At 44.0% G+C, this 68,440-nt stretch overlaps 8 protein-coding genes across 9 annotated transcripts in view; 3 read left to right on the top strand and 5 right to left on the bottom strand.

Moving 5' to 3' along the window:
- LOC306701076 (complement C2) overlaps positions 1-3,452 on the bottom strand; it is a 6,087-nt gene extending 2,635 nt beyond the window's left edge. Inside the window, exons 1-9 of the mRNA XM_079166311.1 lie at positions 3,307-3,452; positions 3,080-3,183; positions 2,260-2,407; positions 1,948-2,133; positions 1,322-1,495; positions 917-1,015; positions 678-820; positions 400-541; positions 71-205 (exon numbers count right to left, since the gene is read on the bottom strand). Of these exons, the coding sequence (XP_079022437.1) occupies positions 71-205; positions 400-541; positions 678-820; positions 917-1,015; positions 1,322-1,495; positions 1,948-2,133; positions 2,260-2,407; positions 3,080-3,183; positions 3,307-3,358 (1,183 nt within the window). The 5' untranslated portion in view covers positions 3,359-3,452. The remainder of the gene's footprint in view (positions 1-70; positions 206-399; positions 542-677; positions 821-916; positions 1,016-1,321; positions 1,496-1,947; positions 2,134-2,259; positions 2,408-3,079; positions 3,184-3,306) is intronic.
- A 902-nt stretch (positions 3,453-4,354) lies between these two features.
- mfrp (membrane frizzled-related protein) lies at positions 4,355-10,738 on the top strand (the record flags this gene model as incomplete). The annotated part of the gene is made up of 13 exons (XM_079165947.1): positions 4,355-4,408; positions 5,938-6,046; positions 6,845-6,979; positions 7,172-7,339; positions 7,441-7,660; positions 8,341-8,471; positions 8,563-8,688; positions 8,768-8,844; positions 8,921-9,069; positions 9,458-9,588; positions 9,847-9,981; positions 10,179-10,306; positions 10,478-10,738. 13 exons carry the CDS (start codon positions 4,355-4,357, stop codon positions 10,700-10,702), a joined length of 1,788 nt encoding a protein of 595 aa, XP_079022073.1. The 3' UTR covers positions 10,703-10,738.
- A 418-nt stretch (positions 10,739-11,156) lies between these two features.
- nudt8 (nudix hydrolase 8) lies at positions 11,157-14,457 on the bottom strand. Its single transcript, XM_079166520.1, has 5 exons — positions 14,326-14,457; positions 12,828-13,625; positions 12,612-12,744; positions 12,140-12,217; positions 11,157-11,961 (listed from the first exon to the last, which is right to left on the bottom strand). The coding sequence occupies exons 2-5, from the start codon at positions 13,622-13,624 to the stop codon at positions 11,776-11,778; spliced, it is 1,194 nt and encodes a 397-aa protein (XP_079022646.1). The 5' UTR covers position 13,625; positions 14,326-14,457; the 3' UTR covers positions 11,157-11,775.
- Positions 14,458-14,925: 468 nt separating this feature from the next.
- ftr86 (finTRIM family, member 86) lies at positions 14,926-19,537 on the top strand. Its single transcript, XM_079166644.1, has 11 exons — positions 14,926-15,574; positions 15,944-16,039; positions 16,164-16,397; positions 16,488-16,650; positions 16,729-16,797; positions 16,890-16,940; positions 17,021-17,059; positions 17,184-17,225; positions 17,349-17,414; positions 17,509-17,711; positions 18,966-19,537. The coding sequence occupies exons 1-11, from the start codon at positions 15,065-15,067 to the stop codon at positions 19,299-19,301; spliced, it is 1,809 nt and encodes a 602-aa protein (XP_079022770.1). The 5' UTR covers positions 14,926-15,064; the 3' UTR covers positions 19,302-19,537.
- A 13,268-nt stretch (positions 19,538-32,805) lies between these two features.
- tagln (transgelin) lies at positions 32,806-40,360 on the top strand. Of its 2 annotated transcripts, XM_079166792.1 has the most exons (6): positions 32,822-32,941; positions 37,591-37,633; positions 38,376-38,564; positions 39,171-39,342; positions 39,501-39,603; positions 39,704-40,360. In XM_079166792.1, the coding sequence occupies exons 2-6, from the start codon at positions 37,622-37,624 to the stop codon at positions 39,840-39,842; spliced, it is 615 nt and encodes a 204-aa protein (XP_079022918.1). In that variant the 5' UTR covers positions 32,822-32,941; positions 37,591-37,621; the 3' UTR covers positions 39,843-40,360. The 2 variants fall into 2 exon arrangements, with proteins under 2 accessions (XP_079022919.1, XP_079022918.1); XM_079166793.1 differs by lacking the exon at positions 37,591-37,633 and having other exon boundaries at positions 32,806-32,941.
- Positions 40,361-41,540: 1,180 nt separating this feature from the next.
- On the bottom strand, positions 41,541-53,357 carry pcsk7 (proprotein convertase subtilisin/kexin type 7). Its single transcript, XM_079166747.1, has 17 exons — positions 53,263-53,357; positions 51,683-51,990; positions 51,242-51,478; positions 50,524-50,658; positions 50,199-50,364; positions 49,989-50,079; positions 49,562-49,616; positions 49,254-49,392; positions 49,046-49,146; positions 47,066-47,233; positions 46,418-46,522; positions 46,212-46,314; positions 43,924-44,080; positions 43,741-43,835; positions 43,518-43,623; positions 43,176-43,293; positions 41,541-42,629 (listed from the first exon to the last, which is right to left on the bottom strand). The coding sequence occupies exons 2-17, from the start codon at positions 51,929-51,931 to the stop codon at positions 42,363-42,365; spliced, it is 2,292 nt and encodes a 763-aa protein (XP_079022873.1). The 5' UTR covers positions 51,932-51,990; positions 53,263-53,357; the 3' UTR covers positions 41,541-42,362.
- Positions 53,358-53,733: 376 nt separating this feature from the next.
- bace1 (beta-secretase 1) lies at positions 53,734-62,505 on the bottom strand. Its single transcript, XM_079166853.1, has 9 exons — positions 61,880-62,505; positions 59,412-59,500; positions 58,864-59,080; positions 58,163-58,300; positions 57,948-58,082; positions 57,758-57,859; positions 57,139-57,288; positions 55,306-55,477; positions 53,734-55,192 (listed from the first exon to the last, which is right to left on the bottom strand). The coding sequence occupies exons 1-9, from the start codon at positions 62,222-62,224 to the stop codon at positions 54,954-54,956; spliced, it is 1,587 nt and encodes a 528-aa protein (XP_079022979.1). The 5' UTR covers positions 62,225-62,505; the 3' UTR covers positions 53,734-54,953.
- A 2,356-nt stretch (positions 62,506-64,861) lies between these two features.
- On the bottom strand, positions 64,862-67,140 carry LOC306701499 (apolipoprotein A-I-like). Its single transcript, XM_079166818.1, has 4 exons — positions 67,070-67,140; positions 66,314-66,365; positions 66,023-66,167; positions 64,862-65,879 (listed from the first exon to the last, which is right to left on the bottom strand). The coding sequence occupies exons 2-4, from the start codon at positions 66,354-66,356 to the stop codon at positions 65,276-65,278; spliced, it is 792 nt and encodes a 263-aa protein (XP_079022944.1). The 5' UTR covers positions 66,357-66,365; positions 67,070-67,140; the 3' UTR covers positions 64,862-65,275.
- Between the last annotated feature and the right edge of the window lie 1,300 nt (positions 67,141-68,440).

The raw sequence follows: 68,440 nt of genomic DNA, 5'->3' as shown, positions 1-68,440 counted from the left end.
AAAAGAGGAATTATGTAAGCCTTGAGCTGAAGATTTTTCACGGGTTTGTGAGACGTGTGTGCGTCTTTACCGTCTGTTTCTATGATGATGATGTTCTGAGTCTCATTAAAATGGTTCCTGGCGCGGTTTATCTTAAAGTGGCTGATCAACCCACTGACGCGGTGCAGGGCAGCGTACAGGTTGGTGCCCGTCTTACGCCCGTGGCCTGCAGATGAACAGATGCAAAAGATTAAACTCCACAAAAATAAATTGATAAATAATTAAATGAAACCATCAAACACATTGGTGCATCATGGTTGTAGCGTACGGTACGGATTCAGGCCTGCTTGAGAATATCACAAAATTGTGGTTGTTACAGGAATAAATACTGTAAGTAAACTAAGTTATGACAAGTCCTACTATGGTAGTCAAAATTCTCCAGATTCCATATGATGTCGTCGATGCTACCACTTCTATCCAAGTCTCTGATGTCTATGATGTCTCTAGCCTCACTGGCAAATGACAACACGTGGAACTTCAGCTGCACCTCGTAGCTGTCCAACTAGAAGGAAAATGAAGGAGACATGAAGCCTATGTGTCACACAATGACACACAAATCTAGCTCACTAATGTGATTACATCTTTTTGTTGTTGTCTTTCACTATTGTTGAGTCAAAGTAAGCTCATTTGGCACAGACCTTTCTGATGAGAGCAATGGTGGCATCCCTGGACAATTCAAAGTCCTGCTTGCTGATGCTTCCTGATGTGTCCAGTAAAATGTAGACGTTCATGCGACTGCCTTCCTCCACTCGGAAGGTTCGGCCAAAGGACCTTGTTGCATCTTACACACAAATTGCAGTTGAATTCAGCGAGTTGCTCTTTAAGTTTACGTATTTGCACTTATAAATGTCATGTTATTCGGTCCTTTTATACGCACTTTTCTTTTTGGAGTCTGGCGAGACTACGTCCATGACTCCTGCAAGTGACCCCGCCATGGCTGCTGCCACAGAGCTGGGGGAGTCAAAGGTATTCGGGCCTGTAGTGAAGTGCAAACATATCTCACATGGATGTTTCATTGTAACTGCTTTGATGCCCAATTACTGTAGTTTATTTTATTTTTTTTGTCTTAAAAATGAATATTTTGTCGTTTTTAAGGCACAGTGTGTAGGAGTTGGCGACATCTAGTGGTGAAGTTGCAGATTGCAATCAACTGAACGCCCCTCCTGTCACTCCTCTCTTTGCAAAACTGCAATAACGTTCGCCTCACTCAGAGGCCGTCCTTACCATAATAACACAACTTTAGGAGTTTAGGACACAACAATTTTTTGTTCAAACTCTGCACCTTGGCACCGCGGTGTCGAACCGCTCCACTCCCTGTTCTCCAGGCAAACCCTTTCAGCCGACCCGAGTAGATCCAGACCAGTCTGACACCGGTAGACCACCTTCTCCCCTGTGTGAAACCGGGCTGCTGACCTCTGGGCCCCTGGTGGGATCCCCGGGTCACTACAGTCGTCAGCTGCAGAGAGACAAAATATGTGATAGATAAATAAGTGTTTGTTTTTATATAGAAATGATCATAATACAACTTTATTTCCAAAAGATGATTATGTAGTACTTTGAAATGATGCACAAAGGCATTTTAAAACATCAGAGACACATTGCAAGCTTATCTAAAAACACTGAATTGTTACGTTAAGACGGGTAAATGCAAAACTTGCTCCGTGATTTTGTGTCACAGCAGTTAAAATCAGATTGCAAGGCTCATTTATATGTATTCAACGAAAGCCGCTTTAAAATGTAAACCTCAGAAAGTATGAGCTTAGTCAGTGCATGCTCACTGTACCACAGACTCTAATACACCTGATCAACTGGGCTCAGGGCCTCATGTAAGTGGATATTCTCAATTATTCTCAACTAGGGGAAAATATAGCCATGTATTGTACATCATTTAATCATGCAAGTTCTCACCATGGTTGACACAGACGGGAGTGGTTCCCGTCCAGTCCCCAGAGTGGGTGCAGTTCCTCTGGGCTGACCCGTACAGGGTGAAGCCGTCCTGGCAGGAGAAGCTCTGCGTCGCCCCGACGCGGGACCACTGGTCTCTGGGCCAGAAGTCGCCGTGATCCAGCTGGAGCTGAGCCGGACACAGCACGTCTGGAGAGAGGCGGACGGACAGAAAAGAGGATGGAGAAGATGATGACGCAAGAGAGAAGAGAAGGATGAAAATCACAGAGTGGTGCTTTGAGAGAAAACTCCCCCAATCATCATCCAAACCGTTACCTTTGCATGTGGCCCGGGACACCTGTCTGCCCACGGTTGATCTCATGAGAGACCACTCCCCGTCAGCGCTGCAGAGCCGGTTGCTTACCGGGAAAGGGTATCGCCCCACACCGCAGTGATAGGTCAGCACACTGCCCTCCAGTCCTCCCTGTGGAGGAAACACATGGTCACTTCTAGAGCTATAATTAAGTAACATGAAGCTCTCCAGTAAATAAGTCCTTTCCAGAAACTCTAGTTCCTTTTTATCAGTAAATGAACTTCCTAATTCAGTGAGGTGCCTCACTTTTACTTGCATGAATAATACTGAAATACATTTATTTTTACTTGGTTTTGTCATTGTTTCTAACATATTGTTACTTAATTATTATCTATTTTCACCATTTTCCATTTTGCCTATTTCCTGTCCCTGAATAACACCCTGTAACCTTTCTTCTTGAAATATTTTACATTACATCTCGGAAATCATAATTCATAAAACTGCATCAGGGCAGCAGAGCTGAACTAACGCTTTAAAGGAGCAATGTTTCACTTTGGTGATCTGACTCTCATTGTGAGTGAAGTACCGATTATTTTCACTGTAGATTTATCTGACGATTTTCTCTATCATTAGATTATTGTGTAGCAAAAAAGGAAATGATAAATGTCTTCAAATGTTTGTTTTGTCTGACCAACCAACCAGAAAAAATCCTAGAATATATTCAATATAGAATGATAAAAGATTCTCATTTTTGAGAAGCTGCAACCAAAAAGTGTTCTTTGATTTTTGAAAGGCAACTGATTGATCAACTAATCATGTCACAGGTCAGTGTATTATCTTTACCTGTGAGTAGGCGACATGTCCACCTTTGATGCTCTCTGTGGTTGAACAGTTCAGAGGCGGCGGATCCTCGTACGTCTCATCATAATCGTCGTCCTGCAGGGACACTGGAGCACAAACAGTAAAAAGTGTCATAGACAAACATGCGTCAACACAGTTTGGATCCACATCCATTTAACAAAATACTTCTATAAATGTAAGAACAAGCAACCCAAAAGTGAAATACTCACCATCCTGGACAGAGGTGAAGAGCAGGGTCCATAGAATGAGCTTGGCATACATGACCAGACTCTGTTTCAATGGTATTTGAGTCTCTGAGTGACAAAAACCTCAGCGATAGCGTTCGTATCGACCTGCAGTCAGATGCTTTATTTGACGACTGATTACCCTTTAACACAGCAGCAAGCAAACAGGGAGTGGAGATTGAGCAATTTGGGACAGAACACAGATTTGAGCTCTTACTTTCATTATTGGTTGCACTAGTTTTTTTCTGTTTCTCTCTGTCTTTGGTGACATTTCTTACATTACTTAGTCATTTAAAGCCTCATAAAAGCTGCTATTAAGACACTCAACTGCAACACCATTAGCCAGCTTTGGGCAAATAATGGAATTTCAAATCTCAATCTCTTTAGCACGTCTATTATTCACCATTCACAAAAAAACCGGCCTCACCCCAACACTGTTGTTGTTTAGATGCCTAAATATTCAGAAGTATTACTACACGACTCAGACCGTCTCTGTGCCAGTGTTCGGGGGGGTTAAAACGGTGTGTATTCATGTGATTGTGCACCTGCTCGTCAGGTTCGAGCATGCGAGCGTGCATGTGAATAAAACAGCTTAAAAGATCATTATAGGGATTATCGAGATTTAACAGGGACCCCCATGCCCACCTCCATCCTCCCCCCTTCTCCTCCTCCTCCCCCTCCTCCGAGGGGCTCAGTCCTCTCAGCTGACTCGGCTTTGTTCAACACGTTGAAGGAGTTTCTAAAACTCTTTTGTAAGCACTTGCACACCATACGAAAACAAGAGAAATACAGGTTGGTGCGGCTAAAACAGACAAAAAGGCCAAAGAATAGCTGCAAACATGGATGCTGTTTTTCAAACCACAGTTTGAAAATTGAATTATATTTGTTATTTTGATCTGGATTACGTTGCTGGACGTCCAACAAAGAGCTCTTTTACGATGGAGGATTTAAGGCCGTAAACTTGCTGCACCTCAGTGGAACTAAAGGAACAAAAAGTGAACAATGTTGAGAAAACAGTGACCGTGGACTAAAGATGTCTGACCTCAGCCAGGTTGCTGTTTACTCTGACTCTTCAGATATCTATAAGGTGAGTGAGGAGGATGAGATGGATCTATGGTGGTTGATGAAGGTGATGTGGGAAAGGTCACGGAGACAATGAGACGTTTAGCAGATTGTATCCTATTTAGTCCATTATGATCATCTTAGACATTTTTTTTTTTTTACCTCTACAAAAATATTATACTTAATTAAACCTAATTTCAAGCCTTATTGTCCTGAAACCCTGCTATGCCAGTTATCTTTAGTCTTTTTATCCTGCTTCTTAGATGTGTGATTGGACCAGATGTTTTTGTTTTTACCAGAAACCTACATAAGTCTCTCATTTGAGCATTAAATGTGTAAATATAACAGTAAATATTGGGTAAATATCTAAAGCGAGGCTTTGTAACGTTTGCCGAACAGCAGCCACAGCGGCCTCGAGCAGCAATTACACGATGATAGCGCGTTGGATTTCCCTACATCTCCCAAAATGCTCTTCAGTAAGTTGCCTTAAAGCAGCTTTAAACGATATTGGTATAAAAACAAACGACAATGTGAAAGATGTCACTCTTATAGGGATGAATCTTTAGAGAATTATTACCTGAATCTGCAGCTCGCCTCTGCTTTGGGAAGTATACTGAGTTTCAGCTCATTGGCCCAGAACTTGTAAGCAGCTAAAGAGCCAGATATTTACCTCAGGAGTCGGTTGAGACCAAAAACAGAGTGGAAAGAGATTGAATGTTGGACTTATATTTGCCAGGCGAGTTCGCTTCATCTGACAAATAAAATCACAAAATGTCAGCGCGGGAAATATTCTTACACCTCAACAGACAAATACAACTGTACAACTTCTGAATCTAAGTTTCTTTATACTCAATTAAAGCAGCCTTGTCAGCTCGTTGTAAAACACTTTTTTCAAACCAGACAGAGACAAAATGAAACTCCCGGAATATGTCTGGGTCAGTCTTTTACACTTCCAACAAGCAGCTCCGGTTTGGTCGAAGTTAAAGTTTATTCACTGAGAAAGATGTGAAAATGTGCCGCTTGGATCGTTAGCAAATCTCACTCTCACGGGGTTGTTGTCGGCGACAGTATCCAATAAAAACTGCCCACGCTGACATTCGTTTCAGCAAAATGATTCCGTTTCTGTTGGAATCTGAGGGAAACTTAAGCAAAGGCAACACCAGTCAGTGTTTGCTTGCCACAGCTCAGATTTTGGAAGTTTCCCGGCAGGGCTATATCCTCCCAACAGCAGAAAACGTGACCCTCTGTCTCTGAGCAGGGCGGGTCATGCCTTTGCCATAGCAGGGTTGGAAATTTAGCCAGGGAGTGGAATGGGACCATAAACATAAAATAATAAAGTTAGCAAACTGACTGAGTATGTATTCTAACATTACCTAACATTAGCAAGCAACAAGAATAGTCTGTAGCAGCAAAACCCCATGAACAAATGAGTAACGGTGAAATGAATCTACTGAAAAAGTAAGACTATGTTTTCTACTCAATAGTCTACAACTTTATGATTTTTGTTTTCATTGATATAGTTTCATTTTCCACTTTTTACTTTTCTTTCTGCAGAATGTGTTCTGCAACCCTGCCTTTGAGCTGGAGGGGGAGCGAGAGGAGAGAGTGGAGGGATTCAGGACGTCCTCCTCCACCCCTGAACCAATCAAACCGCCAGCAGCTGGTGAGTCAGCCAATCAGCTTGCAGCTTTCTGTGACTAAACTTGAACTGTATTAGGCTGTGTATGTGTTCTGGATTCGCAATATGATTGCATCATATAGACTCTGATTATCCTAAATAATAGTTAAGAAGTGTGTGTTAAACATGGTTTTGATGGCTCACAGTATAACCAAGCATTAAAGGAGTAATCCACCACTTTTACATGTAAAAGATAAGTTCACTTAGCATGTGTTAACAGTTGAACAATATCTCTTGTGGCTCTGGAGGAAGTTTCTTAAAAAGACAACAACCTCGATGATGTCACAGTGATGTCATCAGGGTTATCTCCGCTTTGGTTTGTAGACTAAATGCATTAAAGTGAACCTGTATTAAAACGTGGAGGTGTAAAGTTTGAAAGACATGGGTGTTGGGCAGGGAGAGTCTGTCTAAGACACTACCAAGTTGCATTATGGGAAATGTTGAGTCCTTTGTTTTTGGTGTATGATCCGTACTAGGAACTAAAAGCAACTTGGTTTAAGCTGCTTTAAGTTTGATCATTATTGTTTTCAGTTTATATCACCCTTTAACTTGAAAATAGTAGCATACATATGAGAAAGAAAAAACATGATCAAATAAAATTACACAATGTCCGCAGGATTTTGTGGTTGCAAAATCCATGAGTCAACAGTCTTAAACGAAAGGGGAATAACACGCAATAAATATATAAATAAAACAGAAAGTTTGAATCTTGAAATGACCTTTGGGAGCAATACAAATCTCCTCTGTCCTGTCACAAACCCACATGTGTGATGTGTTATTCAGGTCTAGGCCGGGGTCTGTTTGGGGTGTGTGTGATGCGTCTGCGGGGCCCGGGTTGTGGCTGGGGGACCGTGGTGGTCTGTGCGACCCTGCTCCTGGTAACAGCCCTCGGACTGTCGCTGGCTCTCATCCTCACACGTGAGTCTCTGCTGCACCTCAGCATCCCTCATCATCACAACGAGAAAATAAATAGAAACTGGTTGAAAGGGCTTTCAGGGATTTTTATAAACTCGGATTATAGCCGGTTCAATATGTGCTTTTCATGCAAACTGAAAAAGTATCCTGATTTAACCAATACTGCAACCTCCAGTCTCTCTGTCATGTTTCCAGAGATGAAGAGCCAGGCAGTGGAGGATCCGTTGCTGTCCACCAGCTCTCCAGACCGGCTGAATACAGGAGATGGAGCGTCCCAAACTTTACCCACAATCTCTGCCAACAGGAGTCAACCGGAAAGTACATCTGCTCCTCAGCCCGCTAAGATCCCAACATCAGAGAAACGTGAGTGATTCAAGCTAAATGGCCATTTATATTGTAATTGTCAAAACTTTTTTTCTTTCTTTCTTGTGCAGCTGTAACTGGTGTCCCTCTCTGTCTCTCAGGTTGTGGAGGGGTGTTGACCGACTCAGAGGGCAGTTTCAGTTCTCCAAACCACCCCGGCTCTTATCCCCCCAACTTGCTGTGCGTGTGGGTGATCCGAGTCGCACCCCCCTACCAGGTCCAGATCCACGTTACCTCTCTGGCTGTCGAGGGGCCGTCTCCCTGTCTGTTTGACTGGCTCGAGGTGCAGCAGCAGATAGAACAGAGCTCCGTGGTCACCAGGTAGTTCAGAACCCCAAATATCTCCACGTATCAAATACTTTTCAGGGCCTTTGTCAGTTTCCCTCTCCAGACACAGCTGCGTAGTTTCTCCTCAGATGTTATTTTTATACAACACTGCCTAATGCTCTCCTTTAGAGGCTTATGCTTCTGTTGTAAGGAGATCTTGAACTTTGCACTTGCACTAAATGTCACTAAATGTCACTCCGGAGAGGAATAACAACAACAATCTCATCGTGTTAGTATTGACGTGTTTATTGATGTGTGTTCTGGCAAATACACACTTGAGTGAATGAAAATGGCAGACACACCTGAAATTTAAAACTCAAATGAACCTATGCTTGTCTCATTTAAACTTTTCAAACATCTCTATACATTATTCTCCCTAAAGGAACATTTAACAGTTCATGACGTTACCACAACTGGTTGGTAGGTGTCACTAAAGCTCTGTGCATAACAGGAGAGGGCTTCTTGGAAAGATTTCCACACAAGAGGAAACTTTTTGCCTAGTTGCATTCTTGGAAAGTGTCGTAATGAACGATTCATGAAATTCTAATAATGTTACATGACTGGGCTCGCAAATCCTTTTCAGAATGTACGGTGCAAAGTTCAGACTCCACCGGCAACTCCAAAGCTGTAATATGGAGAGAGAGAAAAACAAACAGGCTATCTCTCTCCTGCAGGTTCTGCGGAAACGTTGCACCACCGACAGTCAACACAAACAGCGGTTCGGTGTGGGTCACCTTTCGATCTGATGGCAGCATCGCAGGCAACGGCTTCACCGCTCAATACAGGGCCACGCTGCCCGGACACAGTCAGTAGTGTGTGCGTCTGCAAAATACATGTCACTGGTGTCCGTTACCATTTAAGTGCATGTATCTGCTGCTGTGTGTGTGTTTCCTCAGAGAGCTGCTCCAGAGAGGAGTTCATGTGTGACAGTGGTCGCTGTCTGCTGCCCGTGTCCGTGTGTGACGGTCATCCAAACTGCCACGACCAGACGGACGAGGCAAACTGCAGTCACAAACACAAAGGTGAGGGCCTGCAAAAAAAAAAAGTAAAGAAAAACAACAACACAAGAGTGAACTCATGGGCCTCTTTCATTTCCAACAGACTGTGGTGGGCAGAAGACGGGGCCGTTTGGTTACATATCAAGTCCAAACCACCCCAGGCCTTACCCTCACCAGCAGGTACATTCATCCCTCCAAACTGTCCATCACAGGGCTGTGTGCATCACTAATCTGGCATTATTCTGTTTCCTATCAGTTGTGCATATGGTACATATCTGTTGAGGAGGGTCACGTCATTACGCTGAGCTTCAAGAACTTCAGCCTGGAGACTCAGGACGTGTGTGAGTTCGACTACGTGGAGGTGCACGACAGCGCCGACACTGGAGCTGGAAGAGTGGTGGGAAGGTGAGAACCTGGACAGTAGCTGTAGCTTCAGTTATCTCTTCCTTGCTGATTAAAGTGGAGATCCTTAAGATTACATTTTTTTGTGTATTCAATGGAGAAAAAACGTACTACTGCCTTTTTTTCTGGGGAATGTTGCCACAGACACCCAGTTCGTAATACTGTAAATATACAAATATTTTAACACTTTCATCAGTGGACCATAGGCCCAATCACTACTGTCTTACCTCGTTTGGTGATGGATTGAACTTAACTTAACGGACATTTATTTCAATGAAAATACTCAAGATTGCCAACGTAAACATGTAAATACAGGTACATTTATGTCATCCTTTATATATATTGCCACAGAGTTCTGAAGCAGCTTTCGTTTCCTCTACCTCTGTCTCAGGTTTTGTGGTACCACCTTCCCTCCAGACCTGACCTCCTCCAGCCCCCACATGACTGTGGTGTTTGTGGCCGATGAGGGAGTGGCCGACAGCGGCTTCAACGCAACATACCAGGCAGTGTCTGTCCTGAGCAGTGAGTTCTTGATAAAAAAACAATCTAATTCATATTTAACCAAACAGCTGTGTGATGCTTTTTTCTTTCCATATTTTCTCCTTTGTTCCTCTCCTTACCTTCTTCTTATGATATGACCTACTTTTAGTCTTCCAAAAACTGGCAGCTTACACCTGACGCTTTGTTAAACTCCTTAAAAAGGGAGAAGGGATAATCCTTTCCTATTACAGTATTTCCTTTCGATAACCCTCCAGTGTTTGTTTCTGTCTGGATTTAAAGGGACATGTGGTCCCAGCCAGTTTGCCTGCAGCACAGGGGAGTGTCTTCAGCAGCAGTGGCTGTGTGATGGATGGAACGACTGCCCCGACGGAGCAGATGAGCAGGGCTGTGGCAACTCCACCTACCCTCCCTTCAGTGAGTCCCTGTTACATCTGACCCCGATCACAGTCACAGATACAGCAGTGTTTGTTCCCGGAGTTTTAGGACAAAAAAAAGAAAACTGTCAGAATAAAAGATTACATCATAACTTCCTTTGTCTATTCGAGGGGGAATGTGAGACTATATAAATGTAAAATAAGAAAAGGAAAGATTTGGTTTCTCTATGCCCTCAGCTTCATCGTGTGAGGTCATAGAGGTACAGATGTGTCAAGGCCTCAGCTACAACCTCACCTCATTCCCTAACATCTGGCTGTCCATTGCTGACCAGAGAGAAGCTGCCACGCTCCTGCGACAGTACCGGGTAGAAGCTACCTTCATAACTAACCAACTTCTTGTTGCTGCTGCATAATCTTCAAAAATCGAGCCCCTTGGTGGCACAAAAACACACCGACGGCTTTAACTTCTTATAACAGCCATACAGCTGTTTCAAGTCTGACGTTCAAGCTCCTCTTTTCTCCGTTTCGTCGTCCAGGTGCTGATGGAGCTGGCGTGCTTCGAGCCCTTGCGGAGGCTGGTGTGTGGGATGTTTCTGCCTCAGTGCAGCCCTCAGGGTGGCGTCCTCCAGCCCTGCCGCTCCGTCTGCTCCTCTGCCGAGCAGCAATGCAGCCAGGCCCTGGATCTCTATTCCTTCAGCTGGCCCTTCAACTGCCACCTCCTGCCCGACTCACAGGACCCCGTGGAGTGCTCGCTGCCTTGATGTTTAAGTTTTTTTTTATCAGTTAGAGATGATCGTCTCCATCCCAACATTTCACTCCAGACTGGCAGCAGTTTTAAGGACTGAAAGGCCAGCATTTTACGGAACTGAATACTAGTTTTCTGGACTCAGGTCAGCAGGTCCTCAGCATTCAAGAGTTGTGTTGTAGAAAGCAGTGTTGACTTCATTCATCACCTCATTAAAACCTGCTGCCTTTAAAGCGCGTGGTGGATGCAGACAATTGTTGCACGGTAGCTATTTTAAGAGAACATAAATAGATACAAATAATTCATGTTTTTTGTGTGATTCAGAAACCAACTAAGCAAAATGAAAGTTCTCAAACTCCCCCCTTCATTAGAAACCAATTGTCTTTTTGCATTATTTATTGCCTCGACGTCAATCACGCAAAAACAGATCTCACCTTTTAAGAATGAATACAGGGAGCATAGCTTTAAAACAAACTTTATTGCATTGTTCACCAACACACACGATGCGCTTCTATCCTTTCAGTGTTTTTAAACAGTCAAGATTTGATCCAGTTTGAGATAAAAGCGGACGTGAGCTGAATCACACTGGAAACTATGATCTCTGCACAAAATAAAAATGTAATAAAAACAAGCCTCAGGGGGAAAACTCTCAGCGACTCATTGATTTAGCTGTTTGTATTCTTTATTTTGGTAACAGCTGGTAAAGAAGATTTCAAGCTTCATTTGAAAAATTAAAGTAGCTCATAAAACAGAGAAATACTGATAAATGTTCAGGTAAGTATCAATCAGGTATAATAAAAGTATCGGCACTGCTTTTTGATGTTGTTACGTCATATCTAAGACTTCCAACAACTGCTCACAGCTGGCCACCACCTTTACACATATGATCCATTCGGTAGAGATTCTTATACACCTGAGGCTCAGAAAGTGCACAAGTGGAAAAAAAATGTTCCTTCATAAAAGAAAATATTTCACATTTACACTGATTCCTGGATTGATTTTGCTACTCAAACCTTGACTGCACATATGCCTAGATCAAGTCCTAGAGTCAGATGACGGGTGTAAGTGTGCTATAAACTGTAAAAGCTGCTAATGAGGGACAATGAGCTTCAGGGTGTGGTCCAGCGCGATGGCTGTCAGACCCCACACTCGATGCTTCCCGTTACGAAACACCGGTACAGTGTAGCCATACTTGTCGCCGTAGCGGAAGTGTGTGTAGCCGCGGTTCTGAGGGTTGCACAGGTGGGATAACGACAAGGTGAAAATCTCCTCGACCTGGGACAGAAACAGGCAAAGGAAGCAACATTTAACAATTTGGACTTACATGAGTTTACATGAAACTCACCAAAAGAGAGGTGTGATTGTTTTCGAAGTTATTTGTTTACTCGTCTATTCACTTGTTCATTTACACATGTGGAGACCCGCCCCTCTCTAGCAGATGTAAAAGCTTTACCTCTCCAGGGTTTGGTTTGAAGGACAACTCCTCCATGGGGCCGAGGTTAGCGAGTACAGGAGCAATCATCATGCCCGACTGACGAGAGAGACGAAAGACACAAGCAGCGTCACAATCAGACAAAGTACTCAAAATGATAACGTTTTGAAATAATGATTAGACCATTCATTTTCTATTCTTATCAAGATCTGTGGCTGAACTTCATGACAAAGCAGAGTCTGTTTATTAGTGGACACAGAGTCGGTATCTGGACAAATTTAACACGAGTGCTGGAAAGATGCTTTGCTTGATCAAGTCGTCAAATGCCATAAAAAGAATCATATTCAAGTTAGTTGTAAGCCCTTTTCAAAGCTAATAAAATAAACCACCACTGTTTTTGCAATGCCTGCCATACATTCATAAAATGCTAATCGTTCTACCTTGCCAATCACTGGTGTAGTTTGACTCTTAAATACATGATGATTGTACTCACCATGTCTCTGAGAGGCTTCAAGATGCCCCAGACCTGCTCTGTTGCCACACAAACGCCCAGCTCCTCCCTGGCTTCCCTCAACGCCGTGGCCACCACGTCGCTATCTGACGGATCACTCTTTCCTCCTGCAAAGCTACAAATGACTGGAAATGAGGACAGAGACGCCACTATGCTGGAGATTTTTAAAACAGTATAGTTTCTCGCCTGCCCCTTTACCTGACATCTCCCTTGTGGCGGCCCTTCAAAGTGCTGGAGCGCAGGGTGAAAAGAACCGCCGGCTCCCCCTGATTAGAGCACAGAGAGACCAGGACTGACGCACATCTCCCCTGGCTCTTTCCCTGGCTCTGAGTTGCCCCCTTTTTCCCGGCCTCGTACAGCTTCAAGTTGGGCCCCAGGCTCTGTCGACACCTGTTTTCATTCTGCAGGGAAAGACAGTCCCTCCAGCCGTCGGCCTCTTGAGCGGCGGCCTGATGAACTGCTCTGGTTTTTTTAAAAGAGAGGCTGGAGGGTTGTCGTCTACTGTGGAAGTGGTTCAAAATCCACGGCGCATGCGTCGACGAGCTGAAAGGTCTAACAAAGTGCTGTCTCCAGGTGGAACCGTGTGAAGGTTGGCAAATGTCCCACGGCCTTCTCCAGGGCTGAAGGCAAGTTGTGTTGATTAAACAGTCTCGGTAAGTTCTCACAGCTTTTGGGTTTGCTGAGGCAGGAACCTGAGGGAGGTGTTGATAGCTGGACAAAGTGGCTTTGGATGGGAGGTTTTGAGACGAAGCCTCTCTCTGCTTCGGATTGTCACAGTTCGAGTTAAATAAAGACAGCTGTGTTGCACGAGGTCCAGTCTCTGATGACCTCTCCTTACTTCCAGGGAGCCCGTCATATCTCCTCCTCTTCCCATCTCTTGCACCCTGCCATCCAGCAGCAGCGTGCTCAGAGAAACCAGAGAGGTGGCACTCTCTCAATAGCAGCAATGGCCTGAGGGGACAAGACCAAATCAGGACCTGGGGGCCCCGAAACATCCTGGAAAAAGAAATAAAAACACACAAAGACAGTATTAAATGCATCAGTTGATGAAGTTCATTTTGTTCAATAGCGAATTACACAAGCAAGTGATTTGTGTGTTAAATGTGGGGCCATCTCACAGCTCAGGTGAAGCATACATGCCACATGGCTACACCGGCAGAGAAGGAGTGATGCTCAAGTTACGTCTGAGTGAACGTGTTAGCATGAGCTGCTGAGGTTTACCCAAATGTAACAATACTTAGTAGCCTAACCATCAGCTCAAAGATGATTTCCTTTGTCTCCAAACCCCCAAAGTGCAGCTGTTAGCTAGCCCTTAAGTTAGCTATAGCCGCTATCAAACTTTCGCTAACTAACTAGCTACAGCCGCTAGTTAGCTAACTTAGCTGAGTTTTGACAGCTACGTTAATATTTTCACAAAATAAACATGTACGTTAAAGAGCCAGGTTTCCTGGGTTCTCAACTTAAACCATCAAAAGCTGGTTTGGTAGTCGTACATATGTTCTATGGCTCTCAAAGCAGATGACGAAGCAAACTAGCTTAACCTGAGCATAAAACTAGCAAATCTCAATGTATCCCAAAGCTAAACTTTAAATGTGGTCAATGGGGAAGGATCCGACTTGTCCTAAGCGAAGTCAGAATACACGCCAGTGACCCGTAGTGGGAATTAAAATGTTATTTGAAAGCAGAAAACACTCACCTTGAAAGTTAAATAACCGGCAGTTGGCCTCTCGCCCGGCTCGCCGGCTGCCACTGGTCAATATGGCGCATGCGCGTCAGTGCTGCCCTCACTGCGCCGACGGGGGAAAACTCCTTTTACAACTCCTCAGCTTCTATTTACTGATAGTAAATGCAGGGTTAGAGGGAACGTTTGCATTGCTTTACTGATGACTGGGGGAAACCCCCCCCCCAGTGTGTTTACACATTTGCATCACTAGTCAGGTGAGGCAAAAACCAGTCTGTCTTCATTGCACTCCACATTAACCAGGCCTTGACTTAAAACACAAGAATAGTTCTTATTTCTAAGGAGCCCTAGCATCACTGTGGGGCTCTTCTTAACTCTTAACACCATATGGTTCCATTGTTGGTTACACATTAAATCTCTCAATGACGTGAAGTTGCCATTACAGAGGTCCATGAGGCCTATTATTTGTCATTTGACATACTGGGAATGCTCCGATGACACAAGCGAGAGAAACTCCTCACCCCACCTGTTTTACCAGCCCCACCCTGAGTCCAGACTGCCTCGCTTTTTAAGCAGCATGAGTTTCATGTGAGCTGGCATTTCAGCCTTCCCATCTTTGGCAGCATTTCCTTTAACTTAACAGACTCCAGTTTTGTAACCTTCTCAAACGGGGAACCTTTTTGGTTGTCCGTTCACCCAGGTCTGACCTCCGAGAAATCCAGCTCACCCTCCTGCGTTCCACCCCGGCACCACTATGGCCTCAGCCTGGTCTGAAGAGGAGACCTTTGTCTGCTCAGTGTGCCTGGACACCCTGAAGGACCCGGCCACGCTGCCCTGTGGACATTCATACTGCTTGGCTTGTATCCAGAGACACTGGGACAAGAGGGACAGCAAGGATCAGTGCAGCTGCCCCCAGTGCAGGCAGGTCTTCAACCCTCGACCCTCCCTGGCCAAGAGCACTGTGCTCGCGGAGTGTATAGAGAAACTGAAAACCAACAGCCTCAAGCGAAGCTCGTCCACCGCTCTCTCCTCTGCGCTGCCATCCATGCCCATTTACCTGGAGGTCCTACCGGCTAGAGGGACGCGACAGGGCAGCATGTACCCTCAGCTCCCCACGGAGGACCCCAGGCCCTGCCCTCAGCACAACCGACCCCTGGACCTGTTTTGCTTCGAGGACGAGGAGTGCGTCTGTGAGGTGTGTTGCCAGCATGGACACAAGGGACACCGTGTGCTCAAACCACAGGAAGAGAGGAAGGAGAGACAGGTATGTAATGGACGGGGCAAATGTCACCATGGGGATATTATCAGTGCTCTTAAGTAGTTTTATTTCCCCTCTCATGTTGGTCTTGGTGTGTAAGAGGAGGTGTGGGTGAATAAAAGACTGTGTTGTGTAACATTTTCAAAATGTAGCTGAACTTGAAGTACTTGTAAAATGTGTTTTTACTGCACATTCCTGTGTGGAAGTGCTCTTCGCCTTCTTTAAGGTCAAAATATGTGTTTACAACATCTCACATGTCTCATCACAATGTACAATCTAGGTCCATTACTGTCCTGCATTGTGTGTGTGTGTGTGCGTGTGTGGCCTCTTTTCTATACTATACCTGATACTAAGCAATGGATGATGTGTGTCTAGAAAGAGCTGGCTCAGATGCAGGTGGACATAGAGAAGAGAATCCAGGCGACTGAAAAGAGGCTTGTGGAGCTCCCACATGTTGCTCGCCAACACAAGGTTAGCAACAGTTCTGATGGTTTGTTGTAGAAACCGTTCCTGACGTCTTGCTTATCACACATACACAGACACACACACACACACACACACTGACATTCTTCTCCTCCTCTCTGGGCATTCCCAGGCCTTGGTGCAGGCTCTGAAGCAAGAGAGCACAGACGTATTCACGGAGCTCGTCAAGAGCGTGACTCTAAACGGCATCCAGGTCGGCGAGGTCCTCGACAACCATGAGACCTCCTTAGGCAGCCGGGTCGAGGGCCAGATCCACAAGCTGGAGCAGGAGATGGCACCGCTGCGCTGGAAGAGCGAGGAGCTGAGCCGGCTGGCCGAGATGCAGGACGACATCTGCTTCTTGAAGGTAGCAAGTGTGACGCAAAGTGTTGCCAGAGATGGATTTCATTTGAATTTCACAGGATAGATAAACATTGTTGTGTCATTCATTCTTCAGAATTTCCTCATCACGGAGCCGCCGGGTCAGACGGGTGCCACAGGAGAGTCCGTACTGAGTCAGGAGGAAGCGGTGGTGGCCTCCGTCCGCTCGGCCATGAAACAACTGCAAGAGTCAATGCAGGACCTCTGCAAAACCGGCCTGGCCAAGATCGCCACATTAGGTCAGTGATCATCTCCTCATACTTAGCCTCTCTTCTCCTCCCTTCTTCTGACAGTCAAAACTTTCCCTTTCTTTGTAGTGAATCCTGATTCAGCAGCAGCCACTACAGCAGCTAACGACAGCGGTCAGGCCACCACACCAAACACAGGTACGGCAACTTAAAAATCTTTTTGGTTTTTGACTGTTATAGAAAGGGGCACCTTCAGATGTTTGTAACAACTCAACCTCTCCTTCCTGTAGTGTATGCGATGACGAGAGACCATCCGCCTTTGCGACTTCTGCGACGTCAAGGTAAGTCACATGGACCTGTGAGTGTTTAAATGTGGCTGTTAGAAAGTCCCAGAGTTAATATTTGTGCTTCATCTATTCAGGGCACGAGGATTCAACAAAACGTCCTTCATACCTACAAGGTAAGAATAAGAAAGCCTGCTGCAGTACATGAACAATGTTCCAGTGATGTTAGAAGTCATGGAGTTGAGTTCTAATTTGGATTACATTTTCTTTTGTTTCCCCTCCATCTCTCTGAACATGAAGCTTCGGCTCCACCTCCACCCATCCCTCCTCGTCAACCTCAAAGTAAACACAAATACATCAGAAGCCGCTTGTACACATCAATTAACTACTTCTTCTTGCAGAAGTGAATACGCTTTTTGATCCCTGTTTTGATATATTGATTTATGTTGTTTTTTCCCCTCTAAGCACCTCCTGTAACAGCAGTGGAACATTTCAACCTTGAACCGAAGACGAGAGAAGAAATGCTGAAATGTGAGTCCACCAAACGAAACAGAATAAAGAACGCTGTGTCAAAGCCTTCAGGGAGGAGCAGATTCTTTACTAAAACGTATCCTCTCCCTCCCAGATCGTTTCCAACCCACCATGGATGCCAACACGGTGTATCGCCACGTGCAACTGTCAGACGGTGGTCGTAAGGCCACGATGCAGGCTGAGAACCTGAACCTACCAGACCAGACTGAGCGCTTCCACTTCTGGAGACAGGTGCTCTGCAGGGAGGCCCTGGCAGGGAGCCCTTACTACTGGGAGGTGGAGTGGACCGGCAAGAAGGTAGATCCATGGCTGGTTTCAGCTATGCGCATGCTTGCAACACAATATTTGGTTTATTTGTTTGTACAATAAAACAAAGCAGTGGAAAAGGCAACGAAAGAAAGAAAGAAAAAACTGAAGGTGAGATTAAAAAACCTGTCAGGGCTCATAGGAAGAATCTCACCTCAGTAGACATTATGAGAAAAATACAAAAATCATGTAATCAACAAAAGAAGAAAAAAAACTAGTGACCAACTTAAATCGAGCCGAAACATAAAATACATAATTTAGTAAGAGTGTGTGTGCGCGTTTGCATATATGTATGAAGTGAGTGTATGATTATGTGTGTGTGTGTGTGTGTGTGTGTGTGTGTGTGTGTGTATGTGTGTGTGTAAAATACATTTGAAGATCATGGCAAAATTTGCAAGACTTTTCCATAAACTTAAAGCACGAAATTAAAATGCAACTGAGACCTGTGCATTCAGGGTTTCTTGGTTGTAGAGTCCTGTTTGCCCAAATTAAAATGTAATTAAACACTTCCTCAACCACAGACTGACAATCTGAGAGCCAAATAGAAGCAGTCTATCGAAAGAAAGCTGGACTCAATATTAAATCTCGCGTCTTACTAACCTTGGATAACTAAAACTCAGATTTTAAAAGAAAAAGTTCAGTTCAATTTTGATCTGGGTTTTTATATTTATATAAATTAGATTTACGTCCTCAAACATGCCAAAATGTTGCATTATCTTGCAAGAGGTTTACAATAAGGCAAGTCGTGATGTAATATACTCACTAAACATACTAAACAGCATATTTTGTAACTGTTTTGAATATTCAAAAATAACTACTGATATACAGAAATACAGACATTCATGGTCCTAAAACGATGAATCCTAATGAGGCGATCCTCCGACTTTTCCTCCTGGTTCATATTTGTGGTTTTGATTGAAATGTCTCAACAAATGTAACTTTAAATTTTGTTTCACACAATCATGCTTTGGATGAATTGGGACAAATTAAGAGACCCCTTAACATTTATTAATCCTTTCAAACTAAACAAGTACTATTTGACTAAATACTTGCAAAAGTAATGACTTTTCCTTCAGTCTCAGCTATGCTGTATATGGTGTTTAATGTTCGGTTAGCATGTTAACAAACTAAAAACACTACCTGCTAAACATCAACATGCTAGTATTGTTAGCATGCTGACGTTGGTCCGAAGCACCACCCTGGATACGCTTCTTTTCCTAATCAAGTTTCCTCTTGGTCCTGCAGTTCAGCATCGGCGTGGCCTACAAGGAGATGGAACGTAAAGGTTCTGACAACAACAGCCGTCTGGGCCACAACGCTCAGTCTTGGAGCTTGTACTGGTCCGGGACCGGCTTCTCCTTCTGGCACGACGGCCAGGAGAAACTGCTGGGCTCGTCTAAGGCCCGGCGGATCGGCATCTATCTGGACCAGCACACAGGGATTCTGGCTTTTTACCGCATTGCCCAGAACCAGGCGGATCTAATCCACCAGCACCAGAGCCAGTTCACTGGCCCACTGTTCCCAGGGTTCAGGTTCTGTGCAGGAGTAGGATCTACAGTGACTGTTTGCCAATTGGATTGAGTTGCATATGAATGATGTTTTGTTTTTTTTTGTTTTGTTTTTTTTCATAACTTGCTTGTTCGGTTGGAAGCATGTGACACTTTTTAATAAGGAAGTAAATGTGCTCTGCAGATCCTTCTCAAGAAGAAACAAAGATGTCAGGTTTTCATGTTGTTCTTTCTGCACCGGCTTTTATCGTACTGATGTACATTTTCTAGAAATATCTTTGTATGTGAATAAAAGAGCAAGAACGCACACATTTTATCCATATATCTTTTTTTCAAACATACTATTTGTGATGAAGGTTAACCTAAAGCGTTGATGGTTGAGTAGTGAATAGTGGCTATAGACCAACAAAGATGGCTTCTTCTGTGACTAAAGCGATTTGATCCCTGCACTTCGGTGACCTGGATGCTCTTAGCTCCCCTTCCATTCTTAAATTATCTATCTTCACTAGTCCCTCGTAGATTTGCCAACAACTATTTGACCTTCATTGGTCTTTTGTCCACCCATTCCTTTCTCTAGACACAGCTACGATTGTTATTTATTAACCTACAGTGCAGAGTCCTGATTTATGTTCAAATTTATTTTGAAATGTTTTTTAATGTCGTCTCTCTCTTGAACACTGAGCCTTGCTTTTTGCTAGCAAACTCAAGTAATTCAATACTATTTTCAGGAGGACATTGAAACTCAGATTTTACTCGCGGTGGTGGCAAAAGCTTGTCGCGTCGCACCCTGATTGAGAAAGTCGGAAAATTTGAAATTCATAATAAACACTGACGGCATGGCTTCCGTGTGCAGAAATATCTATCTTGAGTTGGGGATTAAATAATCTGCATGTGTGAAAACAATAATGTAGTGGATTAATGCAAGGGACGCAAAAATCAAACTGTCATGCCTTTTTAAAACCTTTTCATGAAGAAAACTTCACTGTATTTTCGGCGCAGCGAACTGAACTTTATGTCTGATGCACAAAACAACATTGCATCACAGAGGAAATCTATTTCTTTGTGTGCTGATGGGAACGCTCGGACAACTGACCTCGGAGGATAAATGATACTTGACCTACATCTACAGCACAAAGCCCTGGAGGGTGTGTGTGTGTGTCTGTGTGTGTCTGTGTGTTTGTGAAGTCCCAGGTTGCTGATTATTCCTGGCTCAGTCCTGGCGAAAAGGTGAAAAATGCAAGAGTCGATCCCATCGCGGAAAACGTAGAGAGATTTTTTTCAAGGGGACGTAGCCAATGTGTCTGCACACACTCTCACCCGCAACCGTCTGTGTTTCTGTGTGTTCAGTGTGTATTACGGACCAGACGTCGTGCGGCTGCTGTGTGATGCAGCAGCAGATCCACAGGATGAAGATGGTCTTTAACATGAGCCTCGGTGAGCTGGAGAAGGAACTGACAGAAACAAAGAGCATCCTGAACAATGTCAGAGGTGAGACACGTGTGACACAAACCAGAAGAGAGTGGAAGTCATCAATGCATCTTAAATAGCTCCCCACACACTCAAGAACGCGAATGGCCTTTACCACAGTCGTCACCCATTGGTTTGTGGACTGCCTTTATGAAGTCTCGGGTTTAGCAATTTCGCCATCTTGGCTATTGGTTACCATGTTTGGAATGCAAAGGAGTGAAGTAGAGACGCCGTATACGGCTCTGGTAGCGGTAGCTGTCAATCACAGCAAGCCCGCCCCAAAGCATACCCTGCTTTATGGTCTATTTGACTCTATATGGGACCATAATTTGCTTAATGAACATCATGCTGTATTGAAGATTTGAAACTAAATTTCGCTCTCTCCCTGTGTTTTCCGTAACAACGGTAACAAAGGACACACCTATCTTTGAAACTGGAGTTCAGCTAGGAAGCAGGAGGGATATTCTTCTGTAATGAGGGCCCAGGTTCATGCTCAAGGACACTTCGACATAGACAGTGATTGAACCAGGAAGTTGGAGCAGATCCATTTAAAGGCTAAAAAAGAATGCAGCAGCTCTATGAACCACAATGTTTGGCTGCTGATGAGAAAACTGAACTCCACATACAGTACAGACCTCATCTCAGGTGATAGTTGATACCTGGATGGCATCAACAACAAAGCCCTGCAGGGTGTGTGTGGGTTTTTTTAGAAAATTAGAGCCTCTAGTGATGAAGAAATAAATCTCCAGTTATAAACTTCTAAAGGCAAATAGGGCAGACAATAAAAAACAAGGAGGGGCGACGCCAAAAGAGGAGGAATTAAAAAGTGAGGTAACAAGGGAGGGGCTCCAAGAAAAATATATATCCACGAAATTTTGTCTCACGATCAGTCTACACACCTTCCATCCTTCTGAAGCCGTCGCCATTTACCAGCATCGACATGCGAGGTGAGACGAGATATAAGTTGCAACTACAGTGGCTTAATATTTAGGCGGGGTGGTTGGACTAGATGTAATGTATTGAAGAAGAGTTGCTCAACTTGTGATTGGTGTTTCATTGAAGTAGTCCAGAGTCGGCTTATTGCTCGAAAAACCCAACGTCAACTAATGCAAACGTTTTTTATCCAGGTCTTACTGGTATGTGTGCTTTTGCTCTTTCCCCTGCCAGCTATTGTGTTGTTGTGTCTGCTGCATGGAGCTTTTTTGCAGAATCAGTTTAGCTGGAATAAAGGCGCCTCCACAAACACAACACAAGAACAACCCTATGGTGAGAGTGTTAACGAAATACTAAGTCTATCCCTTCTGTCGATACAGTCAGTGAATCTGTATGTCCTCTCATCTGTCATATTCATATGTGTGTGTGTATGTGTGTGTGTGTGTGTGTGTGTGTGTGTGTGTGTGTGTGTGTGTGTGTGTGTGTGTGTGCGTGCAGTGTGTCGTGCGGATCAGGCCTCGTGTGGCTGTTGTCTGATGCAGAAGATGATGCAGAGGATGGAGTCGTTCTTCAACATGAGCGTAGAAGAACTGAGCAAGAATCTGACGAAATCAAAGATGGCCCTCGATGATATGAGAGGTGAAAAACACAGTTCATCTGAATTATATTTTAATATAATTAAAATTAAAATAACAAAACTGATCAGCTTTTTTTTTTTTACAGCCAGCCGCAGTGCGTTCTCCGTCGCTCTCAGCGATAACCAAAACCACGACTGCTACGGCCCGTTCATCAACGACAGGGTCGTCAGATACCAGCACGTCTTCCTCAACCTGGGCGATGGCTACGACGCTCAGAGCGGTACCTTCACCGCCCGCCGCTCTGGCGTCTACAGCCTCGCCGTCACCATCTACTCCGATGCCGTCATTGGCCCCGGAGCCCATCTGGCAGTTAACAGCCAGGTGGTGGCTACACTCCAGGAGAAAAAAAGCCAGGACCTCGATGACAGCGCCACTGCTGTTGTGTCGGTGAAACTGAAGGCTGGAGACAAGGTGGCGGTCAACCTGCCCAAAGGATCTCTCATCTGCGACCGTCACAGCTACTTAAACACTTTCACGGGTTTCCTGCTGTATCCCTGCTAAGTTTGCAAAGCGTAGCTGTTCTGGGCTTTGTACCAACTCTTGCCCTATACTGTCTTGTTAGATTACACAGATTATTAGCCAGTGATCTTTATCTAATATTTTTGTTTGTTTTGTTCCATCACGGCCCGCTACGCTTCCTGAGATCGAGTTATTTTTCAATGTAACAGCTGATATTTGACACCACTGAGATGATATGATAGGAATTTGAATGAAAATCAATGTTTCTGAGACTGACCAGTGAAATAAACCAAACTTTCAAACAAACTAGTTGCATTCTGAGTCGATTTGTTTCAATCTCCACTTAAGAAATAAAAGTCATGCTCACATTAGGGATGTTGTTGCTGGCAAAATGATAATAATTAAGATGTGTACTGGTTAATAAAACTAAACAACATTTTAGGATGCATTTTAGGATTTTTAACCACATTATGAAACATTTTATTGAAGCCCTTAAGTTACAGTTTTGATCACCCTCACTCATAGAAACTGATATGAATGGATGCCATATCATCCAGACAGATGAAATACAAGTCGTAACAAACACGTATAAGTAGAGTAAAATACATATTGTTAAAATATTTATTTAAAGACTAATCCAAATTTAACTCAAGCTTATTGTGGCCTTTTTTAGGGTCTTAATCTGTACATAGTGTCAGGGAGAAATGAGATGTGATCGATAACACATCTATATATTTATGTATTTAATAGAGCAGTTTTTAACATCACTCTGTGATCTGGTACCCACCGATTATGAAATATTCTTCTTCCTCTTCTACCAGTATATAACATTAGATGAAGTATATCGACACAGAAAAACATCGCAGCTGCCTGAGACAATTATTTTACTTATTTGAGCTATTTAGTGGGTTTTCTATTAACACGTTAAGATAATAAATAATTTAAACTACCACGCAGCTCTCTAAACTACATGCATTGACACCGCTCTCTCCAGACGATAGAGGTGATACCTGCACACAAAGCCCTGGAGGGTGTGTGCGATTTTTTTGGGGAAGTGAGAGCACTTGGTGATGACGAGAAAACATCCTCAGTTATTCGGTTATAAAGGAAAATAGGGTCGAAAACAAAAAGCGGGGAGGAGCGATAATAGAAGAGGATGAATAAAACCTAATAAGGGAGGGGCTCTGAGAACAAAAAGATATACCTGTGAGTGATACTTCCTCTACTGATCACTTTATCACACCTTCCACCCTTCTGAAGCCGTCAGCATGAGAGGTGAGACTTTTACGTTTACAGAGGTAGCAATGGTTCAGATATACAACAAATACAACAAACAATACAGTAGCAGGCAACTAGTGTAAAGTGGGTTTAACGCTACATGCCTTTGCTCCTTCTTATTTTTACCCCGCAGCTATTGTGTTAATCTGTCTGCTGCATGCGGCCCTTCCATTTTCTTGGGACTCCAGCGGACCGCTTCCGAAACTCGGACCAGGCAGCGGTGAGGAATTGTTGGCGCATAATCAGTGTGTCTGCATTTATTCTCATCTGCAAGTGTGTTCACGTGCGTGTGTGTGTGTGTGTTTTGTGTTTTAAGAGTGTGTTACGGACTCGGGTTCCTGTGGGTGCTGTATGATGTTGAAAGAGACGGACAGGCTGACGACGTACTTTACCACAACTTTGAATACGTTGGAGAAGGAATATGAACAAACAAAGCACAGTCTGGACACAATGAAAGGTGAGTTACACAAAGCAGATACGCATGCAATTATAAAAGCATCTTAAAGAAGACTTTTCTTTTGTTTTTTTAAATTCCAACCTGTTGTCTCCCCTTGTTGCATCTCCAGCCAGCCGCAGCGCCTTCTCTGCCACTCTAACCGGTGACACAGATATATGCCACGTCTCCTACAAGTTCGACAAGCTCCTGTCCTACAAACGCGTCTTCATCAACCTGGGCAACGGCTACAGCACGGATACCGGCGTCTTGACCGTTCCGCACTCTGGCGTCTACAGCCTCGCCCTCACCGTCTACAGTGACGCTGGGTCTCCTGGTCGGAAAATGGCCGCCTGTGCCAATCTGCTGGTTAACAACCAGTTGGTGGCAGGACCCAGAGAAGAAAATCAGCTCGACCAAGAGGACAGCGCCACTACAGTCGTGGCTCGCCACCTGAAGGCCGGGGACACGGTGGCCGTCAAGCTGCCCAGTAGATGTTTCATATGCGACGACAGCAGCCAGTATAACACTTTCAGTGTCTTCCTCCTTTATCCTACTGAATAAATTAGGGACGCGTAGTGCAGTGTTTTTGTGTTTCAACTCTTTTCATACTAACAAGGTTAGAGTCTGCTAGAAGACTTTTTTAATATCTGGATTCAACGTATGCAAATGTGAGTGTTCTCTTGCTGAAATGATGTCTTGTAATGATTTTAAGAAATTCACTGAGCCTGCAAAATCACAAGAAAATAAATAAGGATCTTAAACAAAGCAGGATGGCATTATAGTTGTACTTTGTTTCAACCGAAGAGGACTTAATGTGTGGTGTCTACAAAATTAAAGTATTGAAATATTACCCCTGCTTTGCTGTCTATTCTTGATAGCCCGTGGTTTAACATTTTGAATGGAACTGACCTATTTTTCATATGGACTTTGGATTTGAGTTGATAGCACGTAAACAATTACATTTAATTAACACAATTTATTCAAAGTTTTGGTAACTCTGTGAACGTTGCTTACAGAACAACAGGAAGTGATATTAAAATGAATTCTGTTTCACCAGCCAGGTGACGTAGAATCCGGGATAGAGTGTAGATTACAATACAGTATATCAGATATGTGTGTTAACACTTAGTTAGATTGTAACTTTAAGGTCTTTTATACAACAAGTTCATCACAATAAACACTGGAGACAGATTATGAGATGAATGAGGTATACATACAACAGATCTATGAATGATATTTTGTGTTAATAACTGTTTAATGTTGAAAAGCAAATAAAAAATAATTTGTAATATAGTTACCATTGAAACAAAACGATACTTTGGACGATAGTAACGTTCGCTAATTTAATAGAGTTAACGTCAGTTACGCTTACTTGAATTCATTAAAGTTGGGTTATTTGGGTGTTTGTGGAATAACCTGCAACATCATTTTGAGAAATGCAGGTTTTCTTTTCAGCGTGAAATCTAAATCCAAAATTGCATATCCTCAATGGTGTGCTATCTTGAGGTGGTAAATAAAATAAAATAATTTAGTAAAATCAACGAATAAAAACACAGCAGTAAAGCGACGACATCACATAAAAGCCAGTCTGTAAAAATGGATTTTACGAAGTGATTTTAGTTTTCAGCCTCGACTTTGTAACAGCTCATAGGGGGTTCAACATTTCCTCTATATATTTTAGGGCCAGACCATAAACCAGACGTGCTTTAAAAGTGATTCTAAAACGAACAGGGAGCCAGTGAAGAGAAGCCAGGATTGGGGTGATGTGATGGAGTCTTGAAAAGATGAATGCATGAATGACTTTTTCCAGGTCAGGGTGAGAGAGAATCGGTTTGATATAACCTTCTTTCCTCCTCAAATGGATAGATAACATCTAGATAATATGGCAAGAAAGCTTTTACAGGACGGGCATTTCAAACACTCTTAAGTAAACATGGGAACAAACAGTAGCACTACTCTGTTCCTTATTTCTCAGCATGAGAACTGGGTGACGCCGTATTTTGTTCCCAGATCTAGGTCATGAACTGATCACACTTTCCCGCCATCTTCTTTTGTCTTCATGTCTGTGGTCCATTATATCCTCACGACAAAGCTCTCCAAAATCACATTTCCCGGGCAGGTGTTGTCCTCTCGGACGATGGAAATCAGACACTGCTGTCCTAATAACGTCTATTATCGTCCTGAAATGTGCAACTAGATCAATTGGCCCCTATTACGTGGCCCCTTCTCTGTGGTAGGAATTGGAGTGATAGTGTTTGGCTGTGAAACCTGTGTGTGTGTGTGTGTGTGTGTGTGTGTGTGTGTGTGTGTGTGTGTGTGTGTGTGTGTGTGTCTCTACATGTGAGCAGGCGTCATTTACCTCCTAAAGGGGAGGACATCGCCTGAAGTGCATCAATAGGAAGCTAAAACCTTCCCCTGCTCAAAACTCTTGTTCGTTTGACGAACTCACAAGAACTTGACGTAATCAAGACCGAGGAGAGAGAGGAACAAAAAAACAGTAAGTTTATGTTTAAAATTATAAAGCTCTCTGGCTGTCAATCACCATCATTAGACCCAATAATTAACTGAAATATTTCCGCTGATTATTGGGTAAAGCGATGAGGTTTTGTGCCACAAAAACAGGTTGGGTTTGAAGTGCACAGAGTAACTGTTAGATTAAATACCTCTAAGCAAATGAATGGATTATTGTAAGCACCTGGATTAAATAAAGTCAGTTGTGTTATCTATACTTCTTGTCACTTTTGGATTAGTCTACCTTTATAACATTGATTATTATATGTGATAATGTAAGCCTTCGTGAAGAGATTTATAACCACTAGATGCTGGATGTTTGAATTTCTTTAAAGGCCTAGTTAACTTGGTGCCATGTTGTTTAACGAGGGGCAGATAGCTAACATTGCCCAGTTTGGCTGATTATGAGCAGATTTATTTCAGCTTCTAAGTACGCATTGATATGATTTGTAGTTTAAACGTTGTCTGTATTAAAACCAGGATAACTTTGCTCGGAAAGTGAAAGTCTCGGTTACGTAAACATTTAGTCGGCATTTAAAGGAATTATTTCAACATGAAGAAGGTTCTCACACGTTCAAATCTGTGAAATGCTGTTAAACCAGAGGCCTGCAGATCATTAAACCCGTGCTTACAGTGTTGTTTAGTGGAAATGGCTGCACTCAATTTTTTGCATATTGGACACCAAACCATAAAGTGCAACTTGTCCTAAAAGTGGATGAAGTCTGAGGAGAGTTCTGTACTATACATGTTTCTGAAACCACTCGTTGGACTACTCAAAGTCACATTTCCTGAACAGAAACTGTAAGAGATTGTTTTTTAAAGTCAAATGTAACTCACCTTGTGACACTGCTCTGAGCAGTTATCCTCTCTGGTTTGGGTGCATATTAACCCGTGACTGGATACTGAAAACCGTTTTTCTTCTTCTTTTTTCCCAGATGGTTATATTACCACTTGTGTTTCTGTTGGCGTCGCAGTTTCTCTGCGGTGGTGGGGAGGTCCCGTCCGCCGGCATTGAGCGGCTGAAACAGGCAGCACGTGAGCCAACACATTTCATTGCTTTTCATCCAGCACTATTCCACACGGTCGTATTATCTGTCACCTGTACGTCTGTCGTGAGTGCTTCACCATCCAAATAAGTCTCTCACGTCTCACTTTCCCTTTCTCGCCACTATTCCTCCATCCAGTCGAATGGAAAGTGGAAATGCAGTGGCCGTGTGTCAAGTGGGACTGCAACTGTGCCTTCCAGCACCAGCGTGGCTGCTGCTGTGCAGCCGATCAAATGTTCAAACTAGAGGAGGATATATACGAGAGGATTGAATACTTGTGGCACGACATCATCTCGCTGAAATACAAAGTGAAAAAGCTCACAGGTGAGCGCGCGTACACTGATTTGGACCAACGCATGCGGCGATACACACTCAGAATGTTCACAGATCTTTTTTTTGGGGGGACTTTTTATGTACAGTGCAAATAAATCTCTCTCTTACTCACAGATTACAGCCAGATTGCCTTCAAAGCCACCATGACTACTACTAATCCTTGCTTTGGTCCTTTCAATACCAATGTGCCGATCCCATACGCCAACGTCAGTCTTAACGATGCGAATGGATATCATCCTTCATTGGGTAGGAAACACACACACACACACACACACACACACGCACACACACATGATTTATGAAAGCTTTACCATTTTCATTTTCTACTAACTCCTCCCCTCCCTCTCCAGGTGTCTTCACTGCTCCTTGTGCTGGTGTTTATGTCTTCTCCTTCACAGTCTACTCAAATGTGGGGAGGAATGGGCTCCTCTTCCATAAAGTAAACCCAGATAGGCTTCACAAATATTTCTGAACACATTCAGCTGGCAACCGCAAGTCTTAATTTGTTGTGTGTGTTGTCGTATCTGTAGGTCCAGCTCATGAAGAACGGAGTGGTGGCAGTCAGCGTGTGGGAGAACAACCGAGAAGACTTTGAAGACAACGCCAATCATGTAAGATACGAAAGAATCTGACTGTTTAAGAGAGAAGTTAAAAAAAATGGTCATCACACGTTAATCATACTGGGAAATAAATACTTTACTTATTTATATAGCTCCTTTAAAAACAGAGTTTTGACAGACAAAGCAAAACAAAAGCAAGACAAACTAAGTTAAAATCAAAACACTGATAAAACAGCACAATATATGAAACGATAAAACCAGTCGATACAGTAAATACATAAAATAAAAGCAATATAAAGTGGTTAAAAGATATTACTGATTCTGCGAGCCTTATCTCCTCAGGCAGGCCGTTCCTCAGCCGAGGGATCCCTGATGGCAAAAGCACGGTCACATTTTAGCGTCGACTTTAATGGCTCCATGAAACATGACACGTTCGCTGTCTATTCTTTCAGGTGTTGGTGCTGAAGCTGCAGCGAGGCGATCAGGTCTACACTGAGCTGATGTCCGGGAGTAAGCTCTGCGGACACCTGCAGTACAATATCTTTACGGGTTACATACTGTACCCCGACACTGAAGAGAATGGGTATTAAACTTTCAGACTCCGGGACCTTCAAATAGAAAGAAAATCCATTCATCCTCGCTCAACCGAGCTGCTGATTCATGAAAACAAAGTAGAGTTCTTTGCCACTCAACGACGACCCTCGCAGTAGAAAGATAAACAAGATTAGTCGTACGCACCGGTATGCAGGCATTTATGATCACACACAAGGTGGTGCACACTTTTATTTTTGCATAGTATAAAAACAGAACGTTCGGATGTATTTGCAGCATTAGAACATATACGATGCATGTGAATAGACACAACCTTCTGTGTACAGAGGAACACGTCTGACTGATTGTTTTGATTTGGAGATAATAAAAGTTAATTTGACAGGTGATGTGCCTTTGTTTTTAAATTTGGTATGTATTTCAGCTTGCCGCACACACACACTGTCACGGGGCATGGTGGAGGACTCAAGCGCAGACCAGGCAGAGTAGTATGAAGAGAGTAATTTTAATGAACAAAACAAACCAAATGTAGACCATACAGGAATCGGCAGGGGATCCACAGAGCAGAACAGAGACGAGGGAGGAAATTCCAGCAGGACAGGGAAGACAGACGGGAAAACCGGGAACAGGACAAGCCGAACGGGCGGGTAGACAATACAAGGATCTGGCAAGGAGTGATTGAGGGGCAGGAGTTTATGTAGGGGGAAGAACAGGTGAGAGGAGTTGTGCTGATGAGGAGGAAGTGCTTGATTGGTGATCAGAGGCAGGTGAAGGGAATAGGCTGAGGGAGTGACTGGCAGGTAGAGTGAGGAGGGTAGAAAAACACAGAGGCAAAGCCTAATCATGACACACACATTGACACACACATGGACCATTAATGGAAATAGGTAGCAGTCAGAGGCATTGATATAATCTGGGAGTCATAACGCTGCATTTAGCCCACAGTAAACAAGTGCCTTTAATGGAAGCTTATATCAAATGAATATAAACCACGGACGGGCTGTGAATTCCTTCAGTTGAATAAATACATGACGTAGGAGCATCTTCATGCTGCACACAGCTTTTAGACATACCAGTCATTCCTGCAGACAGCTACGAGGTAGCAGGAAGCCCTGACATACTTAAAGGAATAGTTTGACATTTTGGTAAATATGCTTATTTGCTTTCTTGCTTGAGTTACACGAGATGATTGATTTCTGTCTGTTAAATATGAAGCTCCAGCCAGGTGAGGGTTAGATTAGGAGGTGGATTATTGTAACCTTTTGAGAGAGAGGCAGGTTAACTGTTTCCCCAAGAAAGAGAACCAGCGCATTTCCCAAAATGTTATCAAACTATTTCTGTTTTCTGTAAAGTTAATTTCAGTTAATCATAGGACTTAAGGAAGTATCAATTTCAATATTTTTTTATATACAACATTACTCGGTCACATTGCTGATTATGCTATTTGTGGGTCATTTTTGGCAAATAAATTCAATTATAAATACAGTAAATTACTGGCAGCAATCTCTCCACTAAGCTGTACAATCTACAGTATGTCTACTAAATAACACAGCAACTAACTGTAAGTAAAGCTTCTTTTTTACTGTTATGATAGATGATTAAAGTCGTACAGTGTATTTAAACAGCACGTGTTTGGTCATAAAAACATTGATTTGTTTCACTGTATAATAAACTCAGTAACAGTACTTTCCAAGACGTCCTTGGTCATAAACCAAAGTATTAGACACATTTAAATTCAGTATTGATAATTCGAGCTAAAGAAAAGACTTGATTTGTCATTATTAAACCGAGGTACAATCTTTCCCCTAAACCACATAACCTGTGAGTTAAAAACATAACCACATCAACATGTTTGTAACGAGTCAGATTCATTAACTGAACAACATCTCATGATGTTAATAGGGAACATAATCTGGGTGGCATTGCATTTCCTTCAAAACACATTTAGCTGTTGCAAATGAGTTAGAGCTCAATATAAATGTGTTAGTAGAAATACATATAATATATATTTAATCACATACATAAAAACACAGCCAGTAAAACACACGGGAATACAAGGCTTTCATCGCCAATGGCTGCTCCACTGTAATTGTTGTGCACAAACAAACATCTGGCTTGGTTTCTAGTTACAGCTGATCGCAGCGGGACCCTAACGAGATGACCACAGCCACTAAGAAAAACCAAAAGACAGATGAGACGAAACTCATTGTTGTTTTCTTGTGAATACAAGAGAGGTATTTTGTGATAGTGACCAGGTTATTTTCTTAATATCACAAAGGAATAACACTGGGAATATAATGCAGATGTTCACCATTTACTTCATGGCTTCATGTGCTTTCTTCACATTGCAAAGGGCAACGATGCGGGCTTGTGTTTATGTATAGTAAACAAAATGTGTACAAGCCAGAGATTGCAATCTGATTTGTTGCTGCTTTGTCTATGAATCCCACGTGTGTGTGTGTGTGTGTTTAAGTAAGAGTGGGTACACATGTGTTGGTTATCTCAAGTGTGATCCATCGAATTTCTGACTTTCCACTGTGAGAATGAAGCCAACTGCAGCTGCAGCAAACGTCTGACACCTCTCATACGCTGCCAAAGAGTGACCGCAATGGAATGGAAAAGCGATGGAAATGTCATGAGTGGTGGTGGCGGGGCACACACACACACACACACACACACACACACACACACACACACACGCACACACTGGGTGCAGCCACTGACGAGCCAGGACTTACATGGAGTTATCTGGCTGAATTACGGTGACTCTGTTACTCCTCCTCGCTCCCACCTCTGTCTCTCTCCTCCTTCCTCTCCTCGTCCTCTCCTCCCCAAATGTGCAACAACCTGAAAACAAAGAGTCATTAATGACATAGTTCCTTCCCTGCATCTGAACACTCTTTCCCTCTTTTCTCCGCAGTTTCTTTGAGTCCCATCTCTCCTCGCTCCATCTCTACTCCTCCTTTTCCACCATCCCGTCATCCTCTCCCCTCTGTGAACGAGGAGGGATGTGGTGAAGGTATTTGGAGAATTCCTGCTGACCAAACCAACGCCGCCTGGCATGCTGTCTCTGCTCTCACATGGAACAGCTCTACCCAAATAAGGCTGGACTTTTTAACTAGACGTAAGCGGACAGACAGGGAGAGGGAGCTGCTGAAAGGCCATGCCCTTTTAAGGATGAAGTTTCCTTTTTTTCCCCCTCCTTCCTCTTTCTCCTTCCTCTTTCTCCTTCACACTCCCTCCTCCCTCTCTCTCTCTCTCTCTCTCTCTCTCTCTCTCTCTCTCTCTCTCTCTCTCTCTCTCTCTCTCTCTCTCTCTCTCTCTCTCTCTCTCTCTCTCTTGGTAGACTAGTGAAGTCATCTTTCCTCATCTGCTCCTTTTAAGCCGGCCTTCTTGAGAGGGAGGTCCCTGCGACGCTTATACAAACACTCAGTCAAGCATCCACACTCAACCACACACGCTGCACTAGTAGCCAGCAGAGAACTGACCTATTCCTTCACACAGTGAGTATACGTTTCTTTTATTCCTCCATATACGATGAAGCTTCTGGGACATTTAGTAGGACGTCGCTTTATAGACCTCTCAGTCAAGAGGTTTTGAGGCCTTCCTGGCTTCCTATATAAAAAAAAAATACGTATGTGTTCTTTATCTTCTGTGTTTGAATTTAGAAGTTGTAGTCATTTCAAAATAAGAGCAGTGTGATCATCCAAAGGTCCAAGAAGAGGATCGTATGCAAATACACTTTGGGATGCATTTGAATAATAGCTATCACATATATGCATATCTAAGTAGGAAGTTTACTAAAGTTTCTGAAAATGATATCAGAGAATCATACACTTTGTTTGAGTTACTGCTGCATTTAATCCTGTGTGGGTGTTGATGTCTGTAAGAATTAGTTTCATGTGATCGAGCGAGTGTTATTCACTTGTTCAGTTTTAAATTAATCAATTGTTAAAAACTGGTATTTTTGACATTTGGAGTTTGGTTGAAAACAAGCTGACTGGGATTTCCACTATAACCTAATTGTGTTTTGTCTCATTGCAATTACACTCAGTGTTTATCCTTTAATATGATTCAGGTATTATTTCAGGGTTAATATATTTTCCATGTGAAGTGAGGATACGTTGAAGCAGAGAGGTGAGCCAGACAGTGTGGCATATCTCTGTCCGTGTTCATACTTCTATTTGCACAAGCAAATAATCATCTGCCATACTTGGCCTTTGGACGCCTGTGAATTCACAAGGCATGAAAGGTAACGACACTTCCTAAAGAGCACAGACAGACAGACTAGTACAATGTCCGGCCCTGAAACTGTGACACATGGGTGTATTTAACAAATAAAGCAATTTATCAACCACGAAGGAGAGGCGAAATAAGGCAAATGAGAGGAATTGGTAAAGTCAGTACGTGTCGGGAGTGGATGCGTGAAAATATGCTGCATGGATGTTGTGATGTAAAAACAAGGATAAATAACCAAACTCCACCACACGGTGGTATGAGGGGAGAGAAAGAGTGCCAATAAAGGACTGCTGCTGCTCAGGCTTTAATGCGTTGGACTCACAGGGCCCAGGTGTGTCCAATGCCGCTGATTACACTCAGTCCGGCCCGCAGCCCCGGAGATATAAAGCACAACAAACAGACAGAGATAAATTCTCATACATTTCTATTCTATGTTTAACAAGTTCTTTCTTTTTAATAACTGAAAACAATATTTAAAAGCTTTGTGTTAATAAAGATGGCAACACACCCAGGGATTCCAGTAACAACCAGGCCAGAAGTAACATAAGTGAAGTGTACCATGTGGGCAGTTCAGCTTCTAAGCAGCAACAACAAGAGCAGATAACAGTATCTCCATTGTCGATCATGCGGCAGCACATAAACACAGCAGAACCACCCACATCCGTGCAACAGAGCGAAGGGGGCTGATCGGACAGCACTACTTCAGAGTCAGTAGAAATACTTCATCTCAGACGCACAGCAGCTATTAAGTTTGTCAGAAGAATAAGCAGAACCTGGAAGGTTCTTGGCATTGGCAGCAGTTTTAGAAAATGCTTTCGGTGCTCATAAAAGTCTGGCACATCTGAGCAAAGCATCAGATTCATAAACCAGAGCCATGAAACAAAAGAGGATGGAGTTACAGCACAGAACATCAGCATAAGAGAGAGCGTCCTTCAACCTGAGGATGCTTTTAGCATGTTTTAAACCCCCCGACCTCTATAGCATGCAATTATTACCGTGACTGTTAAACAAGTCCCAGGCAGTTTATGCCAAATCATTATGTGGTGGTTAGCTAGTTAACTTGTAGGGGAGCCGAGGCCGCATGACGCCATGTCCTCTCAAGCTGTTGCCACAGGCCTCACACTGGTTTCCTGCTCTGCCGTGAGGATTTACCATGGTAATAGAGAAACAGAGCAAAACACAACGCAGAGAGCTGGACGGATGGAGGGACTGAGGGGATGAAGTCATGTTTGTGGGATAAGGCGCTTTAGGACTTTTGAAACGAGCCATGACAGACGTTATTTTCCTTTTTGTATTGTAGTCTTTTCTGCAGGTCATTACTTTTATTAAATTGCTCAAACACTGCTGAATAGAAACGTTACTTCAAACATTTGATGATATAATTACTGTTAGAAATTGAAAAACCTCAGTTCTTCCAGGTGTTTTCTTGAGTGAAAGGGGTCATTGAGTAGTCCAGGGTTCTAAAATGAACCCCTTTAGGCCCTGGGTTCATCTAGGAACCCTTTGATGTGCTTGAGGACTCACTCACATTTAAATAAGGTTCCTCCAGAAGCTGTGAGCTGAAGAAAAGTGCTTGCTGGAACTCACTGTGGCGGTCAGAGGTTCCTGCAGGAGCCTTTAGGTTGTTGAGGGTTCTTCCAAGAACCTCATCTTTAAGGAAGTTTACTTGGAGAACCTTCTATGTCATTTTAAGTTCTTTGAGTACCCAATTGGAAATTTGAGCAATAATCATATTTAAAGGGTTTCTTAGTTACCCTATTGGATATTTAAGGCACTTTTAATTTTACAGTGTAGTAATGAATTAAAACTACAAATATCAATTATTTTCCATTTCTTATTCATCTGTAGAAATTCTTTAAATGACACTTACAATGTAGGTTCAACATGCATGCTTTTGCAAGTTACAGGGACCAATTTTAGTTGTTGTTGATGCAGCATAGTACAAGTTGTCAGCAGCAGAGGTAACTTTTGTACCATCAATACCAATAGTACTTAGAGCACTTGTAGAAGGAGTAATTGCAGAAACAGCTGTTGCAAATACATGAAAGGTTACAGGATTCGATGTAGCATACCTTACTTTATACCCCTGCTACTGAAAAGGCAGTTTTATGGAGAGAGTTTATAACAAGTGGGTCTGTCGACGTATAAGAATGCAGTTTACAGAAATGACGTGAGCACTGCCTCAAATATTAAGAAGCAGCCAGACAACACAGAAGCTTGTTTGGCAGATAATTCTGAGTTATTGGCTCTGGGCCGGGTCCCAAGGATAACAACAGGTCCCTAGATACACATAAATACCAGAAATAGAGACCAGGCCCTGACGGACATCCTTGACCTCTTGAAATATTATATGATGGTTGTCATGCAATGCTCACAAACAAACTAATACTGGACATAAGGGAGAAATAGCACTTCTCTTCTCTTCTGAGGACATTTGAAGGCAGTGAGTTCATGCGGTTAACATAACTTCTATTTCTTTCCCTACAAAGAGTGTAATGTGTGTGATTTAAAATTGTGGTCCACAGAGTAGTTTATAAGGCTAAGAACTAGAGGCCAATGGAAAAAAAAGACAGGTTACCAGAAAAACACAGCACTCCGTGATAATGATTATATAATGACGTATGACGGTGGGAATAACAAGCGGGTAGAAGTGTGTCTCTCCGTGTGTGTGTGTGTGTGTGTGTGTGTGTGTGTGTGTGTCCCAGGAAGAAGGAAACACAGACGTATGAAGATAATATATAGTATCTGAACTTGTGGTTGTATGTAAGTGAGCGTGTTGCCCAGCATGTGTGTTTGGTTTCTTGTGGCCTAGAAAAGCACCGCTGGGAATGCAAAGATTATTACACAGGGTTGGTGGTAAAACTCTGCGGACACTCCGGGCAGGAATCCATTAATGCCGTTGTCATGCAGACTCTAATATGCAGACATGCAGTAGATCTACTTGCAGCGGTGGAACAAGTACACAAGTGCTTTGTTTAGCATTACCACAAGGTCAGAAATACTCCACTACTATTAAATCCTGTGGGATAAATAGTACTTTTCTTACTGACAGTAAATCAGACTCTCATTAGATCATCTCCAGCTGCAGCAGTCAAGACGTTTGCGTGAAAAAGCTCTAATAAACTTACTGTACTCTACATTATCTGCTCAGCAAAAGGTGAACACATTGGAGCAATTAGCAGCCAAATAGACAGATATTGGATTTCTATTCAGCGTAGACTGTATATAGAGGAAGAGGTGGACAAAGGAACTGTGAAGACGTCACCCATTGGTTTGCAAACTGCCGTTATGAAGTGCTTGAGTTTGTTACTTTGGCCGTCACCATATTGGCTTTTTGTAAACCAGAAGTGATATAAGAGGGAGGAGCTAAGTACAACCAAATGTTGAATATGACAACTTGACAACTCGTAGACCGGACAACGCCGTGGTAGAGACGTGATAAACCTTTGTATCTACAGTTTAAAGGATTCACACGCCCTCAGATCCGTTGAAGAATTGTGTGGAGAGAAGAATGGAAGAATGGAAGTAAGGGAGCAATGGAGGAAAGGAAAAAGGAAAAGGAAAATATAAGAAAGAATTAAATAGGGAAAGAGAAAGAACTTGCACGTTAGCTTCAGTTTATATATCGTCAGTATTATGAGACAGATTTACTTAAAACATAAAAAGACTTGCGTCTCTCCAGTCTTGGCCCATCTTCACATTCTGTCACTTGTAGTGAATTAATGCTGCCAGCTGGAAAAGAATCCTGTGACCGATTGAAAAACAGCATACACACAAAAGTTGCCAATTGTTTGTAAACTAAATTGTATTGTTGCCCTCGGTCACAACATTTCCCGTCCTGTTCCAGAGATGAGCCTCCTCCAGTCAACTCCTGGGTTTTAACCTTTAACACTTGAACTTTGAACCTCCCCAGGAACAGGAAGTTGAAGTGACCTGACATCAAGATGGCAACAAAGGTTGGATGGTGCAGAAAGCACTTTGATATGGGGTTTTGCACTTGGCTGTCGGCCCAAAGGCAATACAGAGGCATAAGAGGCAAAAATGCTGGCAATGATACATGTGTTGACACCAGGAGAGAGAAAGAGAGAGTGTGTGTTTGTGTAAAACGAAAGAAATATGCAAATGCTGATATAGAGCTCCCATTGTACACCACTTTGCCTCGGACACAGGTCCTGGTGGGGCTAAATGGTGTGTATTAGGAGACACAACGCTGTTACCGCCACTGTTCTGGGAAAAGGTGTTAAAATAAGTGCTGAGCCTACGCTTATATGCACGCTTTTGACTTGCACGTCCTCCATTGTAATACATATTATATACAGTATGGTATATTTAAGGAGTATCTGAGTGTGTTTGTAAGTATATGCCTTCAAGTTAGATGATTTGCACAGCGATGCATGTTGGTGCAACAGCACTGCAATGTGAATATTAGCTGTTTGCATCGCCTTAAAAACTAAAATGTTTGACAAAAAGGTGCAAGAAAACAGTAAGTTTATAAAATCTATATGTTATCATAAGTATATTCTCTGCTTTCAATTCTCAAGATGGCAGATAAGGATGACTCCAGTGAAGATATAACTACGGATCATCACGTTTACTTAGCTCTCACACTTTTCCCAGAGGTCATTTTTTTTCGGGACTCTTTGACTCTCTCCTTAATTTCATTGCATCGCCCCTTCCTCCATTTCACGCTCTCTTTAGGGAGTCGGCATGGCTAACAAAGGTCCCGCCTTCGGCATGAGCCGGCACGTTCAGGATAAGATCGACAGCAAGTACGACCCTGAGCTGGAGCTGATCCTGGTGGAGTGGATCAGCCGCCAGTGTGGCGCCGGTGTGGGAAAGCCAGAGGCCGGCAAAATGGGCTTCCAGGCCTGGCTGAAGGACGGATGTGTGAGTGCAACATGCAAAATACATCTTCAATTTCATAAATCAGCCTAATAAACAATTAACCGAATAAGAATCACCTATATGATGATTGTTTTTAATGATGTTTTCGCTCTGAAACAGCTGCAAGGCATCTATTTTTCTTTCATTTAAGTCACATAACACCTTGAAGTTTAATATTCCCCTTTTTTGCCTTGAGATCTGGTGAAGAAATCAGGATCAAACCTGGCGGAAAAGTTGCAAACAACAACTCTTTTAGGAAAAAATGAAGGACAATCACAAGTTGCTGCAGGGCTACCTCGTATTTTAAGTCAAAATGTTTACAAAATCTACATAGAAAAGCAAACTAAAGCAATCAAACTAAAACTGAATTCAAAAAGGAACAATCAAGAAAAATCAAATTGTAACGTTTTGCTAAATATCTTATTTATTTTACATTACTCATGGTCAACCCAAATAAAGCTAAATAAAGCATTAATTTTATGCAAGACAACCTAAAATTCAGCCTGTGTACTGATTGCTATTTGACCCTTTATCTTATGTCTCTCTTTCCTTTCATACCCTTCTTCCCCTTTTCCTCTACCTCCCGTCACTCCGTCTGGTCTTCCCCAGGTCCTGAGCGAACTGATCAACAGTCTGTTCACCGGAGATAAACCTGTGAAGAAGATCCAGAGCTCAACCGCGGCCTTCAAACAGATGGAGCAGATCTCCCAGTTCCTCAACGCTTCGGAGAAGTATGGCGTCACCAAGACTGACATGTTCCAGACCGTGGACCTTTGGGAAGGTGAGGCGGGGCTTCATGGTAGAAGACAAAAAACCTGGCTTGAGATTAAGCACTTTGTTTGTGCAGTAGAGTAAAAAGTGCTTGGATGTGACGATGCACGTTTGGAAGTTTCATAATGTGAGTGATAATCCTTGCTGTGTGTGTGTGTGGGTGGACAGGTAAGGACCTGGCGGCGGTGCAGAGGACCCTGTCAGCTCTGGGCAGCTTGGCCTTCACTAAGGACGAAGGCACATACAACGGAGACCCCAACTGGTTCTTCAAGTGAGTCCGATACATGACATGTCAACCGCTTTATCTACTCCAATTAGAATAAGTGAACCCTGCTGTTTTAGGTCTATTAATTCAGTGACTTTTTTTGCAGGAAATCCATGGAGAACAAGCGGGACTTCAGCGACGACCAGCTGAAGGCGGGCAAAAACGTGATCGGTCTACAGATGGGGTCAAATAAGGGAGCCTCACAGGAGGGCATGAGCTATGGAAGATCCCGACAGATCCTGTAGAAATCACTGAGCCACAGATACCCAAAAACCTCTTCAGCCCCTTAATCCCTTCTTAGAGCCTGTAAGCGTCTAACTTCATCATAAAACATCTTCTGCTTTAGAATTTAGCTACTTTCGAACAATACCCCTCCCCCCACACCTACTTCCCTGGTCTTGACAACCAGTACAACGTTTGTAGTCTTAGGTGTAGTAAAGTAACCATGAAACCGACCAATGCCTCGGAGGTAAAAGCAAGATGACAATGTGCCATAACTGACCGCTGATACATAATAAATAAATAAATGTCTGAATTATGGCCTTTTACTTCTTAGATTTTAATAACATTTGTTCTGGATTCCGACACAAATATCAATCTGTGTTTACGTAATTTAACAAAGGATTTTCTTTTCCAAACTACCATTACATAAAATATTGTTCCTTGTTAATTTTTCCTATCTAACCACTTCCCACAATGCTACGCCTGCTGTATCAGCGACAATATTTTTGTACATTGTCTTATTAAATGACTTTGAAATACATTTCTGAATTGACTTTGTGATTTTTTACCTTTCTGGGAAATAAGAAAATTGAGACACACTCACCTTTCGCCGGATTTTTCTTTTACTACCATGAATTCAAAGGATAGTCAAGTGTGTCTTAAAACAACATGAAAATCATGGCAGAATCCAGAGTCTATAGGTGCAAAGATGCTTCTCTTTCAGTGGAGTTTGAGCTAAGAAAGCATCTCTTCAGAGACAGAAGTAACTACAGAAACCAATAAACTCTTGACATACGAGCATGTTACCAGAGTTTTAATGCAGACTTAACAAAATGTGAACTATCCTTAAACGTTGGAGAATGCGTTTCATTGCAGATTAGCTTTACGCCAGTTTGGCGGCTACATGTGTGAGCTACATTGTTGCTCAGTGTTCCAAAAAGGTCAAAGCTAGCCTTAATACAGTTCTGTTGTGTTAAATTAATTTGAGTTTGTTTTGTTTGACGTTTTGTGTGATGTGAGGGATGGTACTGTTGATACGTTACTGCCAATACTTTGGTTTATGACCAAATATTTGCAAATCTGATGACCCTCCCATTAACCTCAGCTTTATTTAGTGCTAATTAGCGAATGTTAGCATGCTAACAGGCTACGCTAAGATGGTGAACATGGTAAACATGGTAAACATTTACAACTTATCTGCTTAACATCTTCGGGCTAAAATCAATGTGTTAGCATAGTTATCAGATAGTAGCTATATTAGTTAGCATGCTGGCGATAGCATTTAGCTAAAGGAGCTGCTTAGCTTCGCTGAATAATGCTAATAATTGTTAAACTCTTGTTGGTTTGTAAAAACTCAGATACATTTCTTTCTACAGCACACATATAGAATCTTCTATTTTTGATACTACAATATGTCACAATAACATAATAGAGTGAATAATAGTGATTTTGTGTGTAAATGTGTTTTAAAAACCACAACAGTCAAAGAATAATCCATCAAGTCTTTTTATTATCATTCAGATCACCTGTGACTTGCACAGCAAACACAGTTTCCACCTTCAATCCAAACACTTCTTCCCATTAAAAAATTAGAACTCTTCAATACATTTTTACAAAACACTTTGTATAAATCATTTAACACGCTCGATATATTTATCTGTACAGCAGGCACACGATGTGTATATATTACACTTCATAAAAAAATACATATACAAATCCCACACTTGAAAAATCCCACTTCAAGTTTTTTTTTTTTTTATCAGTAGTTTGGTTGATAACCCGCAGATAACGACCACCCAGACTTAAAAGATCAAATAACACCTCAGAAAATAAATCTAGTTTATATAAAAAACAAACAATCAGCAGTATTCTTGGAACCTCATATTTGTCATGGAAGACCACTCACTCAAGTACACACACACTCACACACTCACACACTCACACACTCACACACTCACACACTCACACACTCACACACTCACACACTCACACACACACACACACACACTCACACACTCACACACTCACACACTCACACACTCACACACTCACACACTCACACACTCACACACTCACACACTCACACACTCACACACTCTGCAAATTCGTACCTTCCTGTAGTGCAAATTTAAAAAAAATTCTCTTGGTTTAATGACCCTCGGGTGACCGTAAAGTACATCCCACCGATCTGTGAGCTAAATTCTTCTCTGTCTAAAAACCCTGTTAGGGCCTTCCAGTTCATGCCCGACCCTTAATCTGACCCTAACCTAATCCTGATTGGAAACTTTAACGCCAGTACTGACAAAACAACCCCACTTTAGAGGATTGTCTTCAAGTTTTCTTGGACATTTGTTCAAGTGTACAAGAACACACACACATCTTTCAATAAAAGGCCATGTGTTTGGGACAAATAATCCACTCTTAAGTCAAGTATATCTTGCAATCTACAGAATCTACAGAAAGGTGAAAGGAGAGGGTGAGAGCCTGAGACGTCCTGTGAGAAAAGACAGAGAAAGGTTTCAGACCCATCACCTGGCTCAGTGCTATGTCGCCAGCCGCTCCCCATTCAAAAGCAGCGCTTTGGCTTCGAAGTCCAACACTGCATGCAGCTCCACCCCCGAGTCATGCTCCTCCTCATCCCCCACCAACGCATCCTCCACTCCTCTCCCTCGGCGCCCTCCCCTGGCCCGGTGACTTCCCCGTCTCCTGCGCAGGCAGAGGAGGCCCCTGAAGTCCAGGTGGGCCAGTGTGACCTCCAGTGTGTAGTACAGGGACCAGAAAAGAGCAAAGCAGCCCAGCAACAGCAGGAACTGGAGGGGGGGGGGGGGGGCAAAGGAGGTAAATCACAAGGACGTGAAAGTTAAATTTATCACTAAGTTGAAGTTTTAGTTTTCCTTCCTGGTTTAGGATCAGCTTGGATCTCTTACTGAATATGTATGGGATTTATTAGCATGTTTGCTAAAAGGTCAGCAAATGCACATTAATGCTTCTTCAACGATGCATGGATGGTGCAAATTCTACAATTAACACACATTTCACCACAAATAGTAACTGGCAGGCCAGATTTCCTGGTAGCCGGCATCCCTCCCTTGATTTCCACAGATCTAATTATTATGTTTAGGGTTAAGGCTTCAAATGAGGTTTACGTCTGGCAATTGTCAAGAAATGTGTTGCTATATTCTGCATATAGCAACAATTCTGTCTTGTTTACTCCGAGTAAGAACCTTTACAGATCCCTTTAATAGTGATTTTCTAAAAAGGGCTGAGCGGTCTGGTCTTTCCAATATACATTATATAAGAGAAGACAGAAAGTTTAAAGAGAGACAGAGGGGCAAGGTAAACAGTTCACTGTTTACCTTGAGGTTGTTGGAGGTGAAGGGGCTGACGATCTCTGGAGGGATGTCCAGCCCTGGAGGGCAGGGCAGAGAGAAGCTGCTGTCCAGATACCTGCCACTCATAGCCTCCTCCACCAGCCTGTCAATCAAGGCGCAGCCAATCAACACGCAGAATATATATTTATTCATCTTTCATGTCCGTCAAAACGCTGAGACAATCGTTGCATCACTGCATTCAGGTGATGGGACAGTTGTATGGTAAAATAATAAAACCAGGCCCAATACACCAAGATGGAAACCACAAGCATTCAGCGACTCAGATGAGCTCAACACTGTCCAGACGGCAGCGAGTGGAGGTCTTACCTCCGTCTGTCCTGGACCTCGCTGGGGGTCATAGAGGAACCGTACAGGGTCAGCTGCCACTGCTTCAACACTCCCGACGCTGCACACTGCGCGATAGTCCACTCTTCTACAGCAAGAACAACACGAGCAATGAGGAACAATACAAAAGGGACTGGAATTTTCCCCCCACTGCTAAAAAAAGACATTCCCATCCCAGTCGCTTGTGTCGAGTGCGTGAGCTTACTGTGGTCAGACATCTTGAGGGTGTACTGGCCTTCAGCTCTCTCCCCCCAGCAGCGCACAGTGGAGAAAGTCCAGTCCTGGTAGCCTGACGGGTCTCTATGAGCCAAACAAAAGAGAGAATACTGAATTAAACTGCAGTCAAAACACATTTTAATTCAAGTTCTGCGCGGCGCAGGGTTTGTACCTGTCGATGGCGCGGCGCGCCCCGATGACCGACGACATACCGCTGGGGCAGATCAACGTGATCTCCACGCTGCCACGGCAAGGGTGGTTTATGGTCACGGTGACGGCCACGTGCTCCAGCGTCTCCATCCCAGAGTGTCGGAGGTCAGCAGCAGAGACTGAGGGAGAGGAGGGAGCAGCTTAGTGAGTGTGTTTTTACCATTTCCTGGATCGATGAGGGAAGTCACGGGCCCGTAAAATGGAAACGTCCGACGCGACATTATAACAAATAAAAATGCAAACACTCGAGAATATGTGAAAATATGATCAAGGCAAACACTTTGAATGATTTAACAAGGTTTCTGCAGGGTTCACAAGTTGAATTTAAGACATTTTTAGTCGCACAAAGAATGCAATTTAATACCCGTCTAACAACTATACCTGCTGTTAGACAAGTATGATGGAAAACCAGTGGGCATGAGCCTGAGAGCGAGTTGCATACTGGGAAAAATAGCGATAAAAAATCTCGTTAAATTCAATCTTCCATCAGACTCTCCATCTTTCTTTCTCTCTTTGAAGTATCGGTCCTCCTGCTCTCCCTCTCTTTAAGTGAGCCTCGGTGCTCTCTGACCATGTAGGGCCGCACGCATCCTCGGGGCAGGGAGGGACGCCAAGGGACGAGGGAGCGAGGAGAGTAAACAGAGGTGAGGAATGAAAAGTGTCGGGGGACAGAAGGGGGGGGAGGGGAGAGACGGTAAGGAGACGGAGGCAAGTGGAGGAGAGGTGCTGAGAGGGCGAGAGAAGGGGATGTGTGGACGGGCAAAAAGAGAAGGAAATACAATAGAACTGGCAGTTTTGCACTTTCAGCTGACTTTTCATCCAGAGTCTTTAGAGAAAGACAATATGCAGTGGATAAACTTTCTCCTTCAGGGCGTTTGTATCAGTAATAAACTCCAAACTATTTTCCAGGGAACTGTCCAGGACCTGTCTATGCTCAGAGATGAGAGGATGAAGACATGGCAATGTGTGGGAAAGTACCAACTGCTCTGCCCGAACCACATAGGTCTGTTGCAGAGTTTCCTAAATCCTGCATGAGGTTTACATGAGATACATACAGAGTCTGAACTGTATTATACTGAGAACCTCTAACCACGTCATGTGTCCCACTGTTCAACACTTTTTGGGGTCGAGTATCCAAAGTTTTATTGGCAAACATATATTGCCTCTATTGCCACTATGTTTGGGGGTGAGGGCAAATATATTAGGGTGGGCCGATCCAATATATTGAATATGTGATCATAAACTCTGAGCATGCTTTGTTAACAAGACAGGAGAGATTGAGTGCTTACTGACTAGAGCTGTACATTTAGTCTTCTCTCTCATGTGTGTTTTCTGTCTGAGTCGAGCATCGTTTTTTATAACAACAACTCTGACACACTGGATTCACGGGGATGTGACCGCTTTCATCGGTCACCGCGAGCTCTACACAAACACACGTGTGTGGCGACCGTGTTCACGTGGGAAGCCGGCGGTTTGTGCTTCAGCCAAAACACAACTACAACAACAAACACCGCTGAGTAGCGTGACAGGCAGGATGTGTGCCAGTGACAAAAAAACCTGTGTTTTATTGCAGTTTTTCTGAAACTTTTAAAATGAAGTACGGATGTGAGTCTGTTCTGTAACCTTCAGCAACTTTTTACTTTGTGCTGAAGAAAGTTGTGTTGCTTGTGACCCCACACACACACACACACACACACACACACACACACACGCACGCGCACACGCACACGCACACGCACACGCACACGCACACGCACACGCACACCTTGGCTGTGCTCCTGACCACAACGAGGCCATACAAGAGGGAAGATAGAGATCGAGTGAGCAGAGGAACAGAGACGAGGGAGCCGGAAAAGTTTCTTCTCCAATGAGGTCACCATGAGCTTGTTTGAAAAAGCGTGTGAGGGATTAAAGAGAACCGATCAGATTATACACAGACAGTCTAATGTGACGGATTCAGAGATGAGAGAAATGCAAAAAAAAAGAAAAAGAAAAGCTACTGAGAGGAGTCGTGAAATACAGAGACCGACTGGGAAGAAAAAGGAGAAATCTGGGAAAAATCTCACCCAGTATTTCACTGTGTACGCAGGAACTCACAAACAAGAGAACATTACCTAATATGGAGAGGCAGACTGACTGAGGAGCAGACAGGGAGGGAGGGAGGGAGGGAGTCAGCTACGTAGCGCAGTGAGTAAATTCAACAAGCAGCTGTTCAATACAGAGCTGAGAGAGTGCGAGAGGAGGAGTTACCTTCCCAGGTTAGGACCAGCTCGCCTGGATAATTCGGAATGGGCGCTTCCTCCTTTATCACTGAACTCTGATAGGACACGAGAAACGGCACCGACTCCCACACCTGAGAGGGAGGAGGGAGGACAGTCAGGGCCACGTTTGTAATTTACTTAAACATGAAAATAGCTCGTGGTTGCAGCCGTGTGTGTGTGTGTGTGTGTGTGTACCTTGGCAGCGTTGACGAGTCTCCACGCATTGAGCACACCGAAGCCGTGCTGGTGGCTGTGGTGGAAACCGGCTCCGTTCACCTTCCAGTCTGCACTGCTGTCACACTGATAGGACAAATAAAAACGGTGTTAGCTTTGGTACAGAGGCAGCCCAACACGTTATCATGTTATCAGTAACACACACTCACTCACTCACTCACTCACTCACTCACTCACTCACTCACTCACTCACTCACTCACTCACTCACTCACTACTGTCTCTGTCTCTGTCTACGGCTTAGGAAAGGTACTAAACCACAAACTTAAGTCAGCTTTCGATCATTGTCACTGTAAATTGCATGAATTTGGGTTTTGGACTGTTTGATGGGGGAAAACAAGCTAATTCAATACATTTGAAGATATTACCTAATCCACTGAGAAATTGTGACTTTAAAATATTTGCATTTCAATTTGAAACATAGTTTATCAACATATCAGGAATCGGGATGTTAATAATTAACCAGATAAAATAAATATTGTTTTAAAAAGCCTGAGCTGCCTAAAAATGATCATCCCTCATCAGGAAAACTAAACAGCAGATGTATCGTAAAGATAAAGGATTTGTATCAGATTAAAAAGGTACCCTGTACGTTGACCCCATTGGCCTACCTCGGTGGCAGTGAAGGTGATGATGTGCTGCACGTCCCTCCAGCTGAGACAGGGACGCACCTGCAGCATGAGGGCCACCATTCCTGCTGCCAGCGGGGCCGCGGCGGACGTGCCGGTGTGGCCCTCGGTGCAGCCGGTCCCCTTCTGCATGGACCAGTCCGACGTCACCTGCGGAGACAGACAAGATGGGCTGACCCGAGACACGAAACACGGAGACTCGAGCGCACGAGTGGAAAGGTGGTCACAGCTCTGGCAGGAGGCCAAACACAAACTGGCACCGACATGTGGGAGTAAACACGGGGACGGATGAGTGAATGCAAACCTTTCGCAGAGTATATCCAACAGTAACTATGTTCTGCACATAAACAACTAGCGAAGAACACTTCATCAAGTGCCAGCGTCACAGAGCGACATATTTACTGCAGGCGGCCGGTGTGTGTGTGTCTCCAGCTAACGGAAAACATGAGGACTGTGTGACAAGAGTTTAAAGCCCTGAGGAGGTCCAGCTTTGTAAAGGCATGACAGGATGTGAAGAGAAGAAGAACACACCGCATAAATTAAAATGAAGAGTGGTAAAGTGAAAATGTATAGTGGTCGACTTAAACACAGGATTTATGGAGAGGATTAACTTTACGAGCAAGTGGGGAAGAAACGGACTAACATACTATTTTTGAACAGGTTTGTCTGCGTGTGTGAGATTAAAATCCACCCGTTTATAAGGCGCACAAGTGCAATCATGTCGTCCACGCACACCACCCGCTGGTACCCGCATTAGTGACAGCCGGTCTGACAGCAGGATCACAGCGATGTGGGCTGAGGAGGAATTCACAGCACTCTGCGTTTACATGTCGCCCCCCCCCCCCCCGCATCATCAGGAGACAACCTCTGCACCTCTACAGGCAGAGACATTTGTGTTTAGAACATCCACATGTGGCATTGCAATCCATCAGAAACACAGAATCTCTTCAGGTAAATAAAGATCGAGTAACTCCAGAATGTATATAAGCCTGTGTCATGTTTTGGTTAGCCACAGCTAATCCTTCGGGCTTGCGTAATCAAGAATCAGATGAATCAGCTGGAGTTTCCCCATTTCCAGGCTTTACAGACTCCTACAGATAAAATACGTGAGTGAAGACAGCTGTTCCTCAGAACAGTGGGCAGTGTTTGGTACGCACTTGGCCTGTGAGTATACTGGGGTCAGTGATGGATCAGCTAAGCTCTTGCAGCCCAGACGATGACACCCCCCACCCCAAACTGCAAATAGAACGTCAAATAGAGGTCGGTGGCCTCGTTGGGCCCTGACTACCATCATCATCCGTCACCGTGTCTGCTCCTCCTGATGTGGAGCTGCTCTTTCACAAGCTTTCACCATCACTGATTTCCTAGTTTAAGACCACACTGAATCTTAGATGAACTATCTCACACGTCATGTTATGGAATAGGGTATCTACAGACTTCAAGGTTTCATCACTTGAAACCTTTAGGATTTTAATAAACTAACGCTAATGTTTGGTACAGCTAAAATACATAACTATCAAATAAACAACTATATTGGATTGTCTTTCAAAAACATAACCTTCCAGCTTTGATACAATACATGGACTGAAACGAGGAAATCTACTTCCTGAGACTGACAGCAAGTCCTGCAGCCCTTTACTGGACCTTTGTGTGTTCGTTTATCTGCTCAGGTGTCACGAGCAGCTCACACAGATATAAATGACTATGAGCATTTTTAGTTACGACTGTGACTGGGCCTCATATTCCAAGAATAAAGATGGGCAGGTAGAAGAAAAAAAAGGCAAAAAAAGAGAGGACTTTTTTCCAACTTGGAGTCGCTTGTTATTAACTTCCTGTTGTTCCTTTTGCTGCTTGTCATCCATTCTCTGGTCTAGTCATCCTGTGTGTGTGTGTGTGTGTGTGTGTGTGTGTGTGTGTGTGTGTGTGTGTGTGTGTGTGTGTGTGTGTGTGTGTAGGACCTACAATGCTCCTCAGCTGGCTTCCCCCGCTGCTGAAAGTGACAGCCAGCATGGACGCACACTCTTCAGCGTAGAAGGGCATCCTGCCTTGCTCATCGACTGCTCCTGCAACAAACACACACACACACAATTATGTATGACCCCGAGGCACACACATCCACACCCCCAAACACAAGTGAGCACTCACAGGCCTGAGAGTCTCTGTGTCTTACCGATTGTGATGGTGTAGATGGAGTTGGCGTAGCCGTCGTAGTTGCAGTTGTCATTGTATTGACCTCCATTGCCACTGGCTACCACAAAGATGCTGCCGAAGCCTTGTCTGCCTGCAATCACCCCGTGCTGCAGCGCCGCCTGTGGAGGGGGAAAAATAAATAAATCATGCTGTTACAAATAGAGCGAAGATTGTATGTTTTGTGCTTACAGTTTCTCTACATGCCGTCTCCTCTGTAACTGATGTGTTGCAGTGTACCGCCCTCTGCAGGACACAGTCACTGCTCCACACACAGTGTCTTGCTCTTACCTTGCCCAGGGGATGGGGTCCATCCACAGTGTGTCCGTCATCATCGGGACCCCAACTAGAGGAGACAAGCGTCTCAATCAGAATCCAAGCAAGACTTTGTACAACAACGTGATACATTCTGGCATTAAAACATGATTGCATAGTCAAATATTGACCCTTAAGGGCATGGCAGGATAACCACGGCTCCACCGGCAACTTTGTCTTAAATAAAAGGTGCTGGAAGTATCAAAAAGCTCAAACTGATAGAATAGATATCGTCACAATTAGATCTATGCAGAGAACACTTTATACTATAAAGTTTAGTATAAAGTGTTCTCTGCATAGATCTAAGTGTGCAGACACTTAAAGGCATTAAAAGCTGGTAAGTCAACAAAGGTTGTCAAAGGTAAATAATACCTTACAGGACCGGAGAGTATCGGTGTGTTACCTGCAGCTGTAGATGTCGTTGACCTGGTAGTGCTTGTTGAAGGCTATGGCCTCCAGGCTGTCTGTCAGCAGGCCGTCCAGCACTCTGATGCCTGAACAAAACAAAAAGAGAGAGATGTGTGACAACACACATCTATCCAAAGTCTCAGCTCCGGTCTCAGTGGTTCTGAGCTCTGGGACACTCGTGTTTAAAATTCCAGTTTGTCTGTACCTGCCACCTTGCTGCCGTAGGCCACCCCCACGGCACAGAAGCTGTTGTTGGGAACGGCCGCGATCTCTCCGGCACACCGCGTCCCGTGGTGGTTGTCGCTGTGGACGTCTGGGTGAGGCATGGGGTCCGGGTCGTTGGAGTTGAGGTCGTAACTGCCCTCTGGACTCTGAGAGGGTTGAAAAACATTATGAATGGAAAAGGAATTGCTGGCAAGCTTCCAAACAGCTTTATTGTTTTCAAAATGTTCAGCCATGACAACTAGACACACAGATCATCACTACGTAACGGGACAGACTTACAATCCATTGATCATAGGATGACTCACATAGTTGGGCTGGATGTCCAGGTGGGTGTGCTCCACCCCGTCGTCTACCACCACCACCGTGACTCCTCGGCCAGTGATGTTGCGCTCCCACACTCCTGTTACGTTGATGTCCATCCCCTTATTGAGGTGATTGTGCTGCAAGAACAAGAAGAGTGAGGTGAGGTAAAGGAGAGAAAACCTTCTCCCGCCTCTTCTTTGCAGTGTCTAAGCATCACTACGGAGTATTTTTATTACCTTGAAATGCACTTTGGTTGTCTGATGTTTTTGTACCCACAGGACACACACTTTGCAAACGAGGTGACACATTAGGACTGTAACCATAACCCTATAAATAGGACTATATGTCATGTTTCAGTCTATGAGATGGTCAAAATCACTTTTTCACAGAAAAGTCTAATGTCACACTGAGCTGATAAAAAAAAGAAAGACAATAATTCTCAATGACAACTGGAAAAATAAATAAAAGCACAAATCGTCTCCGTGTAAAACAGGCTCCTGATTAGCTGCCTGCTAGACTAGTTCTACATAAAGTGCTATTGTTGAAACAAAAACAACAAAAAATATGGGATGCAGATTATTTGACAAGTAAATTCTTCATTTATTAATTCTTGACAGTCACTAAGTTAATTCTAGGCACTCATTTAGAGTAAACCTGACATACCTGACCTGACAACTAGCGACTGAGCAAGCTGAAAACAAAGAGAGTCCAGATTCTCACCAGGTGCCACTGTTTGGGGTAATTGGGATCGTTGAAGGCCATGGACCTCTTGGAGCGGCTCAGCACTGTCTCCTGGGAGTGCCACAGGACATGAGGGTGGGCGGCCAGGACGTCTCCAGGCCGGCCACTCTTGCTCCAAATACCAAACACAGATCCTGGCATGATGGAGCACAGCAAGTAGTGACCTTCTAGCTGTCCGATCTGGCCGTGGTTCTTCAGCCCGGCCTGCTCCGCTACCTGGGATGGAGAGAATACTGATGAGAAATTAAACTGGAACAATACTTGTGTTTTTTTCCCCCTGACCGAGGCAACATTACAACAGATTAGACTGCAGCCTTGCTACATTCTGTTTTATTTGAAGATGTCAGATCAGAGAAATGAAGCCCTGAGTTCCTAAATAAAGATCTAAATGTATCGGCTGAGTGTTCATGAAGCATTTACCCTGTTGGCTATCGCATCCAGGTGCGCGGAGCTCTGTTCGCCATCGTCCCCACCACGATGTGGGCCAGAGTGGAGCCGGACGGCCCAGGACTGACCCAGGCCGCAGGAGAGTGACGGCCAGGGTGAGGGAGGAGAGGAGGCGGAGTGGGGATTGGATGGGGCAACGGGGGGCAGCAGGGTCAGAAGCAAGAGGGCACAGGAGGAGAGGAAGAGAAGGAGCAGGAACGTGGGGAAATACAGCGCTGGCATGGCAGCGGAGGGTGAGACACGGGGTCGACCAGGCGAGCCCTCCTCATCTGAACAGCAAGCTGGAGACGAAGACAGACAGACGGGGAGAAAAGAAGTTAGTTGTGAGGGCAATGAGAACCAGTGGCTGGTTGCTCACCACCTGTGTGCTGCATTCAGAGGCCACTTATTAGATTCACAGCGTCGCACTAACTGGACAACAGTTCATAGCGCTGTGGCAGCAGCACATCGGATTAACACGCTGCGGTTACATCAGCGTTCCTGCACGGACTTCTCTGAAGAGGCTCTAACAGATGAATGCTATTTTATTAGCACTGTCAGGCTAAAGATTTAAATACTCAAACAGATACCTCTGAGTTCAAGTGAGGCGTCTTCTAATTTGCAACCCAACATATCCTGGTTTTGACGTGTAAAGGTGGAGAGTGTATACATGCACATGAAGTATGAAGTAAGGAACGTAATGTGCGGCTGGATTAACCTGTTAGAGGTGTGTGTGTGTGTGTGTGTGTGTGTGTGTGTGTGTGTGTGTGTGTGTGTGTGTGTGTGTGTGTGTGTGTGTGTGTGTGTGTGTGTGTGTGTGTGAATGGTTATGAATGTTAGACAATTAGGCCAGCTGTGATCCCGCCTGGATTACAGATATTAAATAGTGACAGTGACATGAACCTAACTGTGACATTGATTGTTATGGACACTAAATGAAAAGGGGAAATAATAAGATTATAATGAAGTCATGTAGCTAGATGTCACAGCTACCACACACCCACGCAGTCAGGAGCTACAGTAAGATTAAACCTCGAGTAACAAAAGACAGTAATACAAGAAACGCCCAACTTGTTTGAACGTCCTGGAGCAAAACACCAAACCGCTGTCAGCTGATGTGTAGCCAAATATTTGTCTGTGACCACGTTATAAACGACATATAACAAACACGTGACATCGGCTGGTGTTATCAACAGATCCCCCTTCACACGACGTTAACATCGACAACAGTAGCTCAGAGTTTAAGAAGATTCAGCTGCTTATATTTAGCGTCCTTTAGTGTGACACGTGGTTAAAACAGAAACAAAGTATATTGTATTTGTATTGGTGAAACCACCTGATGTGCGCTAACATGCTAGCTCCCTGGCAGGCTAAAGTAGCACTCGGTTTTGCTGATTGTTTATTTTGTTTTGTTATGAATCCCAGCAGGTCAGCTAACGCTAGCTAGTTAGGGCAGCTAGCTGGGGGTTAGCCGTTTAATAAATTAACTTGCGACTCGTGACACTCAAACGTTACAGCTACGGCAACTCACCGCGATCATACCATTTTAAATATATATAAATTACATATCGTACCTTTCCACCGAGCTCGTGTTGCATCTGTCCCTTGTTGTGGATTTAATGAATAACAGAGAGCTCGTCATCTCATTTCCGGGTTACGCACGAGTCACAAACCCCAACAAAACGTACTACGTCATACAGTTTGTTGCGCATGCGTCGTCTGATTGGTCCAGAGTCATAGCGGCATTATAGGTGCTGTGGTCTCGACACAATCAGTGGATTAAAGCGTGTGTGTGTGTGCATTTATTGAAAACAGCTCCACAATGGCTTAAATATTACCAGGAATTACATTTTAAGGTGTCTTATTGTGAAGGTCTTGCCTTGGTATTAACTATATGTATTTGCTTTTTCGATCTATAAGTTAGTTTCATGGTGAGTGTTTAGTGTGAAGAAATGAAAATGACACCACGTCACAGTTACAATAAGTACTTTATTGATTCCACAGTGCTGCCAGATAAATATACAGTTCTGAGTTGATGTATTTACAGCTTGCTGAGAGACAATACAAACTGTCCATTGTAGACATATATATATATATAGTGTTCCTAAGTGTATAACATACTTTGGGCTGGTTTACATATGTGGTCCCCCCCACTGACAGATGTGGTGAGTTAGGCTGTTTCTGTGAAAGAAGCCCTATTAAGTCCTGGTTAGTTAACATGTAATGTGTTGTTACATGGTGCAGCAGCAGGATAAACTCTGTGTAATCTGTGTGTGTGTGTGTGTGTGTGCAATTAGAAGATCTGGTATGCACACATTGTATTTACAATAAATACCTTTAAGCTATCAATATAGGAAGAGAAAATGACATCTGATATTGACTGCGTTTCAGTTTCACACGAAGCAAAACTGATGTTATGCAATAAATGCTGTTACAATCTGATATTTCATCAAATTAACCTCTTTATGCTTAATTTGCGTTGCAGAATTCTTTGCTGGCATTTGCAAAAGTGTCATTTTATAGATGCTATTCACACTCAGTAGTATCATTTTAATTCATCTTCATTTTCATGAAATCTTCCAGTATACTCTTCATTTAACAGTACAGTTGTTCACACACATACAGGCATGCTCACACATATCAACCTTGTTTTCATTTCCTCATAAAGCCACAAACAGCAGATCTGTTAACACCCACATGTAACCACGCGCTCATACGTTCCGAGTCCTACAAACGCAAACCACATCCGACTGCGTGATGGATTCACATCTTGCATTCACATCCAGGGTGTGAGTTTCTTTTACAATTAGCCATGTTTGTAAATCATTTTTTTTTCTCTTTAATTTCCCCCAAACCGCTCAGTGCCGAGCTCTGCAATGTCAAGAGACAGAGCTTTTAAAAATGCCAAATCCATCTCTAGTAGTCTATTTACACATCACTTTGGTACAAAGAGTTTTTGTTTTGCATCTCTCCTCCTCTCGCCATGCTGATCTGCATAGGTAGCTTAAACCGGAGAGGACGACACCGACTTCCTCACGTCTGTCCTTCAGGTTCGTAATGGCTCTAGTTATCCTCGAATGCTCTGTTCGCCGTGTCAGCATTTGCTATACTTTACATATCGTATTCCTGAAGAACCCTTTCAAAGCTCTCTTTCAACAACAACAGCAATTTGTAACGATGTACATCTCTCTTGTTTTTTTTTTTACCACATGTCAAATCCCTGCCCTGTGTTTTCAAGCGTAGGTCTCCACGAATCCTTTCCCCTTCACTTAAGGAGTGATATGTCGTCGGCGAAGTCCCCGTGCGGGTGGAGGCAGCGGGCGAAGCGCCACTGGCACACCATGAGACACAGCGGCAGCATGAAGAGGGCGCAGATCCCCGCCATGATGTAGGCGATGGTCATGAGGGTGGACTCGTCCGTCTGAGGGATGTTGTAGCCGCAGTCCTCCAGGTCGACGCCGTGGAACGGGCCTTCCACGGAGGCCGTGCGAAACTCATCGTGCACTGCGAAGGGGAGAATAGGATTGTGGGTATTTAAGAGACACAAAGATCATAACAGTAGTACCTTCAATCCCACTACTTCTTTCTACGAGCGGACGTGTTTCTTCCTCCCTCACCATGGCAGGTGCTGACGGCGAAGCCGATGCGCTTCTTCTCTCGGTCGAAGACCACGTAGAAGCCCTCCATGATGACAGCGCCCATCACGGTACCGGTGCTGGACTGGGACACGGCGAACTTGTAGCAGTCCTCCTGGGCGGAGGCCACATCCTCTACTGGCCGCAGGTATTGCTGCATAGACAAAAGCGTGCATTTTTAAAAAACACTGTCGGTGTTATATTTCCTTGCTACATTTCCGGAACATTTTCCTGTGATTAGATATGTTGTGATAGTTTATTTCATTTTACTAACCATACTATATTTCTTTACAAAAAAATGGTGATATTTTTTTTCTAATGTTAGTATCCATTAGGCTCTCTTCCTTCCTCTCTTTTCATTCTGGACTTTTCCCCGGTAAGTCCCTTAGAGCACCCCGTGAGTCATTCGTTCCTCTATCATTTCAGGCTGATTGTGCCGATGACGTGTCTGCTGCTTTGCAATAAAATGCTGATAAAGACATTCACAGGAGGTGTGGTCCTTGTCCTCTACACCCCACAAAAGAGAGTTATTAGACTCGCTATAGAAGCCGAATGGCCCCTGTACCTCACACTCCTGCATGTCAGTCAAGGCCCCTTAGGAAGGCTGGTAGAGTGAAGTATTATTATCACAGATATATATATTCTAGCTGCATATGCTGTATTTTGTCATTTGGGCACTGACTTTTGCATCTGAAAGCAGCCCCCGCGCAGCACATATCTTAGTCACCTACTATAAAGCTCTCAGTGATTTCAGTATCAGCAGTAATTCATCTTTAAGTTTTTTAAGCTCAGTGTGCATTCTATACCTGGTGATTTACTCTTGTACCTGCCGTGGAAGTTACAACAGAAGGCAACGCAAGTACAAACTTCCCTTGAGCGTTTCATTCTGCTGTCGGCATCGATCGCTCTTTAAATCTCACCGTCAAATCTCCTTCACTCAGACACCATCAAGGCCTTTGTGGGTTGAATGACTTCTCGGGGCTTTAAGAAAAAGCTTTAGAAAATATATTCAAAAGTAATTCTCTCTGAAATGTGGTCATTATGTGTGTTTTTTTTCCATCCCCCTCATGGTACCTCGCCAGGCTTTCATCTACGTTACATAAAGAGTATGACTGAAGGATAATTTGACCAGACTTCCTGTAGGCGTACAGAGGGTGATGAAAACTGCATTCACCTAAAACCTCAGAATTACAGAAGATGTACATGACTCACAGTTATGACCTATTAGTTGAATCTAATTCACAGCAAATATCCAAACGTCTTACAGGCTGAGAGGGTAAATCAAACATCTGTCTCCCGACAGGATTTAGACCGGTCAACAAAATTAGATTTCATTTTCCCGTCACGAACCAAGTTAAGGCAAAACATAGTAGCAGCTGATCATTTGGACAGAATGTTAGGCTTAAAGGGGCAGTGTGTACGATCATCTAGCGGTGTGGTAGTAGTAGTAGTAGTAGTAGTAGTAGTAATAGTAGTAGTATGGTAGAACTACGGTGGTCGACGCGAAAACAGAAAAACGCAAATGGCCCTATCTAAAGCCAGTGTTTGGTTTGTCCTTTCTGGGCTACTGTAGAAACATGGCTCCGTAAAGAGGAACCTCTGTATGTAGATATAAGTGGCTCATTCTATGAAAACACGATTCTTATTATCAGGTGGTTATACACTGATGAAAACATACTTAATAATATTCCATTCCTGCCAATGAGATCCCCCTAAATGCTACACACTGTACCTTTAAGTCATATTACTTCATAAACTCAATGGTCCCACGGAAACAAATGTTGTCACGGTTGGTTGCTTCATGCCACCTCATACCTGCGGTAGGATGGAGATCCTGAAGGACTGGTTGTGGTTTTCACTCATCAGGTAGAGAGAGATGACTGGGAAGATGTGCCAGGGTGTCGTGCCGGCCTGCCAACACACCAGCTGCTCCCCGAGCCAGAACCCAGAGGGGAACTGTTCGGTCTGCAAAACAGGGTCGGGGGGGGGGGGGGGGGAATCAGAGCTTTTACAGATGCGATTGTCACAAACAGTTGACTCATAAAAAGCACTATAAACTGAGGATTTTTACAATGACGGCCCATTCGTTTTTAGATGCTTTAGAAACAGGAGGTCTTAAAAATCTCTATTTGAGTAAATATTTTGCAGCCAAATGAAATTGTTTAGGGGATATTCAACCGTTGTGTCTTTATAATGCATTCAATCACAGGGCTCGTCTAAAGGCAATAAAGTAGGCCATGAATATGGGACATGAGTTTACGGTTGATAACAATCACTCCGCGGCATTGAGGAGGTCGGTTTAACGGTCACGGTTACTCGTTATTCTTCACACCCTCTGGCGTTTCGGAGAATACTGCAACTGCAACGCCTTTGTGCCGCGCGTGAGTATAAACAAAGCTTTATGCAGATCATAACAAGGATATAAGGGACTGACCGAAGAGGCTGCCTCAATGGCTTTGACTGCAGCCTGGAAGACTTTTCTGGGCAGTCGGAGGTTGGTGGTGCCGCTGTCCACGATGCTCTTATCATAGTTGTACTGAAAAAGACAGACAAGCAGTTTCTAATTACACATCTCTTCAGTAGATGTTAGTGACCGGCCAGTAAATCAGTATCCGATCTCTCACCTCTTTACAGTCCATGTTGAGGTCCATTCCATTCACCTCGATGCGTACGATGATGACCTCATAGTACCACTCCCTGCGAATGGGAGTGTACCAGAGCTCTCCCACATAGAGCGACGGGTCCACTCCTCCGATGATCTAAGAGCAGTGGGCAAAATAAAATCCAGCACCGGCTCCAAATGTGACATGAGATGATTTGTGTGTGTGTGTGTCCTCACCATGCTGCCGCCAACAGTGGCGCTGCCCAGGGAGTAGTTTTGGGTGAAGCCGGCGCCACACAACTGGAGAGAGAAGAGGTTGGGGACAGGAGTCTGGCGAACCAGAGAGTCAAAGAAAGGCTCCAATGTCTCGTCAGGCTGGAAAGAGAGAGAGAGAGAAAGAGAGAGAGAGGGGGGGGGGGGGGGGGGGGGGGGGGTAGCTTTACCAACTAAGCTGCTGTTTTTAGCTTTCAGCTTTTAATTTCCAAAAGATTAAACAAACCTCATTCGTCCCAGTGAATGCAGTGGTATAATCACTTTCCCCAGATGTAAGTCCTGTAGTATCTAGTGCCTCTCTTTTTTTAAATACTGTAGTAGAAATTCAGTAGTAAAAAAAACTGTATGCTACATCCCTCCCCAGATCTAAGGTCATAGTTCACCGGATTAGGAATTTAGAAAGCTAAGAAAGGAGACACAATGGAGTGATTGTTTTACAGTATAGTATCTTTTTACAAGCCTGGTTCTCAGAAAAATACACTGAAACACCTTAGAAGATCTGCCAATGTTGGTGGTGCCATAGAAAAGTAACACTCAGTGCTTGATATTGCTCTAAAATGTGACATATAGCTCTCTTCCTCCCAACTTAAGTGCCAATGTGGAAACAAATGTGTCCTGTGCAGCTTGAAAAAGATCATCCGTTGGGAGATTATTTCTGCTCTTACCCGGGCGATGTCAGCGTAGGCCAGTCCCAGGATTCCCTCCCAGTTGGATCCGTTGATGAAGAAGCGATCCGACTGGGTGATTGCGGCGATGTTGGCGCGCAGCGTGGCGTTGGGGCCGTGTGGGACGGACACCAGGTCGGTGCCCAGCTCCCCCTCCCAGCGACCCTGAGTGTAGGGGACATACACACTCCTGCCCTGGTCGCGGTACGAGCCGGAGCTGGGAGCGAACGGTAGGACGACGGAGAGGGAGGAGAAAGGTGGAGGAAGTGAGATTATGAATAAATATATTATTACAATGTTTCTGTCTGATTGTGTGTAAAAGCATCGTCACATAACGTACATTTACTACAGGGAACTTTCATTTTGTGTTGATTTTGGCGATCCCTGTGGACGAACGTGGTAATGTTTCGGAGCACCAGTCTCTACAGAAAACCTCTCATTTTACTACAGAAGGGTCTGAGAGTCCGCGACTATGATTCTACATTATGATGTCAGTTTTAACAATTCATTCATCACATAAGAAATAAAAGGGCTGTCTCTCTACTTACAGAGAACGATGGTAGTATCTGCGCAGGAAGGGATGAGCAGCTGCTCCAACAGCAAAGTTACTGCTTCCTGTATCCACCAGGATGTTCAGCTGAGGAGAGAGAAGGGAAGAGAAAGAGCGAGGGAGAGAGAGAGGGAGAGAGGGAGAGAGGGAGAGAGAGAGAGAGAGGGAGGGAGAGAGAGGAAGAGAGAGAGAGGGAGATTTATTACATATTCTGAATGCTTTGTGCATTTTGCAAAAATAATCGATAGGTTTGTAACAGTGACAGTTGGGTTTCATTGTGAAATTGATTTTGTTGTATCTGTGAAGGTCAAGTTTAATCATTGCTTCCTTGGAAGGTTTCTTTGAGTCTGCTATCGATATCTTTATCTTTTTACCCTGGAGGCAACTGATTGTCTGTATTACAGCAAGAAGTCAGCCTCACCTCTCAGTCATTCTCTGTGTCAATTCCTCTCTCCTTGTCGTGTCCTGTGCTGTTTCCTTTTGCCCTAGATGTCCTCCCCCCCCCCCCCCCCCCCCCTCTGTCTCCCCTCTTACCCTCCCCTCCTCTCAGGTTGCCCTTCCTACTCCCTCCCATCTCCTCCTCCTCTGTCTGCATCTCTGTGTGAGTATCATATTCTGCCCAATCAGTCAAAACAGATAGTGAATGGAGCACAGACACACCTACAGTATAAGCATGATATTATACATTATATATATTTTACACTTCTATAAAGTACTGTACACCATATATCACAGGCATGTTGTGTGAGTCAAACCTTCTTAATGCTATCATATCTACATCTTCATTCATATGGTTCAAGATGTTTTTCTTTAGTTACAGCAAAGTATCTTAGTATGAATTTAAAGTGAATATGTGTTCCAGGAAACACACAAACAGCCACAGCCAGCTGTTCAATAATGGATCGGCTCTTTACATAAACAGAGAAAAGCTTCTGTCTCGAGGGCTGCGCCCAAAAGCCCAGAATGAAATACGTACTCTTGTCTACCTCACAGTTTCTTCTGACACACATACACACACACACACACCACAGTGTAATAACAAGGCGTTTTGCTGACTGCTCAGGATGGATGTGTTTTCTAACAGCTGCATCCTGACACACTGAGACACTTTCATCCCCCCCCATCCCCCCACAGAGGAGCATCATCTCGTGGTTACCAGAATACATCTTCTGAAAGTTACTGTAAATGAATTAAGGGACATTTCCACATGTCAAAGTTTAATTCAAGGCTTCTTATCAGTTCATAAAAAGCTTTGTTTATCGAGATGCTGAGACTTTTAAAGCCTTAAATACATTCATGTAATCTGATTCAACAGCTCTTAGGGCTTATGAAGGGCCTGCAGACGGTCTATAAGTGTTGTTATGGATATGGACACACTGACCCCAGACCAGCACTCTCCTGAGCTAATAACCAATTGTATCTGTACCTAGAGAGCTTCAATCGCCTTCTCTCTCATTCATGCATTTCTTTTCCATTCACCTTCTCCCTCTCCTTCCTTCCTCCTACCACCTCACCATCTCCCTCCCTCCCTCCCTCCACCCGTCGCCCTCGCTCTGCCAGCCTGTACACCGCAGCTGCACCCAGCTGGCACTCCTCACTCTGCAGAACTAATGGTTCCATTATCTGTCTGTACCACTGAGGCCTTTCTCTCACTTCACACACACACACACACACACACACACACACACACACACACACACACACACACACACACACACACACACAGTCCCATCTGTCATTGCAAGGGCATCGACAGCATATTTAAAGTACCGTCAACTTACTTTCATTTTGCATTTAATCGTAGAAATCTTGCATTACAAATATTAAACTATGATGTATATATATATATATATATATATATATATATATATATATATATATATATATATATATATATGGATATATATATATATATAGATAAGTAAAGGACATGTGCTGTCATGTTGTGTTGTACGTGTAGAGTGATATCACATCGCATTGAGATGCATAGTATCTTCTCTAGTAATGTAGGCCTTAGAATAATAGAATTAGAATTAGAATAATAATTATGCTTTAAAATGAGTTAAATATACGTATTATTGCTATTATGGTGGTATAACTTGTATAATTGTCAAAACAGAGTGACACAGACACACATAGACATGCAAAATAGAGATAAAACCGAGATAAATGTAACATTGTTTGTCTATAAAGATAAAGGCCTTTCACTTTGATACTTTTTATTAATATAAATCAACACAGAGCACTGGATTTAATGGTTATGTTGAAGTGATACCACAGAGAATAAAGTGTAGCTGCTGGTATTTAATGCAACATTCCTGTTAATAAAGCAGATGAAATGCTACTGAAAGAGACAGGGACAGATTGTGCACAGGATACTAATATTACTGAAGAGCCATAAAGAAAGCTTTGTTTAGTTTTAGTTTAGTCTTAGTGCTTTGATATCACAGTAAATAAAGCTTGTACCTTCTGTGGAGGAGAACCCACGGACATTTCCACGTAGTACCCCTGACCGGACTTCCCACGCAGGTTATCGATCATGTCCACGAAGCTGACGCCGCCCGCTGCCGCTGCTGCCGCTCCTCTCCGCCTTCGCGAGGCGCGCTTCTCAGCGTTGCCGCGCTCGCGGTTAACGGCAACGGCAACGGCAGGTGGCAGCGAAGTTGGCTGTGCAGCGCGAGCGCCTTGCCGCAGTGGCACGCGGATGGCTAGAGGCAGGCCCGAGGCGTCCGGCGCGGCTTGACCGTTGGTGAGCAGACACAACGTCGCCCATACTAACAGACCTGTCAACTGCAAAGTTGACGCCTCCATGCTGAATCGAGAGGTTTTCGGTAACTATGTTTGGTTTTTTTGACTTCACGACGCTCCGTTCAGTTTGACACCCAGGACACAGGAGACGAGATCCGGCGGCGATGATGCTAAAATAACGGCTAAAGCCATGCTGGCAGTTGCACCGCAAATATCAGGAGGTCACTGTGTGTTTTTTCCGCAGGCCGCGCGTCGTTTTCCTCCGCACGTCCTCACGTCAAACGACCGAAGCCATCGTCGGAAGGGCAGGCTGATGGCCACCGTAATCCGCATCCTTCATTCAATTCTCCGCCTTCCAAGTCTTTCACCCCCTCCTTCCTCCTCCTCCTCCATCCACCCCGCTGCATCCTTCAGAAGCTGCAGGGAGCAGCGAAGCATCGCTACCGTAAAGTTTGAACGCAAAACCACACGACTTCCTGTGAGCATTTTCAAAATAAGATAGCACTGAGAGGGGTAATATCTGCTCAAACTACAACAAGATAGAATAAGATAATCCGTTATTAATCCAGCAGTGGGGAAATGTACAGGATTACAGCAGCATAGTGGATAGTGCAAACAAGAGACATAGTAAAAAACAAGATCAAAACAAGTATAAATAAGTAAATAAGTATTACAACAGTAAAAAATATTAAATAACTAAAATGTTATATATACAGACAGAATAATTATAGTATTGTACATTGTATTTATATTGCACAGATTTCTGAAACTAATCTAGTTTGTAATATTTGTGTTTTATCGTTGTTATTATTAGTAATTTTATTTTCTAATTGTTTTTTAATATTACTTTAATTTTAGACTTTTTCATCATTATTTTTAATAATTACAAAATACATTTTGCTTCTTGTTGAAAAGGATTTTGGCTCGTTTATGCACACCATACATCGTTTGTTTTTCCATAACGTCTTTTATTTTGAAGGCAAAATTGCGACTCCCTGTCTCTTCTTCAATAATAAATAACCCCGGTATACTCCGCATTCTGGGTAATGAAGTTTTCACCGTGATCGCTCTGCGGATCACAGGTGTTTCTGTTCCCATGTGACATGTGCATTTTTTGGGCCATTGCTACCTGCTCCACACCAGTTGTATTTTCCAAACCGTTTTTCTTGTTTAAATCTAGGAAAGATCTGATAGCAAGATTTTCAAAATGGCATTTTATTATCTAAGATGACAGACAAGATGCATTGTTATATAGTCTACAATATTATTTTAATGGAACACTTGTATAATGCATTGTATCCCTATAAATGTATGTTGTGAGGGAGACCACACATTATATACATTTATTATCAAACACACAATAAAGTTGGATGTGAGCAGTAGTTCAAATATGATCCAAAGTTCTGTTAGTCTGCTTCTTTTCCCCCTATGACAGTCTGCCTCTCTCCTCAGATGATCCTGGACAGTCTCAGTAGGAAGGAACAGGGAGGAAGGAAGCCAGTGCCAATACGCCATCCACGTCTTTCCTCTCCATGGTGAGTCCCACGGAGTCTTTCCTCCGGTGAAACAGTCCACACTGTCCCAACAGCACCAGAGACGGGTCCTCCTGTCCTGAGGAGGCAAGAGAATGCAGTTACTGATCGGACCAACAGTTTTAACATCCTCTTTTCTTTAACCCCGTCTCTTGTTGGAAGCATCCAATCAGTAAACAGATCCAACGACTGCTTGAAATTCCGCAGCAGAAGATTAAAGTAGCAGCAAATTCAAATTTCAACTTTGAACAATCCCTGTGTTGAAGTTGTGGATGAAAATGTGTTATTCTAACATAATGTACAGAGAGATACTCACTGGTGGAAGTCTTTGAGCTCCAGTTTCTCTGATCTCCAGGTTTGGTGGACAGCAGCTCAGCTCTGCCCTCTGGTGGACAACACACCACCATGGGTCCAGAATAACCCTCCCCACACACACACACACACACACACACACACACACACACACACACACACACACACACAGATATTGATGTGTATATAGTGATATAGTCACATATTTATATATATATCACCATAATCATGTCCCTCACAGTTTCACCCTATGGCCAACAACCTACCTCCTTTGAAAACAAAGGTCAAAGATTAGATATGTTTGTGTGTGTGTGTGTGTGTGTGTGTGTGTGTGTGTGTGTGTGTGTGTGTGTGTGTGTGTGTGTGTGTGTGTGTGTGTGTGTGTGTGTGTGTGTGTGTGTGTGTGTGTGTGTGCGTGTGTGTGTGTAACCTCACGTAGCTCTATGATGGGACAGTGTTGAAGGGTTCCAGCCTGAGGGATCCAAAGCAGTAAATTGGGCTTTCCCTCTAATAAAGCACAACACGACTTAATATGGTCAATAGGCCAATTCACATTCCCGAGATCCGCTCATTAATCACAGCTTTCAGGACCACAGGCGGACATATCTCATATGTCGTTGGATGTCTCTCTTATTGATACTGTTATTTTTCCTCGTGATCAATGATGACCCCTCCGAATGCTGTCTGTGTGATATGACCTCACCGAGGGTAATTTTTTTTAATGGACTGCATTCTATATTTTCATAGTTTCGATAAAGTTATCTTTATTCTCATATTGACTTTAGATGTCTAATGTTCCGCTTCATTACAGTCAGACCATTTAGGGAAAGGTTGAAGTGAGAGTCAGAGAGCGAGGTGCTTAGTATAAACAAGTCATTTGTTTATTGAGCTTTATTTCGTCAAAGCACAGTTTTCATCAGACAAGCATCATGACACAGAGTTTCAGGCACTTGTGGTAATTCACATACAATTCCTACACAAAACGTAAGCAGTTGGCCATGTCGTGCGAAGAGTAAAGCATGTGCGTGCTGAGTTTCTATGTGTCTGCTGCTTGCATGTGCTTGAGCATGTGCGCAAAAGGCAAGGTGTTTTCATCGGAGAGAGAGCGAGAGCAAGAGTCCCGCCATTTTGTTGCAAACAAGTTAGTCACCGGCTTCATTTTGGGAGGTGGTCTGGCTGCGCATTGTGAGGAGAGAATGGAATGGAGAGAATGGTGGATGGGTCTGGGACTGATAGGTAGGTGAGGTTAGTTACAGGAACAGGGAGGGATTTAGTTCTTCTGAATAGAAGCAGCGATGTGCTGGAAGATGGCGTTGAGCTTAACCTTGATGTCTTCGGCCAAAGGTGCAATCTGCTCCTTCAGGGCAGTGAGGTCCTCGATCTTGACGCCCTGGGCCTTTCCGTAGGCCTGCTCCAGCTGGTCCTTGTATTCCTCGACGTATGGGCCAACCATCACCTTCACCTGCTCCAGACGCTCAGAGAGCTTGGCACGCACAGCCTCCACGATGGGAATCAGGGCGGCCTTGGTCTCCTCCACGTTGGTTGCAATCTTGTTGCGCAGGTCCTCCACAATGGGCTCCATCTTTCCCTTCAGGATTTCCATATCTGCTGTGTGCTTGGCGGAATACTCTGTGATGATGGGCTCAAGGACAATGCGGTACTGCTCGATGTGCCTGTCGACGACCTCCTTCAGTGCAGCACGCTTGGGCTCGAGATCGGCCTTCAGGCTGTCAATATCAGCGATGACAGAGGCGCGGAAGTCGGCGGTGGCGTCGGCGATGGTGCTGACGACACTGTCGGTGACGGGGGAAGCAGCAGCCTGCAGAGCCTTGATCTGGGTGTACATGTCCTCGATGCGTGTAGACAGGCGGGCCCTGGGAGGGAACAGAGAAATAAAATAAGGATATTATTGAGTAAATGGTAAAAAAAAAGAAATAACTGAGAAAGGTGGAGCAGTGACGGAGCAAGCGTCAATTACAGAACGTGAGACTGACTGAGGAGAATGACGTGGCCTTACTTGAGCTCCTTGTGCTCGGTGTCATCGAGCTGGTCCAGGGCTTTGGTGGCACTCTCCTTCACCTGATCCAGGTACATGTTCATAACACTCCGGGCATGGGCCAGCTGGGTTGGTGCATCAGCCTGCATGGTATCGGCCTGAGAGCCTGAGGAGGGACGGAAAGGTGGGAATGAGAGACGAGCAGTCAGAGACGGGGTATTTTTAAACGTGAAGTAGATAAATATATTGATATTTTGGCTAAGTAAAGCTGTACACGCAGGTTATGTAAGAAACAGCGCGTTCAGTACTCACCGACAGCCAGCAGGAGGGCGAGAGTGAGAGCGACAAATTTCATGATGGTGGTCTAGAGTGGAAAAAGAAGCAAAACATGTCACGCTCACAGTATTACAGTCAAAGGAGTTTCAGTAAAACATTGTTTAAATCGCACTAAGAAAAACGAAAAGCCCATTAATCCAGTGAGTCACTAGGCCAGATGAGCGAGCTTAGAAGTACACACAAGGTAAACTCACCGTTAAAGCTACACACTCATCCCTGAATTGGTCCACATGAGTTCACACTAAACATATGGCTGCTAATTAAAATATCCTGTAATCTGGGTAGATTAGAGATGGCTACAAATTGGGAGAGGCAGCTCAAGATGATTAGCTCTGGACTGCTATGTAATGCTCATCCTGGCTTCACAGTAAAATACAGTCATAGAATTACCAAGTTATCTCTCTGAGCTTAGAGACAATCTTGATACGGAGACACTTTAATTTAGGGATCTCTCTGTTTTCTTGAAATGGAGGCAACTGCCAAAATATCGCCACGGGCTAAACAAAAGTCTCAAAGTTAAATGAAAAAATCTCACAGTTTAAAGTTAACACAAAGTTAAAATGTATCTTCCTGACAGAGGAACTTATATTTGCCACCAGTTCACGACTTCATCAAAGTTTACAGATTGCAGAAAGCTCTAAAAAAAAGAAGTTCTCCAGCATTAATTCTGGTCTGACTACCCACACTACCACCCAAAGTCCCAATAAGAGCCACGGCTGTTGCTTGTCTTACCTGGTGGTGGAGTTCGTGATGAGACTGAACAACTTCAGCATGTGCAGACTTTTTATAGTGCCTGAGTGAGGGATGAGTCCATGTGGGGAGGAGGGGCGGGGGTGGAGGTGTGAGGGTTGTGTGTCTCCGTGGAGGTGGACTTCAACCCCCTGCCAGCTCGCTCAGCAGGGGGACTGGGTTGAGAGTTCAATGGTCACCTGCTGGGAGGAGATCATTCAGCACACACAGAGTCACAGATTTGCTTTACATTATCAGCGTCATAAATGCACTGTTAACTTCAACCAGAGCAGCCAGCATTTCTTAGCAAGAGCCTGTGAGGATTTATGTCTAACCCTGGTGTATTTCCCTCTGTGTTTTCCCGATCACCTCTCCTCATGTGGGCTGTCGTTCCCCAGACTGTTTGTTATTGTTTTGCCACTTGTGTTTTGTTCTCTGTTCCCCATTAGTGTCCTCCTACGAGTCCCGCCCACGGTCATCCTCGTCCCAGTCAGTCCGTCCGTTACCCTACATCGTATTCCAGCCCCTTAAGTCTGTTTCGTTTTCCATCTGTGAAGTTCCGGTCCTAACCTCCTGTTTGTCTGCAACTTCCTGCCGTCCAGTGTCGAGCCTCGGGTTTCACCTGGTCGAAGAAGTCTTCCTGCTGTCCTGGGTCTGCGTTTGGGTCCGTGTACACACCACACCATAACAGAATGGACTGACGAAGATTATGGAGCCAGCAGCCGCAGCAGGATCTCCTCCAGCAGATCCCCTGCAGGTGGCAATCACAAACCAAGAACCTCCCAAGAACCGACGGCGGGGGACACGCAACCGGTCCGTGAGTCATTTATTCCGTCTCCTGAACCCTTCCATGGAGACATGAGGGGATGTAGAGGTTTCCTACTCCAGACAACGTTTGTGTTCAACCAACAGCCACGTATGCATCAGACAGTTCTAAGATTGCCTTTCTGACCGGGTTGTTACATGGCCGTGCTCTCGACTGGGCCCTGGTTCACCCAGAACCCGTTGGACACATTTTCTTTTGGACAATTCCTGGAGGCGTTTAAGAGAGCTTTTGACCACCCTACGTACTCTCAGGACGCTGTCCAGCACCTCCTCCACCTCCGTCAGGGCTCTGCTAGCGCCGCTGAACATTCTCTTGACTTTCGTATCCTGGCCGCAGAGTCCGGTTGGGAGGAGAGGGCACTGAAGGGTTTTTTTCTCAGCAGCCTTTCGGAGGGATTAAAGGACGAGCTTACCATCCTGGGGGAGGCCAAGACACTGGAAGACCTGATTGCTCTAGACCATCCGACTGGATACTCGAATGCGGGAACGTCGGAGAGAGCGGAACTACAGGTCCCTGGCACCGGTTCTTCAGCCCGTAACCACTTCCGG

Source organism: Pholis gunnellus (genome assembly GCF_910591455.1).
Source record: "Pholis gunnellus genome assembly, chromosome: 9".
Taxonomy (NCBI): Eukaryota; Metazoa; Chordata; class Actinopteri; order Perciformes; family Pholidae; genus Pholis; species Pholis gunnellus.
Note: the sequence above shows the minus strand (reverse complement) of the source record. Positions and strands in the feature narration are given on the sequence as shown.

Excerpts from the sequence above, each read along its gene's own strand:
- nudt8 (XM_079166520.1), bottom strand. The coding sequence starts at position 13,624 with ATGTTTCGGGGCCCCCAGGTCCTGATTTGGTCTTGTCCCCTCAGGCCA. Across the intron at positions 12,745-12,827 it reads CGCCACAAGGGAGATGTCAG|CTTTGCAGGAGGAAAGAGTG; the intron begins GTAAAGGGGCAG and ends AGTCATTTGTAG. Across the intron at positions 12,218-12,611 it reads TGAAGCCTCTCAGAGACATG|TCGGGCATGATGATTGCTCC; the intron begins GTGAGTACAATC and ends CTCTCTCGTCAG.
- ftr86 (XM_079166644.1), top strand. The coding sequence starts at position 15,065 with ATGGCCTCAGCCTGGTCTGAAGAGGAGACCTTTGTCTGCTCAGTGTGC. Across the intron at positions 16,651-16,728 it reads GGCCAAGATCGCCACATTAG|TGAATCCTGATTCAGCAGCA; the intron begins GTCAGTGATCAT and ends CTTTCTTTGTAG. Across the intron at positions 17,415-17,508 it reads GAGAGAAGAAATGCTGAAAT|ATCGTTTCCAACCCACCATG; the intron begins GTGAGTCCACCA and ends TCTCCCTCCCAG.
- tagln (XM_079166792.1), top strand. Across the intron at positions 38,565-39,170 it reads CCTGGCTGAAGGACGGATGT|GTCCTGAGCGAACTGATCAA; the intron begins GTGAGTGCAACA and ends GGTCTTCCCCAG. Across the intron at positions 39,604-39,703 it reads GACCCCAACTGGTTCTTCAA|GAAATCCATGGAGAACAAGC; the intron begins GTGAGTCCGATA and ends CTTTTTTTGCAG.
- pcsk7 (XM_079166747.1), bottom strand. The coding sequence starts at position 51,931 with ATGCCAGCGCTGTATTTCCCCACGTTCCTGCTCCTTCTCTTCCTCTCC. Across the intron at positions 46,523-47,065 it reads TCACCTTCACTGCCACCGAG|TGTGACAGCAGTGCAGACTG; the intron begins GTAGGCCAATGG and ends TTGTCCTATCAG. Across the intron at positions 44,081-46,211 it reads GCTGGTCCTAACCTGGGAAG|TCTCTGCTGCTGACCTCCGA; the intron begins GTAACTCCTCCT and ends CCTCTCCCTCAG.
- bace1 (XM_079166853.1), bottom strand. The coding sequence starts at position 62,224 with ATGGAGGCGTCAACTTTGCAGTTGACAGGTCTGTTAGTATGGGCGACG. Across the intron at positions 57,289-57,757 it reads CCATTGAGGCAGCCTCTTCG|ACCGAACAGTTCCCCTCTGG; the intron begins GTCAGTCCCTTA and ends CCTGTTTTGCAG. Across the intron at positions 55,478-57,138 it reads GGATCTCCATCCTACCGCAG|CAATACCTGCGGCCAGTAGA; the intron begins GTATGAGGTGGC and ends TTGTCTATGCAG.
- LOC306701499 (XM_079166818.1), bottom strand. The coding sequence starts at position 66,356 with ATGAAATTTGTCGCTCTCACTCTCGCCCTCCTGCTGGCTGTCG. Across the intron at positions 66,168-66,313 it reads CGCCCTCCTGCTGGCTGTCG|GCTCTCAGGCCGATACCATG; the intron begins GTGAGTACTGAA and ends GTCCCTCCTCAG. Across the intron at positions 65,880-66,022 it reads ACCGAGCACAAGGAGCTCAA|GGCCCGCCTGTCTACACGCA; the intron begins GTAAGGCCACGT and ends GTTCCCTCCCAG.